Raw genomic sequence first — 69958 nt, 5'->3', positions numbered from 1 at the left:
GGTGCCAAAGCGTGAAAATGGATTTATTCATGAAAATGTTTATATGAAAAATGGTTGGTGTGTAAATCAATTTTCAGGGGCTTACGATGATGAAGAAGCCGCTGCACATGCATATGACTTGGCTGCATTGAAGTACTGGGGACCAGAAACTATCCTTAATTTTCCAGTAATATTATTACGACTCCACTTCTCAATATAATTTCCCCCCCGCTAATTTATTTTTGCCTTTCTTAAGGTTGAAAATTAATCGTGTTACAAAACCTCGTTCGATGTAGTTGTCAACGTACCAAGAAGAACTCACGGAAATGGAGGGCCAGTCGAGGGAAGAATACATTGGGTCGTTGAGAAGGTACATAATTAAGTCGTCTAGTCATATATATATACATATATTAAATTGTGCTGTGTATAATTTCTAGAAAAAAATATATCTATGCGTTACAATTAGCCAATGTCTGCATAACTCGGGTTAAACTAAATTTATGCATTAACACTTCAAATCCATTTCATCAGGAAGAGCAGCGGATTTTCTCGTGGCGTCTCCAAATATAGAGGAGTAGCAAGGTTCGATGCTAAGATATTAATTTATGGGCATCTCTTTCACGTACATATATAAAAAGTTATAAAATTAGTTGATATATATCTAAAAAATGACGATGAATGTAGATCGATCCGAAGATAGATATAATCGAGTACATTGAATAGTTGCATGCAGGTAATGCCCAAATATACGTAGCTCGTAGTCCTACATAAACATATATATATGTATATGTATATCCACTTAGATATATGACAAGGGCACATATATGGATATAGATGTACACTTTAGTTCTTATTAATGTCAATATATATATATATATATATATATATATATAAAAGCATGTAAATTATATGAATATCTCAGTATCTATTCATGCACTTCGTAATAAATTGGTTTGACAAACATATCCCCAACTTCTACTTAAACTACTTGGCTACATTCCAAGTAAAGTACATTAACACACTTTTGGTAAAATTGATGAATGAATCAAATTAATGGATATTTACATACACACATATATATGTATCAATAAAATGAAGGGCCGTAAAAGAAAAAAATCAGCCCTACACTATTAGTGAATTAACTAACTTTTCTCTATGGTTTTATTAATTGTTTTGTACTAAATTAGTTCTCTTTTATGTAATTGCAGACACCATCATAATGGTAGATGGGAAGCCCGAATCGGTCGAGTGTTTGGCAACAAATACCTTTACCTCGGAACCTATGGTAAGCTTTTCTTTACTCGCAATCTTTAGATATATGCATATTTCGTGTTTCACATTTAAAAGAATTGAGTATTTATGCTTTGTGAATACAAAGATGTCGAATTTTCACCTAAATTTCAAAAACTTCGAATTTGATTAGGTACTTCTCTTTTTCTCTGTTTTTCCTTTTCTCTTGTCCAAAGTGCAAAGAATCATCTATATGCATAATGTACACGTTATTATCGCTAAATTAAATAGGAATCCTACGGGAGCAGAACCATCCTTCCTAACCTTTCGCAGGTTTATTGTGAAGAATAACTTCGGACACCGAAAAAGTACACCGAAAAAAAAACAAGAATAACTTTTAGCCTATGAAGTTATGGAAAAAGTCAAAAAGAAATCTTGCCACAGATTCTTTCACCTGCCATGTGGCTAACTTCTAGGTCCCCAAATGTCAAAATGCAACTATATCTCCTCAAATTTTGCTGACAAAAAGGCAAGATCAAAGCCATCACGTAGATAAGACATATACAATTTCTTTAAGTTTAATTTATGAAAAATTACCCGTCATATTTGTTATCAAATTAATTTTATGCCAACGAATTTCATCATAAAAAGTTAATCTGGTAATTTGTAAAAGTTCTTAACGATCTCCATGAAGGATAATACTTAGAGCATCTCCTTAAATTACTCTATTATTTTATGGGCACGCATATAATATTCGGTCGATGATGTATGGGGGGACGGCGAAAAATTTTCAAAGGCAATCAATCAAAGTTAGTTGGGATATAGATCACCCAACCCTCAACTGCTTATTTCTGCTATTCAATTTACTTACATTTCCCGAATAATAATAAATTTTACAAACCCTCCACCGAAATCTGCATGCAAATTGAATTCCCCCAATTTATTGTGTGTCCCGATCTCCAATTGTCAAACCAACCTGACGATATGCGCAACTCATTTTTGCTTTTGCCATTTTTGTTTTTGCCCTCCTCTTTAGAATTTTCTAATTGGGTGTTTTTTTTTGTTTTGTTTTCCCTGCCTATATGTCACTTTCAGCCACCCAAGAAGAAGCAGCCACAGCATATGACATGGCAGCGATTGAGTATCGAGGACTTAACGCCGTTACCAACTTCGACCTCAGCCGTTACATCAAGTGGCTTAGACCTAGCAACCAAAGCATTAACCCCAACTTCTCCCAAGCTAGCCCTAACAGTGAGGCCGGCGCGCTCCCGAACCCCATCCCCGAGCTAGGGTTCAGCCTCTTAACGTCCGCATATCAGCAGAATGGCGAAAACAAGGCTCCTACTTCGCGGCCGGATGGCTCGGCATCGTCGGCCCTGGGGCTTCTGTTGCAGTCCACAAAGTTCAAGGAAATGCTCGAGAGGACTTCCGCTCAGGACTCCCCGTCGACTCCCCCAGAGTCCGACTTGCCGCGCAGAAGCTTCCCTGATGACATTCAGACGTACTTTGACTGCCAGGAGTCCAGTGGCTTCGGCGAGGGCGATGACAGTATCTTCGGCGACTTGAACTCGTTCGCTTCACCTATGTTCAACTGCGAACTAGAGTCATGAGGGCGCATGCATTTCATATCATAGAGGTAGTTAAATTCGATGAAGAAATTACTAAAAGGGTAAGGCTAAACACGAGTCGTTGAGATTCTTTTTAGATGCTTCATTTCTTTCTATATAATCTTGAGAGTCTATAGAAAGAGGAGGGACTAAGTTGTCTTGGATTTCATTTGTTGATTACATGTACATAAAGGGCATTCGTTGTTTCCTCGTATTAATTTCTTTCTTGTAATAAGACGAGCTGGCATGACAACTGTGTCCTCGACAAGACTATTTTCCCAATTTCCAATCATTTATTAATAGATATTTGTCCTTTTTTGAAGGTCTTTCTTCTTGTCCCACTGATAAATAAACAATGAAAATCCAAAAATAATTTATGTTTCATGCATACAGTGCGAGTCGATGAAGCCCAGTGGGCCTACACATAGAGCCTTCTCTAGTCCAAAGTCCCATCAGTTTAGGGACAATTTAGGCCCAGTAGGCTTGGGTATAAAGCCCCTTCAAGGTCCCTTCCCTCCAGTATCCCCCTCTTTTTTCCTTCATGTCAACATGAATGTATTGCCCTTCTGAAATCAAATAATTGAAAAATATGATAATTAAGGAAATAATTTTTGACGTCCTGCTAAGTTGGTTGGTGATCACGTCGATCCTGGGTCCGTCCCTGCCGTAGAGTGCAATGCGTCGTATTAACAACTTAAAATTTAATGGTGAGTCTACCACGGTTAACTGAAAAAATAAACATCGTTGTTTGTGAAAGGAGGAGTGTCATCATCTTATCAAGCTTATAAGGTTTTTTTTTCCTGTTCTTGATTTTCTTGTGGTTCATTGAACTCAGGTGTCCTCGAGAATCAAGTTTGCAGTCCTATGTTAACGTTCCCTCCCAGTAAAATTAATCAGGCTCTCAGAACCGAAATCAACAAAAAATCAAAAGTTGAGATTTGTGATTGATCCTCCTCTCATCAAAATCCAAGGCTATGTTTGATAGCCGGGTTAGGGATTGGGATGGGTAGAGTTAAGATTTTACACCCAATGGATAACTGCATTACATTTGGTAACGAAGTTAAGTTTGATTAAGTTTAATTTAAAGAGATGAAGACAAAAATAGTTGTGAAAAGTATGTGAGAGAATTTGAAGAAGAAAATAAAAAAAGTAATGATTGTGCTGTTAAATTGAGAAAAAAAATATTGAATAGTTAAGAGAATTTAATATTAAAAAATTAATTGTACTAATAGATAAGAAAAAATATAAAGAGAATTTAAAGGAAAAGATATAATAGTAATGTTTGTGTTGTTAAATTAATGAAAAAGTAAAGTTAAGTTAAATTTGATTGTGTGAATAAATATAGTTAAAAGAATACTCCAATATGGTATTGGGGTATTCAAGGTTTGGAATTGGGATATTAGAAGGAAAATGACCGAGGAATCCTCATCATAATTATTTTAAGTACAAATTAAATACTTTTAAATTTCGCAAATAAGAAAATAATTTCATAATTTTTTTAAGAAAGAGGAAAACTGTAACAAAGAGAAGTAGAGGGCGTCGGCCCCCAATTCTGGCGACCACCGCCCTGGTGAGGTGGCAGACGACCACAGAGGTCGCCGGCAACTAAGACCGGCTAGTGGTTGCTGGAATGGGGGGACAACCATGTGGGAACAACCCCCCTTCTCTCTCGTCAAAGAGATAGAGAGAGGAGGCAAAGGGGGACGCCCGCGACCTCGATTGACATGGTGGTGGTCGAAATTGGACCATCCGTGCAATTTGTGTGCTATTAACTAGTCAATCTTGATTTTAGAAATTAATAAATAAATTCATTTATAGTGTATCCGTGCAGTCTTTATTTTAGTAAATGGCTAAGTATATCGAATGGCTTTATCTTGTGTTTTGAGAGGGCCTATATTACTTTTACTTGGGATATCGAACTTCTTTAAATCATACTTTGCAGAATGCAAGTTGTAGCAATGTCATGGGCGCCTTCTTTTTTTTTTTTTCCGTCTATAGAGTGAGGCGTGAGAGAAATTGTTTGTAGCCGGATGACTTTATTTTGCGTTATGATAAGGCCCTATGGTACTTTTGCTTTGGAATTCGAATTTCATTAATCCATGTTTCAATGATTGGTAAAATTCGTGCATTTATTTTGTGAATTCGACCATGTCCGTTTTATTTTCTATGCAATGGATAAAATTACTTTAATTGTGAGGTCGACCTCTTGAAGGAAGGGTAGAGGAACGATTTTGTCCTTTATCATTCATGACAACCATAAATTGAATTTTATTTCAAATAAACACAAAGTGTATAGCAATACTAGTATTTTCTTTTTTGTAATCATAATTAATTTGTGATAAACTTTAATTTAGGTGGCGTGAAGTAGCGAGAAGAGCTGTGACAACGACAGTAGGTATGCGAAGTCTTCGATGATAAATGGAGGTAACGTCACCAGCAATGGCAGAGGTCGACGGAGGCCAAATTTCCAGCACAATCCAAGCTTCTTGCAAGTTCGTTTGGAAGATGAAAAGAAGGAACGGAAGAAGTACATAGAATATGAAAAGATGAATATGTACCATCGGGAACATTGAAGTAATTTTTTAAAAAAATGATGGCAATAATAGAAATTCATACATAAAATAAAGTAAGTGAACTTTCATAAAATAAAGTAAGTGAACGGACAACTTAATCAGGAGTTAAAGGTGCTTGAATGGGCTAATTCTAACGACTAACAATATTAAATCAGGAGCTTGGGGTTTCAAAATCAAATAATGCCAATTCGCTCTTTAGAATTTATATCTTATATATATAAATTTTAATATTTATATGCTATTTTGGAGTTTGAAGACGAGAAGTCTTTCCTTTTCAAATTCTTTTTTCTTATTTCTTGTGCATGAAACAATTCCTTTCTAATAGTTGAAAAAGTCTCTTAACAATGAGTTGAAGGTTTACCAATTGGTAAAATTGTGTTCATCCTAACACTACGTCTTGTTATAATATATAACTAGTCACAGGCCCGCGCTTTGTACGGGCATCCGCGAATTGTATTTTTTAGTTAAGCATTTGTGAATTAAATTTATGAAATTTAATTTACCAAATGTGATAAAATAAACAGTTGAAATGTATTCAAAGATAAGGTAATTGTAAAATACAGAAATTCAGAGATAATTGAAAATTTACATTATTAAAACCCTATATCACCTTGTCTTAAATTAATGAATTTATTATATTTTACACTTAATAATTTCTTTGGCGTTTCATTAAACAACATCGTTAGTAATTCTGATTTGAAGAATATATCTTATTTTACGTTTAATAATTTCTTTGGCCTCGGTAGATTCATGAAACGGAAGCTTCCACCGTTCTGCATATTCTACACAGAATTTAAAAATATGAACTTCGCTGCAGATCATTATGATAGAAGCGACTTCTAATGGCCGTACTATAGAAATCAGATCCGAGAACAATCCTTCTGAAGCAATGGCCATATCTTCATGATTATTTCATACATGTCATCAACGATCAGAGAAGCCTTTAGACCATATCTCTCGTTAAAATGGTTATAGATACCATTGATCCTGCACCGATAATCCAAATAAATAAAAATCAGCTCCTTTATATAAACACGTCACGCGGGAAAGTCTAATTGATAAAAACTTATGTCTCAGAGAATGGCATCTTGGTGTTCTTGTGAAGATTTGAGACAGCAATCCGAGTTGCCAACTGAAAGAGAGGTTAAGTATACACGTCAAAATTAAACCTTGAAACCCCGTTGATCAAAAACCAATTTTAATAACAATGAATTAACCATACAGATAATACGCAGAGCCTCAAATCTATTACCGCTCATCAGCAAAAAAACCTAGACCACAACATAGACCAATTCCTTTTAATGAGCAGAAAAGAAGCATGAATTACACCAATCCCATATAGTTCGAAATTAACAATAAATGACCAATAAACAAACGGTAATTCTGGGTCTGCAGCCTGCAACTTAGGGTAATATCCTCCTTCATGAAACCCACAGAGTAAGATACAGAGATAGCGAGGACTACTCACGTAGGCATAATTGGGGTGGTTGGCAGTCATGAAAGCAGTGGTCCCGGCCGCCCACTCATCAAGCTGAATGGTGGTGACGCTCTTGTACACTCCAGCACACACCTTCTGGGACATCAACACGGGGTCTCATTGCTCGGTCTAGCAATACGGGGGAGAGATGAATAGGGAGGGAACACCAGAGAAAGGAGTGAAGAGGAAGAAGAAAGCAGACACACAGACAGACGTTCTTGCAAAGGCCATCCGTCTTCTTTAGATAACATATTTATTAAATATTTTCTAGCTTTAAATTCAATGGGAAGTTTCCATTGCCGGGGATATGAAGTGTGGATCAATCACGGAGTGAGGAATTGCTCGATAATTCTATGTGGCGAATTCTCATCGAACAAATACTGGCTCCTCATCACATGGCTTGGGAGCTTATTTTAAATACCTATAATAGACTAGTTGATATTCACGTATTACGCAGTAATCTCTTATCAATTTTTATATGACTATACATAGATAATCAACGTATATAAAGGAGCTATGAATGAAAAATTATGATATTTAAAGGAGCTGATTTTTATATAAACACGTCACGTGTTTAGATTGTACCGAGTATATACATATAAACATTACAAATTGTAAATTAGAGTTATGAATGAAAAATTATGATGACAAAGAATAATATAGTCTCATGGAATAATATATATATTAAAACAATAATAATGTAATATATATATATATATATATATCGGTATGTATAAAGAGCGAGAGATGGCATATAGATATATAGGGTTAAGGTGGACTAGAATGATATATCTCTTGCTTATAAGATTTTTTGCACATTAAACATAAAATAATATCACATATCTCAAGAAATTTTTTTCAATTATCGAAAAAACTTTTAATTTTTTAAAAAATTCTTTAAGTATTTATTATTACATACAAGTAATGTGGAGGACTAGAGAAAATGTGTTGAATATGTCACAAATAAAATATAGTAAGAGTGCATTTAACTGGAATTGAAAGGTTAATTAACGGAGAGCTGAAGGCTTACGTAATGACTTACGTGGCGCAACTACATCCCGCTCCTTGGTTTTTATATATTATAATGATTGACCTCACATTCGAGAAAGAGAGGAAATACCAATAACATACAATAAATGGATGAACATATTTATCGAAAGAAATAATAGATGAATGGGCATAACTTAATCCTGATAACAAAATACTATAAATTATATGTAATATATAAAAGCATGCGTAACATGTAAGAATGTACCACTTAAGATGAGCCTTTAATATGATTGAGTGACTTTTCTAATCACTATTAAATGGGAAAACAAATTGTAATGTCGCCTTACTAATGGTAGTTCAAAAGTTCCTTCTTACTGGAAGCTATCCAAAAGTTTTTAACTCACAGAAATAGTGAAGTCACAGAAATACAAAAGCTTCTAACTCAGGAAATTTTAAAGTCACTAATTTATGGGCCGTTTGGATTCAGAGTTAAAATTACTTTGATTTTGATTTTGATTTTGATTGTGGAAAAAGACAAATGAGATGTAGTTATAAATTTGACTTGGGAAACGTGTGTTTTTGTTGTGTAGTGTGTTGAGTTAAAGTTAAAGTTAAAGTTAAAATCAAATTTCGAGAAAACAAACGGGGCTAGGGGATGGGTATCTCTCTATTTCTACGGGATGAGCATTTTTTTTTTCGGTGTACTCTAATATTCGAAAGTTCAATTGACCTCGACTAATTCAGTTTGAATGAGTTTACCTATTAAGGAGTAAAGCTCTCAAATTAAGCAATTTATTCATTCACAATACTTGAATTCAAAATCGAAATAATCGTCGATTCACTTCAATCATCCCATATTAGTTAATGATTATATATATTACTTTCTTAATTTTGGGAATTCTTTCCTTTAGACCACTTGAGTGTTTTGTATGAAAAGGGATGTGGTGACGGATAAATTTCTGAACCGAATTTAATTTGTTAAAGTTAGAATTTGCTTTCCTCATTTTGTTAATGGTAGATTTCTCTTGATTGTACATTACTAAATGCTTTTGTACGAAATAGAATTTGGCGGTGGTTAACTTTGTTGTTGTTATATTATTAAATTTCTATTAAGTGCATGGTAGTTGTAAGACAAAAAAAATGTATTATTATGTAAGTTGATATTGTCGAGATTTACGAATCAGTTAATCACTAAATATTAATAATAACTCAATAAAACAAGTAAAATTACAAATTTTACAGGGTATACTGCACATTAGGCAGAGTAATCGATGAGATGAAATTCGTTTCACACATCAACTATTCACATTATGTTGCATATCAACTACTCGTAATATTGCATATGTCCCGTTTTCAATAGTGATTATCATTTCATTACATTCAACTAATCCAGTTTGCACGTATGCATAGACCTTTCGTCTAGCTTTTGCTAATTGAAAGGGTTTCATTAATTATCTATCACCATTTTAGCACGAGATTTAGGATTTTTTTCGCTCGAAACACACTCTAGACATGTCAAATTTCCGACATAATTAATCCCACAAAAAAAATAAAAGGGTTAATAACAAAAAAAAGTACAAACTTTTCATATTTTAATAATTTTAGTGCGAATTTTTTTTTAATTTAAAAATGCACAAACTTTCGATTTGATAACAATTTTAGTATGACGTCAAATTTTTCGTTATTTTTTTATGGAATCGAGGCCACAAATGAAGCCGACAACTCCAATCGGGGGGAGGGGGACGCCGGCAACCTCAACCGGGGGGTGGTGGCCAAAATCGAGACATAGACTTCTGAAATCGGGAGAACTCTCAAATTGTGAATTTTTCCTATTTCGGGCCATTACTCCCCGATTTGGGTCGCCGGCGCCCTCCATGGCTTTAATTCTGTTCAAATTAATGAAAAATTTGACATGTTGTTAAAATTATTATCAAATTGAAAGTTTATATATTTTTATGTTAAATAAAAAAAATTCGTGTTAGAATTATTAAAATGTGTGTAAGTTTGTTTGATTGGTTGGTTTTTTTTTGGGTCTAACCCGGAATAAAATGAAAACTGGGAGCTAGAAAACGAGTGGTCGTCCCCCGATTGTCTCTTTCCTCCGGACCTCGCATATACCATAGCCGGACGATCCACAACCATGCTTCTCCCACATCCAGCCCGCCTCCGCCATGGCCGCCAAGACCCTCACTTCACTCTCCATTAGCTGCCCTTCTCTCTCTCAACACCTCGCGAGGCCCAACCCGAGTCAGCTCCTGCTGCCTGTTCCCTTCCGTCTCAAGCGCAAGGCGGCTACCGCCGTGACGGCCATGTCATCCACCGCCACCAAGGTTGTCCCCGCTGTCATTGTGGGCGGCGGCCGCGTAGGCAGAGCCCTCCAGGACATGGGAGGCGGCGGCGACGTGCTTGTGAAAAGGGGGGAGCCCGTGCCGGCCGATTTCGAGGGCCCCATCTTGGTCTGCACAAGGAACGATGATCTCGAGGCCGTTCTCGAAGCTACCCCACGAAGCAGATGGAGCGGTACCCTTCTGCTACCTTTTCTGCAGTTGCTTGATGTTTGTTGGTTCGGTGTTCTGTGCTTTGTTGGGGATAATTCGTCCATTGACTGCGAGGATTGAGTAAAGTTTGAATTTTTCTGCTTGAGATGGTCACTTGATGCTTTCTACACAATCGGCTTCTTTTGAGCCGTATCGGGTCATCTGCGGATCAGTTGCTGTATATTGACGATCTAGCAGATTTGGTTTTCTTCCAGAACGGGATGCTGGAGCCGTGGCTCGAGGGTAAAGGCCTCGGCGATGCAGACCAAGTTTTAGCTTACTTTGCTGTGTCAAAGCTCGGGGAGCCACCCGTTGATGGGAAGACGGATACCAACCCGGAAGGACTCACTGCAGCTTATGGGAAATGGGCCTCTGCCGTTGCTGGAAGGTTGCATGCTGGAGGTCTCTCCTGTAAGGTGTGTGGTGTAGATAATTAAGCTATATCTTTCATCCAAATTCCTGAAAATCAACCATTGCAACACGGATTATGCCATGAATTAGGGTAGGTTTTGTTGTTTTGAAGAGAATATTGATTGGAGCAAGCGAAAGATGTCGATAGAAGTTCTCTTTTTATAAGAAATGAGATGCAAAATCGAGGCCTAAGAGCCATAAAATCTATTGGAACATAAGTTATTGAGCTTTGTTTTTCCTTTACCTGCAAGGAACAACTGGTCCAGTTGATCTTACGGTCCGATGGGAAATTTTGTATTTCGTATTGTCTGAGCAGGTTCTTGACAAGGAGGCATTTCAGAAGCAAATGCTGGAGAAGCTTATTTGGATTTCAGCTTTTATGCTTGTCGGAGCGCGCCATCCCGGAGCAACTGTGGGTGCTGTGGAGAAAGAATATCGTTCCGAAGTAAGCCTAGTAATTCTAGTTGAAAGTTCATTAGAAACAACTCATTCAATTTTGTTTATTTTGAGTGCTGTGCGCTTCCGTTGCATACCGAGGCTATTTCTTACATAGGTCTGGTGTGAGTGAACTGAAAGACGCTTGGGAGTATTGGATGGAGGTGGTTTGCGAGTTTTCTCTTAATTTGTGCTTTTGCTTTCAGGTATCGAGCCTTATTGCAGAACTTGCATCTGCAGCTGCCGCAGAGAAGGGCTTAGTGTTCGAAGATGCCATGGAGGACAGGTTATGTGCTTACTCACGAGCTGTAGCTCACTTCCCAACAGCCGTAAAGGAGGTAAGACAGACTCTCTTTGTCTAATGAGCGAGTTCTGTTTTAAATTGGCAATCCTTTTCTGTTCCCCGTTTCACCGAGCATTGGTACTCTCTGTTGCTGACAGTTCAACTGGAGGAACGGATGGTTCTATTCGCTCTCTGAGAAAGCAGTCGCGCAAGGGAAACCTGACCCATGCCCACTCCATACTGCTTGGCTTAGAGAACTGAAAGTTATCTGAGAACTTGCATCTATTAAATGTATTGCTCAATGGATGTATTCGTTGTTACATATAATGGTTTGTTTCCAAAGATCTAGGTTGATTCATTGTGGGCTATCGACTGCAAATCTCACTAAATATAACTGATTCCATGCATTCTCTTGAGGTCATGAAAGAGGAGCAGAAATGCAAGCAGCGACTGCTGATTAGAGAGTGTGAAAAAAAAGTGATTATTCGATCAATCGTAGTACTGTTTCGTAGTTTCCTTTTACAGATCTATATCAGTATTCTATTTGAAATACTGGCTACTAATACAGTCCGATCAGGGGCTTAACTTTGCCATAAGGGGGCATTTGGATCGAGTATTATTAGATTACTGGGAAAATTAGCATTACAGGGAAAGTTGACCTGCTCATTGTTTTTACATGGAATATAGGCCGTAATGTGATAGTCATGCTACTTGGGAAAAGGGAATTTGTTGCAGGACTGGTACAAACGACAATCAACTGTACAATTAGCTGTTTTTTTAACTCTTGCCGTGCCGCTACAATTTACCATCTACTGATAGATATGCACATAGTATGCTGTTTCTTAACTCTTGCAAGTGCTGCGACAAATTATAGTCAATTGTTTCTTAGCTCTTGCACACAAATTACAGTCGATTGCGCCCGGGATCCATTTCGCAATATCAAGAAACTTTTGACAGAGAAGAGACGGCAAAGAAAGAGGATGAGAAAAGAGAGAAGTGGAGAAGGATACACGATTGATGGAGTAGCGGATAAGAACACAAAGAAGATGATGAGAAAGGAGAGAAGTGAAGGACAGACGATTGATGGAGAAGCGGAGAAGAACACAAGACGATGAGAATAAAGAGGTGGATATGGACAGACGACTGATGGAGGAGTGGAGAAGAAGACGACGATGATTGGTGAAGCTACGTCATTGAAATTGTAGCCAAACATATCAATGTTCTTGATAAAGTTTGAAGATCCGGTAATCTTCAAACATTACATAGAACCAAACAGCCCCTAAAATCGGCTTCCTTGGCAGGATTGTGGCTGAAGGTTTTCAGAGAGTGCTTGACAGGTTTCTGTGGTCAAGAAGAAATCAACTCATATAGAGAAGTACACCAAACTGTAAGGATTCCAATTACAGATGTTCCTCACTACGCCCAGCAACTGGCAAAGATCCAATATCAGAGTTTCCAGAAGAAGATGAATTAACATGAGACTCAAAATTAAATTACATTAGCTGGAACTTAGCATTTCTTGAGAATCTATTTCAGCTATTTCTACATATGACCAAATTCCAAATTCTAAGTTGAATGTGGATACAAAAATACTATATTTCAAATCACAAGCCCTTTGAGACCGAGAACTCGCCAAAACCAATAATAGGGAAATATATCCAGCCAATCTTTCACAATCAATATCAAAGAAACTTCAGTTTGCCCTTGGAAACAGAATTCTTGGCCATCTGGAGATGGCATTGTGCTCTTTGGGCGCCCGTTAACCCGGAACATGACCCAGAAGCCCCCAAAGTGATGGCAAAGTAGAGATAAATAGTGCAGAGGAAAGTCAACAGTGCAAGTGCTGTCAAGAGGAACCGATGCCTCTGAATGAGAGTTGACCAGCTGCCCAACTCGTCTCGCTGGAACTGCCTCCTGAATGATGGGGACCTCCTGTGAGGCGAAGATAATACATTGTCAAGAACCATCCCTTACTGGATCAGTCTTCCTCCCCAAACCTTTAAGTTACTATAACCTGTGGAAGTTCAATGTCAGTGGCAGAAGGCTTTAATTTGGTTTGAACTGATGCTGATGAGTACAGATATTCTCAACCAAGAGAAATATTGCAAATGGAAACATCATAGTGTTTCCATGAAAGAAGGCAAAAGGAATGGATGTCTTTCCACCGTGAACGACGCAATTAAATGTACTCTCATGTCTAATAATCATCATAGTGCATGCGTAAAAAATCCATGCAGCGACGGGATGGAACTGAACAGAATGGAACTAGATATTCTCCCCCAAAGGGTAAAAGAAGTTTAAACGATAGGATCACTCTACTGCATATAACAATAGCCTATTTCCATCCGTCTCTCTCCAAGCTCATTTGAGATAAATGTAAATCATAATGGTCTAGAACTAACTAATAATATCACCATTAGCAGGGGAAATATGAAAAATGCATCGTGAAAGAGAAGTGCAGAATTTCTTATTAGAAAGAATGCATTCAGAGCCACACAGTTCATGCTGAGAGATGCCATATATTCCCAGGGCCAGGACCATCCATGCTGATGTGATGGATCCTAAGACACCAAGTCATATATTGGTGATCGTAATTACTGATAGCTTCTCTCAGAATGCAGTGCCTAGAAACAAGTGCAAGAGCGATCTACTTAAGACCAAAGAACAATGGAAGACCCTTAAATATACAAAACACTGGAAAAGAAGGCTGAGTGACTTAGACGTCAAGGAAAGAAGCATGTGTTCCTATTTGTCAAAGGACCCTGCAAACCCAAAGACAGAGTAAGACCAGCCATCAGAACCGGGCAACCCTCTCATTCCCCTCGCCCACCATAAGCTCCGAGGTCCCTCTCAATCTCACATCAAGTCCTTCCTCCCTCCACCTATGATCTATCTCTTGCACAAATGTAATTATGACATGTAATCTTTCAAAGGCCTCAACCTCAAGTACCTTTGGGTTTAGTTCAATAGAAAAGCAATGCTACCCAAAGACCAAAGACGCCCTATGAAGCGCGCTCTTTCATCCTGTTCAAATTGATTAGGTAAAGTGAAAGCAAGAAAAAAACAATCTCCAAGCACATATCAGAAGTGCACAGATCCTAAACAAGACACATTAAAGGCAAAAGTTAATGAAGACTGCCATGTGATTTACATCTGCACAAAACAAAGATCGAGGTCGCACAACCATGTTGTGCCATCTCTGAAAAAGCTTTTCCACTTTGTCAATCATTCGTGCAATGCTAGTGAAAATGTCTTCTTAAATCCAAGTATTCAGCTTCTCATATCAAATTCGCAGGTTCTTCATAGAGGCTAGATCTTTTTGTCTCTGTCACAATCACACCATCAAGAAAACCCAGCTCCAACCACAGCAGAACACTTCACAATCAACAGGATAAACAAAAAATCCACACCCCAAAAGCACATATTTCCCATCCCAATCCCTCAAGAACGCAATCCTAAAACAAACCTACGTTTCTTCTGTCAGATCTGACAACAAAGCTCTCATATTTTCCGAAAAATAGAAACAGGGACAGCAAAACAATAAGGGGAGAGAGACAGGGACAGAGAAAGAGAGAGAGAGAGACTTACGATCGACGTAAAGAGGATCTCCCGAATTGATGGGCACTCTGGTTTCCTCTCTACGAACACGTAAAAGCCCTCTTACCCTTACCTCTACAAGTCTCAATCTCGCTATGGAGACCCTCTTGCTTAGGCGTGGAACCTCTCTCCTCTCCTCCTCCGTATGTCTCGGGAGTGAAAGGGGGGAGAAAGAGAGGTGCCCGATTCAGCAGAGAGGGCCGTCCACGGACTTTGAATCCAAGATTAGTCAAAGGAGAGTGGGGAGATCTCTTCACAGATACAAAGGTCGGAACTTGGTGAGGTTATATTAAATCAAGAAATAAGCCAATAGTGGAATGTCATTAATAGCGCCCAAGGAAATACTAAAACACTGTGGGCGTCCTGTCCTGTTGGATACGGAGTTGCCTTCTGGAGATGTCCAAAGGCTATCCCTAATCAGGGAAGGCATGTCCGCCTGCCCGTGTTTATTGATAATGTTCCTTCCTCGTAGTGGAAGACAGCTCGCCCGTTGTTTTTCCGGCAAAATATGGGCTAATTCTACTTCCCGCCCCTAAGTTTCATGTTTGTCCACTCTGCTCCTCACATTTTACATGTGGTCAATCTGCACCTTAGATTTTTCAAGCCTGATGAAACAATCCACTCGTCATGAGATAAACCATGCGTGTCACCAATTCGGCCCCTTTTCCCTTATAGGTTTCACTTTGCAGCAAATCCAGATGCATGGGAAAGCTTGATGTAACATCGTCATCGATATGCTAGTAGTACACAATGCAAAATTTTTATGATCATGTTGGTTTCAAAATTTTCGTGATCATATTGGTTTCAAAATTTGTGAAAAAGGGAGAAGTAGTCTCAATTAGAAATGCCATTTATGTATTGAGCTCGACAGCAGTATACATGGTTCTCTTTTCATATATTATGAATGATAGAATTTACAAAATTCTACAGAGTTAGACGAGAACTACAGTACGAAATCTAGATTGATGGAGCTAATACTACTCACGTTATATACGGAGAATTCAAAATGAGACGACCTTCCCAATGATTATGAGGTGCTCAGTCCTTGAGTACTATGGATAACTCGGGATTGTATAACTAGAAAACTCTCATCTCTAGTAACGAATAAAGTGATCACTGAAAGTACTAATTTTCAAGATAATTAGAATATTGTGCGTACAAATATTTGCATTGATAGTATCCCCCACTTTCCTATTTATAGACTTTCATGGTCTAATTTCCTCTCTTTTTCAAGCTCCACATGTTCGAGAAGGTCCTAGTTAACATTTGTGATGATCATATACAATGTCGATGAGCAATTCTTGAAATAACCGCTCGGAGATGTGGTTGATAAGTGCTCTAAAATACCTACGTGAAACATGCTTTTAAACTCATAAGCTAAATTGCTTCTGAATGGGTCTCAAACAAGGGCTTGAGTGATAGTTTATGATCAAGCCAATTAGCTCTTTAAAAAGGTACGAGCTTCTTATACTTTCAGTTTAGGCACACTTCATATAGTCCACGCATTCAAACTGACTCAACGGAACGTAAGTGCTACCTATATTATATTTTTAATAATCACTACATACGTACGGCGCATACATATAGAATGAAAAAAGAATTTTGGGAACTAATTTGTACAAACTATATTATTGTCCGACTCTTTTCTTGATAATAATATGAGATATTTGGTGCACACCGAAGCTAAAGTCAGGGTAAATATTGAGTAACCCATGAGAAGTTATCTATTGTAATACCATGTGAAGTCAGCTTTAGGAGGTAGATTATACCAAATGTAGAATTTCCAAGGGATCGATTGATGAATATTTGAGCTCTATGGTGCGAAGTGAATGAAAGGAAAAATTTGTGGCACCAAAAGAAGAGAGAGAGAGAGAGAATAAAAGTTAGCCCGGAGAAAGAGGGAGAGGAAAATCCGGGCCGGGCTAGTGCGATTCCTGTATCATCGGGTCGGTAACCCGGGAAATTCGGATCCAAACCCGAAGACTTTCCTCGCCATGCCCGATCCACCGAGAAGGAGCAGAACAGAACAGAACAGAACATAACAGAAGTGGAGATAAGGTCAAGAATCAAACTCGGCGTCGTCGTCGAAAGTTCGTTCGAGTTCTCTTCCGACTTCCTCCGTTCCTCTCGTAGATTCCCAAAATCAGCCTGGTCGAGCTTCTGATTTTTTCTCCGGCACTTCTTTTTGAAATCCAACCTTTCTTTATCAGCTGATTTCGATCATGAGATTGATGATTTGTTAATCTGACTCTGATTGATCTCGTCGCTCATTTCGTGTTGGATCGGTTCAGTGTGAATCGGAAACTGTTGCTGTCGGATACTTTTGTTCATTCGCTTTTAGCTATTTCCCGTGTGTGATTTCCGAAGTTAGGGCTTTTAGCTACAAGTCCACGCATTCAAACTAACTCAACAGAACGTAAGTGCTACCTATATTATATTTCTAATAATCACTACATACGTATGGCGCATACATATAGAATGAAAAAAGAATTTTGGGAACTAATTTGTACAAACTATATTATTGTCCGACTCTTTTCTTGATAATAATATGAGATATTTGGTGCGCACCGAAGCTAAAGTCAGGGTAAATATTGAGTAACCCATGAGAAGTTATCTATTGTAATACCATGTGAAGCCGGCTTTAGGAGGTAGATTATACCAAATGTAGAATTTCCAAGGGATCGATTGATGAATATTTGAGCTCTATGGTGCGAAGTGAATGAAAGGAAAAATTTGTGGCACCAAAAAAAGAGAGAGAGAGAGAGAGAATAAAAGTTAGCCCGGAGAAAGAGCGAGAGGAAAATCCGGGCCGGGCTAATGCGATTCCCGTATCATCGGGTCGGTAACCCGGGAAATTCGGATCCAAACCCGAAGACTTTCCTCGCCATGCCCGATCCACCGAGAAGGAGCAGAACAGAACAGAACAGAACAGAAGTGGAGATAAGGTCAAGAATCAAACTCGGCGTCGTCGTCGAAAGTTCGTTCGAGTTCTCTTCCGACTTCCTCCGTTCCTCTCGTAGATTCCCGAAATCAGCCTGGTCGAGCTTCTGATTTTCTCTCCGGTACTTCTTCTTGAAATCCAACCTTTCTTTATCAGCTGATTCCGATCATGAGATTGATGATTTGTTAATCCGACTCTGATTGATCTTGTCGCTCAGTTCGTGTTTGATCGGTTCAGTGTGAATCGGAAACTGTTGCTGCCGGATGATTGTTCATTCGCTTTTAGCTATTTCCCGCGTGTGATTTCCGAAGTTAGGGCTTTTAGCTACAAGTCCGGAGCTGTTTGAGCTAGATTAGGTCACGATCACCTCAAGAGTTTCTCAATTGCGTTTGGTTTTTGGAGTTTATGCGCGATCGTACCAAAAGTAGTAATTTTGTTGCCTCTCAATTGGGGTTTTTGATGTTTTGGAAGACCGATAAGGCAATAATGTGAAATCTTGTGGGTTGTTTTGGTTTTAGGTTGAATTTGTTTTTGGGGGAGAAGAAGATGTGGGCGGCTTCTTGCCTCGCGTCATGCTGTGCAGCTTGCGCATGTGATGCTTGCCGTACGGTGGTGTCGGGAATTAGCAGGAGGTCTGCGCGGATTGCTTACTGTGGTCTCTTTGCTCTGTCTCTCATCGTTTCATGGATTCTCCGCGAGGTCGCTGCCCCTCTCATGGAGAAACTTCCTTGTAAGCCTCTCAATATAGCTTCTTGTCGGATCATTTCTCAGTTCAAGTTTATCTATTTTTATGTTGTAAAGGTGTCAAATTTTCTGCTGTAGAGAACAGAAGTTAGTGCTTCTGTTACGGAGCAAGACATGGAATCAAGCTCACATTAGCATTGAGCTTTTGTCGTGTGCTTTTTTGGTTACATTTGAAACTAATTCTATTGGATACTGATGCAGGGATTAACACTTTCAAGAAGGTCCCCAGCAGAGAGTGGTTTGAAACTGATGCTGTGCTGCGAGTTAGCTTGGGGAACTTTCTCTTTTTCTCCATTCTGTCCTTTATGATGGTTGGTGTGAAAACCCAAAAGGATCCTCGTGATAACATTCACCATGGAGGATGGATGATGAAAATTATATGCTGGTGCCTTCTGGTGATTTTCATGTTTTTCCTTCCTAATGAAATCATTAGCTTTTACGGTAAGTTCGTTTTCTCCATTACTCAAGACTTATAATTAGTATAGTACCGTTCATAGTACTATTAATGCTTGTGGTTCTCTTTTTCCTTGAGCTTTGTAGCATGAACTGTAATTCAAACTCATGCACGTACTAAGTGCCTCGATGAGCTGGTAAATTGTCTTTATTACATTAATTTTGGCTGACATCAAGCAGTTTCTGTAGATTAAGAAAACGAGTGGGTAACTGCTGAAGCAATTATAGTTATGCTGATAGATCGCTATTCATCTTGTAGATCAATGAAAGGATATATATAAATTTATCGAGTCTTATCTTACTGTTTGCCCAAGTAGCTAATTTCTTGTGGGTCTGCAGAGTCCATATCAAAGTTTGGCTCAGGATTCTTTCTTCTTATTCAAGTTGTCCTCTTGCTGGATTTTGTCCATGGATGGAATGACAAATGGGTTGGATATGATGAGCAGTTCTGGTTAGTGCTTGTGGTTTTTGTACTCTTTTGTATGATTTTCTTTTTTTCCACCTTATGTTTGAACTTTTACATTATCTTCATTGCTTTGCTTCTTTTTCTCAGTAATTGAACAGATTTTATTTGCATGAACAGGTACATTGCCTTATTTGTGGTTTCACTTGTCTGCTATGTGGCAACTTTTGCCTTCTCTGGACTCCTCTTTCATTTCTTCACACCATCAGGACAAGACTGTGGACTAAATACATTTTTCATCGTCATGACTTTAATTTGTGCCTTTGTTTTTGCTATAGTTGCCTTGCACCCTGCGGTAAGTTTTTTTGAATTTTGTCCTATTATTAACTTATTTTTATTGGTATTCTACCAATAATTATTGCAATTCTAGATAGAAGAACCTGAGGATTGTCTTGAGTTGAGTAAGATTCATCACATGCATGTTATCACTGCACTACTTTTTCATCATCCACATGATACAGTAGTAAGTGGACTAGTTTTAAAAAGCCTGCCAATGTGCCTAGCTGCAGCAGCAGTCATCAGCCTGTGAAACTCCTTTGGTTCCTTAGTTATTTCTAGTCTTGAACTATGACTTCATGGTTATCCCTTGATTCAGATAAATGGAAGCATTCTCCCTGCTTCAGTTATATCGATGTACTGCATGTACCTCTGCTACAGTGGTCTTGCTAGTGAACCAAGGGACTATGAGTGCAATGGACTTCACAAGCACTCTAAAGCTGTTTCCACAAGCACCATGACTCTGGGGCTGCTAACTACTGTTCTTTCAGTGGTCTATTCTGCTGTCAGAGCTGGTTCTTCTACGACTCTGCTTTCCCCACCAAGCTCACCCCGTGCAGGTACTCTAGAATTATTGTCTTTGCAACAATTGAAAAGATAAGAGTAAAGAAAGTCAACTCTGGCGTGTGATGAAATCTTCCGTGCGAAACCCAACATCTCTATTCTACTAAATTGTTTAGTATCTGTGACGGTTCCTAATGGAAGTGCGTTCCTGGTTATCTTCTTGGATATCTCGTTGCTTTGAGCCTATGAACTGAAATGCTTTCTAAGTTTTCAGCTTTTGTCAAGAATATTGGTAGTGAGGGATTCAAGCTTGAAAAGGCTGACCCATTAACATGGACTAGTTCCCCCGTGTTCCCTAACTCTGTGTTTTGCATTCGTGAAGGTGCTGGGAAGCCATTGCTGCCACTGGACAAGGTAGATGAGCATGAAGAGAAGGAAAAATCTAAACCAGTATCGTACTCCTACTCTTTCTTCCACATTATCTTCTCCCTCGCAAGCATGTACTCTGCCATGCTCTTGACTGGGTGGTCAACCTCGGTGGGGGAGAGCGGGAAATTGGTCGATGTGGGCTGGTCTTCTGTGTGGGTTCGCATTGTGACTGGGTGGGCCACCGCGGTTCTCTACATCTGGTCCCTCCTCGCTCCCATCATGTTCCCCGACAGGGAATTCTAAGCCAAACGTAGTTAGTACTTTTAACGATTCCGATGTTTGGGTTGTGTAAGTAAAGAACTCTCCAGTTGTATGGGTATTATCGACTTGACTCGGTGTGAACTAGAGGCTCAAGCCTCACTTATCAGGAATTCACCCTCCCTCTTCTCTGTATAAAAAGGTTGAGGTGTGTGGAAATTGAAGAACCACTTGAATATGCTGGCACGAATTATTTTGTATAATTTCATATCGAATTTAAATTAAGTAGACACGAACCAATAGATGGTAAGAACAAGAGTAACCTAGTAGGGTGATGTACGTGTATAAGGAAGCACTTAGGGGCAATTCGTTCGACAAATTTTAATGATCAAGCTTTAGTATTATAAATTTTCCTTTTCTTCTTGATGAATTTTTTCTTTTTTGATGAATGTATAAACTTTCCTTTTGTTCTTCATCTTCTGTAACTACCAAAGTTTAAATTCGCCAAATTTGACACAATGAATATATGTACAGTACAAGAAACGTTATCTTTTTCACCGAAAAAAAAAAAAAACGTGACCTTTTTCTAGGTACTAGTCATAGGCAACTGAAATTTGACTCGTGTTACGCTGTGAATAGATACAACTGGACATTGATCCGAGTTTTTTTATTTCAATAAATAAATAAAAGAGTATTTTGTTTCTATTTTTCTCTGGTTGATTAGTTTTCTAGCAATATCAATAATAACTAGGGCAAAGTTACCGCGGCAGATTTTCGATCAATAATTATGCGCTCGTAATTTATGCACACTCGATATTACATATAATCTCAACTTATAATAATAGAATTCTAATTATGAACTCTTTATAGTTAATAAAATTTTAGAATTCTTATATGGTATATTGGTACATATACGATGTAGAAGTTAAATATCTCTATATACTTTGTCCAAATTTTATTTTGAATAGTTAGATAGCTATTTATATTTTATTAGGTCATTTTGCTCAACCGGTATTCGTAACCAATAACTCGTGCATTTTACGGGCATAATATATATATAAATTTGACAACAACGTAATAAATAGGGTTAGAAAGGTAAATGTTTAAATAATGTAGGAAAAAGACAGTTTTGGTCCCAATCTTCAGCATTTTTGTTATTTTGGTCCTAAACCATTTTTTTCTATTCTTATCCTCAACCTTTAGCATTTTTGCTGCTTTGGTTCTATAGTTACCTTTTCCTGTCAATTTTGCTGACGATGCAATTAAAAAATAATTTTAAAAAAATTTAAATTTAAATAAAAAATAATGAAAAATTTTAAAGAAATAGAAGAAGAAGAATCGGGAGAGGGGGTGCCACCATCGGTCACCCAACCCCGATGGTGGTCGCTATCGAAGTTGGAACCCCGATGATGCGTCGTCATCAAAGTTGATAGAAAAAGTAACTGTAGAATCAAAGTGGCAAAAATGAGAAAGGTTGAGGATAAGAATAGGGAAAGAAAAAGGTTTAGGACAATGGCAAAAATGCTAAAAGTTAAGGATCAAAACTACCTCTCTCCTAAATTATTAAGCATTTACTTTTCTAATAATATTTAGGGATTTTTACCTCAAATGACTCATGATTTATCCGTTTTATCAAATCTATCATATATTTTTTTTGTCAGATATATCATATGGTTTACTTTTTGCATCAAATCTATCCCGACGTTATCTTTTCCATCAACATCTAATGGCCGTGCTGACGTGGCACGTGGAGGGATAGTGGGCCACACTTGCCACGTGGGCGCCATGTCAGCACAGTCGTTAGATGTCGACGGAAAAGATAATGTCAGGATAGATTCGATACAAAAAGTAAATCACGAGATATATTTGATAAAAAAAAACATATAATAGATTTGACAAAATGGGTAAATCATGAGCCATTTGGGATAAAAACTCATAATATTTATTGTCTTGTTGTCAAGTTTATACTATGCCCGTGCAATGCACATGTTATTGGTTAGAGTGGTTATTTTTATATGGATTTTTAAAAATCTTAAAATCATAATGGAAATGTCCATTGAGTTATTCTTAAGTTGAAACCATTTGCATACAATAAAAACTTAAGGTTAATTGAAAATGAATTATAATACCAAATATAGATGAAGAAAATGCTAATACTTAGAAAATATATTACATTTTCTTAAATATTACATACTAAATTCTTCTTACAAATTCTTACTTTTAATAATTTTTATATAGATTTATCTTTTGCTATTTCAAAAATGTTCAAAATTTAAACATAGTTATAGTGTATTAGTATATCTCTATTGTAGTTACTGATTATGTCGACAATTTTTGTATAAATATGTTATTTTAATAAGTTGTATTTTTCTATATAAATTTTGAGATTACATTTTTGAAATCAAGAATGTGGTTGTATAATGACATTGTTAAGCATTTAAAGATTTATATGCATTTACTAATTTAATCCTAATTGTATATACATTTACCTTCACAACCTTATACTATATATAAAATTATTTTTTTAGCCCTATTTATTATGGGGATATAACTATATATATATATATATATTATAAGCTAGAGATCTAATTAATTTTATAAAGTCGAATATATTAACTTTTGTTCTATAGATATATAAATATACTAAATCTATTTTAATTACATATAAATTACCACTGTATTTATTTATAATATATAAATTTAGATAATTCCTCTGCATTAACTATCTTGTGTTTTTAATATTTTACTATTCCTTACTAGTACCTCAAATGATTTGTTAGATATATGTAATATCAGCAAATTATTATTTCTTATATCCGCTTATTTGTTAGATCTTAAGGACATCTTAATGTTACAAATCAAATCAAGCTATTTAAATTGGCAACAAATTAAAACAAGCTTTTGTTTTGTCAAAGTGGGTTGATTTTAGGTGAGCGGCGCTTGTTATCCTCAGTGAAGTCTTTGTTGTGAGTCTTGATATCGAGTTTTGTCATAATTTTACTTTGGAAAATATATATTCTTTCTAGCAAGTATCTATTATTTACTAATATAAGTAGTTATAGTGTTTCGATACATGATTCGCTTTTAAAATTTTAAATGGCTAATTGATACAAAGAATACTATAGTGTGCAAAGAGATGTTTAACTCAAACTTCAGTTGCCATAATAATTCATTTTTAAAATTTTGAGTGGGCAACTAACGAAAAAAGAAGAAGAAGAAGAAAACTTTAATGGATGAAATAATATTGAACTGAAACTTTAGTTGCGAAGTGTCTTTTTCTCCAATTGGACTGAGTATCATTTATTCAAATTTTTTTTGGTGAAAATCATTTATTCAAATTTTAAGGGAGGTCATTGGCATTTCTCCGATATAATTATTACAGTATGAGTATTTTATCTTAATATATAATTAAGTTGCAAATTTACAATTAATTTATAAATCACTAACAGTATAAGATTATATGTGTAGAATTTTCTAAATAAATGTATGTATGTAAGATGACAATTTAGAAAATATGTTTTAGTAGCGCCTAAAGTTAGATGTTTCTCAATTTTTTTTACGTATGGATCTTGTATATGATTAAACTTGTTTTGTTAAATAATGAGGGGGAAAAAAAGGATTCTTCTTTAGTCAGATCTTCCTTTTAATGTTTACATAATAAAAATAAACGTTTAATTTTTATGCTAGAGTTGTAAAATGTGATTTTCTGTTTTTGTGAATTGTCCTATATCATTACTTTTTCAAACAGATTACTTTAAGCAACTTACCTTTTTCCCAAAAATATGATATTGATTAATAATCATAAATGCGATGTATATGACCATATTTAATATTATCAATTACGTTGTTTTATAAGCCAAAGACCTTGCAAAAATCTTCTTGTCTCTGAGTTAAACAGTTTTTACAAGAGCCGTGCTCAAACTATGCGTGCATTTTGTAATATGATTTAACAAATTAATTATATCTTCAATATATTATGCACTATGGTATTCATAAGTCGAATGGGCTCTAACTAATCTAATTCGAGCTTGATTCGTCCATTGAGAGGTAAAGCTCTCCAATCAAGAATTTTCTTCATTCACAAGACTCAAATCATTATTATTTCCAAAAAAATATTCCAAATATGTTATTTTTGAAAATTGTAATTAGTAAGAGATAATAATGAGAAAATGTCTCGTGCTCATGGAGGAGGGAGATGGAAGAGAAGAAAGTGGGTGAATGGTCAAGAGAAAATAAGAGTAAAATGAATAGTTATTCAAGTAAAATTATAATTATAACATTATTATTAATTTGATGGTTGCTATTAATTCAATTTATTTTACTGAGTATTTTTCTTTCCCTCACTGAGGGCTTTAAGCAAACAAGGTATACACGTATCACCAACTTGCCCTAACTTTCTGTTTCTTCTTTAATGCCTCACTCATATAATCTTATTAATCCAATGGAGCAGATGAAGTTCGATGAGCAATGTCTTCAAACATAGTCGTATGACTTGCAGTAAACGTTTATATGCTTACCTGTACCCGTATATACGATTCTGCAAGAATTTCATGACTATAACAAAAAATTGAATTTGGTATTGGCTATCGACTGCAATGATCGTTATTAGAGAGGATCCACGTGATCACAAAAATACAATTAAATTGTCAGTTTCTGTGCAAACGACGGCTCATTTGATCAAGTTAGATGATCATTAAGCCAGTTATGGGAGAGAACCGTCATCCACTTGTACCTCTACTTGCTCGATTATTTTCATTTTGGTTCTCGCCACATCCTTGAGGGCATAATTGAGAACTTGGAAACAGGTTTGGATCATTTACTTTTGTTAGCAAAAAGGAAATATTGATCTCTATAAGTAGAGATGATGACTTGGATCCCCTCAACAATATTCAAAGAAACATGGGACTTATTTACTTGGATAAAATTTTTCAAAGAAAACAACCTCAACAGTATTCAAACTGTAAAATATACGTTTACTTACCTAAATCAAATAGCACTTTTTAGGGAAAAAAAAGATTTTCTTATTTCTAATAAAATTCAAAACAATTTGGAGAAGTATTTTTAGTAGTTTTTAAATTCTCTTTTCTCTTCAATTAGATTTAATAGGAAAGTTTGCAAATTTTTTTTATCTTTTTAATTATACAAATTATCTTCCCTTTAATTGGAAAATTTACAATTATTATTAGATATATTATTCGCATCTCAAACTCAACGGGAAAATAGCAAGTTTTGAATTTATAAATATGATTTCTCAATTTTCTTAGAGAAATAAATTTAAGAAAAGAAGATAAGCAAAGTGAGAAAAGAAAATTAAAAAGACAAGTAAATAACGAGATTCTCTCAAATCTTGAGGAATCTTTAGTTAGTTTGTTGACCCCTAATTAAGATGTTGACATATAACATTGCAAAAATGACATAAACATGCCTTATTAGAAAATTCCAACAATTTAAAGATGAATAAATTGGAACCGAGTCCTTTCTTCCAAATCAAAAAATGGGAAAATATGGAATTATTGCTTCTAATTATCTCTTTACATTTCGTCTGATTCGCTATAAATTTATCGTGAAAACTGAGCAAAGAATATGATCGAAAATATGATAAAAAGTTGTTTTAGTAGCTAATACGAGAAAATAGAAGATGAGTCGAAAGCAATAGAGAATGCAATAAGATCGAATATCAAAATGACCAAAACACCTCCTCGAGTCGTTAACCTTGCATCACAAGGTGCAAGACGTACGCGATATACGCCGCATAGCCACAACAAAGTGATCGAAGCTCCTCGCAACCCTTCTTTTCATTTCGTCAGTCGGAGGAAATAACTGATATATTTGTTCAATAATTGATATGTTTGTTCAAAGAGAAAAAATATGATACCTCTACACATATTTGTCTTTTTGAAAATTACAAAATAATTTTTCTTCAGTTGGCCGGAATACATATCATGAAGCAAATTATGTAAAATATAAGCAAATCACTTCAGATCAAATGAGACGAAAAAGATCAAATGATTTAATCGATCCATCGTATCGTAGATTATCCGGTCCCTCGATTCCACGATACGCGATGCACGTGAGCGTCACGTGCCGTCCATGCTGAGCACCTGAGCCCTCGCAGAGGAACACACAAAAATCTCCACCCCAAAAATAATAATAATAATAATAATAATAATAATTTTTAAAAATAAAATAAAATTCTGGCAGTAGATAGATACATATATACTGTATATGGATATACCAACAAACCAAGTGGTGGGATTCCTGCATGCAAGCAAACGTCTTCCCCCGCTTTCCCTCCTTCAGCTGCGATCCGATTTCCTCTCTCTCTCTCTCTCTCTCTCTCCCTTCGATCGTTTGCGAAAGATCTCATCCATCTCTCTCTCTCGTCTCTCGTCTGTCTCACGACTCACAAGAAAGTGTCATCGTCCATTAATGTCGCTCTAACCTTTTTCCTCCCTCCACCCCTCAACTTTCCACCTCGCCATCTCAACAACCTTAGCGTCATCTCCTCCTCCATAATCGGATCCCTACCGTGGCTGACGCTGTAATGTCCACCGCTTACGCTTAGCTGCCGCGCGCTCTCCCCAATCCAATCCTATCCCCTCCCGTTCGGTGAGATTCCTGTCCGCGATCCGACCGCAGGATGAAGTCCAAGCACGGCCGCGACGACGCCGACCGGGAAACCGAGAAGCGTAAGTACCCGATCGGCCCCGAGCATTACACTCTCTACGAGGAGGTCGGCCAGGGCGTCAGCGCCTCCGTCCACCGCGCTCTCTGCATCCCCTTCAATGAGGTCGTCGCCATCAAAATCCTCGACTTTGAGCGCGACAACTGCGATCTGGTATTATTCTCCCCTCGGCTCCCGTCAATCGTTCACCTTTTCAGCTCATAAAGTTGATAGAATACTCTGTTTCTTCTTCATTATTATTATTATTATTTTTAATATATATTACAACGATCCCTTCCCCCCCCCCCCCCCCCCCCCCCCCCCCAAAAAAAAAAAAGCGTTGAAACTGAAAATTGAAGCAAAGTTTGAATTTTTACATGCGCTTCTTCGGATATATCCTAATGGGTTGCAGGCGGATGTTCAATGACGATCTGTTGGGTCTCCCACGCGTGTAATTTTATTGTAATCTCCCGTTCTCTCACTCCCTGCGTCCTCGAATGTTGCCTCTGTTTCCGTACACACACACCCACATATGCACATATGTATGTCCATGGAGTTTTTGGTATAATTTCAAATACGCGTGGCTTGGGGTTGGAATAGTATGCTTGTGATGAATAGAAAAGGTCTATGACGTGTGTCACCCACAATCCCAAATCTCCTGAACAGAGCTCTTGTTAAATGCTCTGTCTCCCCATCAACATATCCAAACAATTGGGTTGGGTCAGCTTTACGCAGGACGCACAAGGATTAGCACTCTTATGCTCCTCTTATTCACCATTTCAACTTCAGTAGTTTAAGCAATTTAAATATTGTGTTTTTGCCACAAATATTCGTCGTGAAACATATGATTGTTTTGTTCTCCGCAGAATAGTATATGTCGCGAAGCGCAGACGATGATCTTGGTTGACCACCCTAATGTGCTCAGAGCACACTGCTCATTTGTCAATGACCATAACTTGTGGGTTGTCATGCCTTACATGGCTGGTGGCTCATGTCTTCACATACTGAAGGCTGCATATCCCGATGGTTTTGAGGAGGTTGTTATTGCTACAATCCTAAAGGAAGCGCTCAAGGGTTTGGAGTACCTTCATCACCATGGCCACATCCACCGAGACGTCAAAGTATGTACATGATTTTCTTATGTCATCGTTCTGTGTAAGTGTCAGATAATGCACACTGCACTGCGTGTACATGCAAAACCTTCTGTTTCCTGTATGTCTGGAAACTGGAATATATCTATAATACAGCCCCTATTACTGATCTAGAAAATAGGGAATCAAGTTTACCATAAAAACGATGGAGTTTGGAAGTTTGTTTTTTTAACATGTAGTCCATACTATGGCAAACATGACCTGTAAACATAGAGATGTTTATGATTGAAGATTAAGAATTTTCTTTTACATGCATTTTGCATAATTCAATCTGAAACTTCTATGTGATGACATTGATCGAATGAAACACTGTTACTGACTAGCTGACTGAAGAGCTTAGAAGACATAGTTTCTTGCTAATAAGTAAAATAGAGACTTCAAGGACAAATCATTGGGAATATTGTTTTTTAAACCTCAGTCAAACTAATTTATTGCACTCATGCGTTTCCTACTTTGCCTTTTTTTGTAGGCTGGGAACATACTTATTGATTCCCGTGGAGCAATAAAGCTTGGAGATTTTGGGGTCTCTGCTTGTCTTTTTGATTCTGGTGACAGGCAACGCACAAGGAATACTTTTGTGGGAACACCTTGTTGGTAAGGCATTTGAGGTTACTTGATTTACATGTTACAAAAGCATTAATAGTCTCTTTTGTTTCTAGATCCAAGTCCAAGCTTCTAATTGAAAATTAAAGAATTCTACCCCTGGATACATGGCCATTGACCTGTGGTTTATATATCCATCTCATTATATTTACAATTGGAACTTGCTGTGTCTACATTTTAGGATGGCACCGGAGGTTATGGAGCAATTACATGGCTATGATTTCAAGTTAGCAATTCATTCTTTCCTATAGTTTCTTTTGTAAGCTTCATTACAGTATAGCTTTGTGGAATATTACCTTATCCATTTCTATTCCTAATATTTCACACAGAGCGGATATCTGGTCTTTTGGTATAACTGCACTTGAGCTTGCTCATGGGCATGCTCCATTCTCAAAATATCCTCCTATGAAGGTTAATATACATATTATGCATGTTGTATTTGGCATCTCATTTTACTTGGTGGATTCCCATTCCATACTAAGATGAAGCTATCACTTTAGGTACTTCTCATGACCTTGCAAAGTGCACCCCCTGGCCTTGACTATGAAAGAGACAGGAAGTTTTCAAAGGTTTGCTTCAAGAAAATTGAACTTGGAACTTGAATGTGATAATCGCATGTCTTTTTAGTGGCTATACAGTTTCATACTTTTTTTCATGTCTCTGCAGTCTTTCAAGCAGATGATTGCGAGTTGCTTGGTTAAAGACCAGTCCAAAAGGCCAACTTCAAAGAAACTCTTAAAGCACTCCTTTTTCAGGCAAGCCCGGTCAAGTGATTATATAGCGCGGACACTTTTGGAGGGCCTGCCTGCTCTTGGAGACCGTATCCAGGCATTAAAGGTTCAGTGCGACTTCTTTTGGATCTGAATCCAAAGCTTTTGCAATGCTTGTCTGGTAGGTAAACACTTTCTAATTTAAATTTTCTTAGTTTTACAGAGGAAGGAAGAAGATATGGTTGCACAAAAGAAAATGCCTGATGGGGAGAAGGAGGAGATATCCCAGGTACCATTTCTTCATATTTTATTTGATAGTTCATTTTGTTTTAACCATGCTGAGAAGAAAATTGCTGGTTATACCCACTTCATCACCAATTTAGCTGAGATGCTACACGTATTCCATTTCTATCTTAGGTTTTGTGTGCCTAGAATATTCTTCAAAAGTTACTGATCAATTCAGAAAAGCAGTAGGAGTATATTAAGAATTACTTTGATAGATTTGACATAGTGGGATGAGATTCCACTTCCATAAAAGGTAAATATATTTTAACGATGCTGAAGCAGTTCATACGACAAAAAAGAACTGAACCACCTTAGTTGGTCTTGGATATTTTTTTAACTAGTTAACAATTGGGAGGATTATAATCGCTATTTACTGATTTAATTGTGAACAAGTACCTTTCACTCTGTATGCTGGACATGATCTTGCCTAATTCTAAACTTTCTGTGTCTGCTCTTTCTTTTTTGATAGAATGAATATAAGCGAGGAATTAGTGGTTGGAACTTTAATCTCGATGACATGAAAGCTCAGGCGTCCCTGGTATGTCTATGGCTTGAAATCCTTTATCAGGTGCTACTAAACTTTGCAAAATTTCTGATTCACATGGTTGGGACTTGTCATTGTAACAGATTCAGGACATTGATGAAGCAATGTCTATGTCGGACAGTGTCTATGAAGGAAGCACTAGTTCTTCATCTACAGTTGATGGTCAGGCTAGGATACTCCATCCTCAAATGTCTTGCCTGGGCAATGCAGAATATTATGATACGGTAACTAATAGTCTTTAAATTCATTTTCTGGAGGATTTATTTTCACTTTTCCAGAAAAAAGATTGAAGTGCTTCAGCAGTGCTTATTATCTTCTTCTGCCTAGGAGGACAATGATGGAGTACATAATCAGTCAGCTCCTCTTCCATTAGTTGATCCTACTACAAGTATTATCATGTAGGTTCCTGGATTTTTTACTCTTCTTTGCCCGCTATGCTACTATCCGAACATGCTACTCATTTCCCTTGGAAATAGGCTTGATTTGTTTCGTGTTTTATTATCATCGTGGGTCATTTACATGCTATGGCTGTGGATGACTGTCATTTGAATGTTCAATTTCAATCCCCCTTTTTCCCCCCTAATCCAGGCATCGAGCTGCAAAATCCGAGGATGACTTAAGTGTTGCTAGTTCAAGTCATGAGGTACATGAGGAGCACAACGATAACAAATCAATTGAAAAGCCTGATTCAGACATTAGTGGAAAGGGCTTGGAAGGTATTGCTACCATCTCCAACTCCAACCAGAGAAAAGGAGGTTCTTCCAACGGCATCAATTTAGTGGATTTTCCAAATCGACTTACTAGAGTAGAGAGGTTAGGCAACACCTTAAGTGCTTATCTTTTGCTTGATTAATATTTATCATTATTGATGATAGAAACTTCTTATCTATGTGTGCCTGTTGCTTCACTACATCAGGCTCGCTTACCTGAAATACCATGTACTTTTATCTTCTTTAATTACTACTGGTATCTTTGGTATTTTGTATTTCTTACATCCATATGATGTCTAATGATACTTTTCAGTGGAAAGATGCAAATTCTGCCACATGTTCATTCAAATGGAAATATATCGACAGTTTCTTCGGCAGATGATATAATCTCTGAGCTTCCTGCTAGAGTTGGTAAACCTTCAGGCATGTTTGGCGATTTTCTTTTCTTAATTCTTATTGGTCCTTCTTCATGCTTATGGACTCACCGTCATTCCTGATTTAAGAATATGTGGTGTCTTCTTCTGATTTAGTTTTTGAAATTGTAGCAGCAAACAATGATGACCTTGATGAGAAAGCAAAGGTGCCTGTAGTACAGCAAAGGGGACGTTTTAAAGTCACTTCAGAGAATGTAGACCTAGAAAAGGTCATAATGATTCTCGTCGTGCTTCTCTACTTCATTTGAGAGCATCAATCTAATTCCCGATACTGTCCTTCCAGGTGGTCCCATCTCCCGGACTGCAGAAGAGCCACAGCATGCAGGTTAGTATTTTTGACATAGCACTGAGACCATTCAGAACGACTCTTGCCTTTTTGTTCAGAGAGGAGAAACTATGTCTTTTAAATCTTTTTGTTCGTCCTTGACTCTGCACTGTGGTATGAAAAGATTTTCTCTCTCTTCTACCTAATAGCATTGGAATCACTCATTATGGCATTTATGATGGTGATGTAGGTCATTGCCCAGCACCCCACCATGTCGGCATCTCCTGTGCCATCTCCATCACCATGTGATCCCGTAACTTCAGCCCTTCCTAGTGGCAACTCTCTTCTTTCGACTCTGTATTCGTTTCTGCAGACAAATATTCAGCAAAGAGTATGTATTACGCATATAATCATGCCTTTATTTTGTTTGGTTATCTTGCTTTCAGATTTGTTTGTTGCTCATATCATCCTGAAACAGGAATGCATCTTAACTTTATTGAAGCAAGCAGCTGCTGGCGAGCTCACAGGTAAAAGCAGCTAAGGGTCCCCTTTGATTTTCTTATTAGGAACATTAATCTAGTATTCTTTTAATGGTCATCTTATTTTGCTTCTTCCAGCCCATCGCCCCACTGATGGGGGAGGCATGCAGGCAAACAGTGCTGCCACTGACAAAACATTGGTAAGGACAGGGCTGTTTCACTTTCGTCAAGTGTGAATTTTGTTGATTAGTTTTTGCTTCATTATTTGTTTTCTCCTTAGTGGCATTAAGCATGTAAGGTTATGTGTAGCATAAGTTTGGTGTATCTTAAATGTGCAAGGTTATATTTGTTTTCCTAGACAAAAAACGAATGCTCTATATAGTCCTTTGTGTTTCTCTACAATATATTGCTTTTTCCATCCATTTGTTGGAGATATTGAGGAATAATGCGAACAATTAATAGGTCTTTATAACTGGCTCTGGCCTTATCAATCACCTCTAGATCGTAAATTAAAAATAAATAAATAAATAAATAAGGGGCAGCAGGTGGAATAATAGAGTGACTCTTAAACTAACGAGTCTGATGTTTTATTTCAGCTTGAAGCTGCACATGACAGAGAAAAGGAGTTGCTTCATGAGATAACCGAATTGCAGTGGAGGTAAAATTCTTGACAACTCTTTAAAACAGTTGCAAAGGGAACAAAGAGTTTGTTTTTCTCCCAAGTGTTGGGTAAGCTAAGAGCTAGCTACTTTTGGAATTCTGTAATATCTATTATTATGTGTAGACTCATATGTGCACAAGACGAGCTCAAGAGACTGAAGTCAGAGAATTCTCACCAGGTCTGCTGTTGATCTACTTTCTCCGGTGTATGTAGGTCGTTTTTGTGAACATAATCCTCATGACTCTTAGCTTCAATGATTCCAGAATGACGATAGGATACTTGGGCAAAAGCTTCCCACAAGGGCAAATGGAGATTAAGATGAAAAGCTCAGGAAGCTGTCGAATAAACGCGCGATTGTAAGAATGCTTTATCGTCTTCATTTGTTAACTGTTAGGTTTATGCTACATGTTTAGCCCTTAGTTATAATTGATGTTGATACTGTATTAAGTCTTAGCCAACTCGCTATTCAATAGCTGATATGTGAATGCACTCCAAGCCGTTTGGCTGTAGTAGGACCATATGAACTGAAGTAGTTAATAAATGGAAGACAGACTTGTATTAATGATTGAAATTAACGTACAGATATTCGTTTACTTGGCAAAAAAAGTTACAATTTGCAGAAATTAGTTATCGAACACTTAGACTGGAGGTAACGAATAATTATCTTGACCTGCATGGTCTACTTATGGCATGTTTGGTAGGACCGGATCAATTACGTATGTAATAACTATTACATTGTTTGTTTGCATCCGTAATCGAAGTAGGAGTTACGGATTGGATTTAGAATATGTAATAGATGGTGAATGATCATTTCCTTATCAAATTACTACTTTACTCTTAATCATTCATCAAATTTACAATTTCACCCACCACTCTGCCGTTCTCTGCTGCCGCCCACAGCTCGCCACTGGCCAACTTCCACCTCTGGAGACACAAAGCACCATTTTATGGCCGATCTTGAGCCCATGAAGTCCAATCCGACCTCGATTAGGCTAGATCCTGCCTTGAAGACCTAGATCTAGGCCGAAAATTCTCAGAAACCCACAAGCCTCGTTTGAGCTTCGAGATCGGTCCCTCCCATCACACTTGAGGCTCGCGGACCCAACGGTTGGGATCGTCGTGGTCTCACGAACCCAGCCTTCGAGTCCACCGGCCCCGACTGGTCGAGCTTAGGGCTCAAAGAGAGATAAGCCGTTTCTCTCTCTTCAAGGCCCAGGCTCCCGAGCCTTGGGGTCCGCCAATCGGGGCTCGTGGACCCCAAGGCTGAGTTCGCAAGACCACGGAGACCCTAGCCGTTGCGTCCTCAAGCCCCACGGAGCCACAAGCTCAACGGAGCTGAGCAGTAAAAGACGTTTCATCTTCTTTTTTTTCAAATCAATATATTATTTTTTTGTGTTAAAAAATAAATTTGTATTAAATTTAAATACTATTTATATTTGTTTAATATATATTACTTATATTTATTTAATAAATATTATTTTAATACTTATTGGATAGGGCATTTTGGCCTTTGTAGTTTATATGAGGGTAATATTGTATTTTCATCTAAAGTTCCTTTTATTCATTCCCTCAAACAAAATTTCAAAATTGTGATTCACATTCCTTATTATATCCCAACCAAACAAATAGGTTTATATGTAATCTTTATTCTATTATTTATTCATTCATATTACATATGACATTCCTCACTAATTCCATATTACGTACAACCAAACATGCCGTTATAATTGTTTTGAAAGAGCTGAGAGAGATGTCATGGTAGCTAAATTAGGGCCCAACCTTCAGCAACAAGATGTGCCGAATGGGATTTAGATTCCATTTATGGTTTGTCCTTGAGTCGTAGTCGCTGCTGTTTGGAGTGAGAGTAACTGCCCCGTGGATATATGTGATCTGTTCCTTCATGATTAGTATAGGAGCTGTGGACAACAAACGGACTGTCGAATAAGACTCCTGAAATGTCTTGGGAACGACTGCGGTCGTCTACCACCACCACATGTTCAAAGTCAGTCAGTCATTCTATATTACCTTTTTTTTCCATAACGTTTTAGGTTGTGTTTGGTTTTAGAGTTGAGTTGATTTGAGTTTTGGTTTTAATTGGTTTGTAATGATTGTGTTGTTAAATTATGAGAAAAAGTGTGAAAAAGTAATAAATAGTTGAGAGAAAATAATGATGAAGTAATGATTGTGTTGAATAGTGAAAAAAGTAATAAATAGTTGATAGAATTTAATATTAAAAATTGAATTGAATAGTTAAAAATTTTTGAAAAAAATAAAAAAGTAATAATTGTGTTGTTGAATTGAAGATAATCGGAGTTAAGTTGAATAGAGTTGAAAATTCTTTTGAAACCAAACACACCTTAATATTATTGCGTAGGAGTACACATGAATGCAAATTTTCTTAGTCAGCTGGATTACTTGTTTGACGATGCTATACATTGGTCGGATATCCTTATAAAATAACGGCTGGATATTGCAGTTCATCATGATGCTTACGACAAGGGCCTCGACAAGTTACGATTAAAGAAGCCATATGTTCCGCTATAAATTGATGGTAGCTTTATCTAGTGGAAATATGAACCGCACATTCACGTAGGCTGTGTTTGATAATATCAATTTATTAAAGGTTTAAATTAAATTTCCAGCACTTAGATTTATCTTTGTTTATTTGACACAAAAAATCAACTTAATTAACTTACTAGATTAAGTCATAAAAGCGCTTAATGGTTTCAGTAAATGGAAACCTACTTTTCTTTTTTCTTTTTCTCTTTTTTTTTGCCCTTTTTCCCCCTTCTGATTCTCTCAGCTGAGGGAAGAACTTTTCAAAATTTGCAGCGACGCCCCTGAACTTTTTGTAACTACAGAATGGTCCATTTGGGTCTCACACACAACGAGAGAGTTAATGAGAGAGAGAGAGAGAGAGAGAGAGAGCAGAGGATGGGCTAGCGATGGAAGAGGCGGTGGTGGCACGGATCTCAGTGTTATGGACAGATCTGAATGGAGAGAAGGGCAGATAGCATGAAAGGTTGCAGAGAGAAGGAGAAGGATAAGCTCAGCAGATTGAAAAGGTAAGAGAGAAATAGAGAGATAGATAGAGAGACAATTTTCTGGATTTTCATCGATAAACATAGCATCCTTACATCAGTAGCTTTATAGATATCAGCTGAAGATGCCAATATTCCTTCTGTAACAAACTCTCAACAATTTTGCAATATACCCGTCCTTTTTCTATTTTTTTCTATTCTCAGTTCTTATTACAATTTGGCCCTTTTACTTTTAAACCATGACACTCAGCCACCACTAATCAAGGCGAGGTCGCTGGGTAGCCTAGGAAGTTGCCGACGGTCTCGTCTAGGACGATGTGGTTGGGATCAAAGCCTTCAGCACTCCCGATCTCCCCACTCTCTTGAAATCCGAGCCGTGACCGTCCCTTATGTTTCCGATGGTGTAACTTCCCTTCTTTATTTTCAATTCTTTTTTAAAATTCTCAGAAAACGTTATAGTAATATAGTGTGGGAATGCTGAGTCAAAATTTTTAAAATTTAAAAATGAAGGGCTATCATGTAAATATAAGATCCCAAGAACTTCCAATTTTTAGTATTTGCTCCACCAAACAATTTTTATATTAAGCACTTTAAAATTTCACCACTTAAATTAAGTGCCGAAATTTTAAATTCAAAAAAGCACAACGGTACTCAAGTTTCATTATTTTTTTTTGGGTTAAACCAAAGATTTCATTCCACTTAATCAACCAAAATCATTTCAAACGTAAACAAGTAGTTTAGGAGACTTGCTCAAATTTCGACTATAAGTAACGAGACCTGAAATTCCCACACCTTCCAAATGTTCTATATCCAAGCTGTATTAATTATGTCAGTGATATCTTTTAAAATTTTCAATATCTGGTTAATATCGTCTTGGTAATTTGAGATTTATGTTATTCCTAATTTGTTGTTTCATCGAGCCTATAAATAGGCAGATATCCTATGTATTCTCTTGAGACAATTAAACTAATAAATTGCTCCCGTGGTTTTGGCCTATAGCCGCCACATATTCTCAATCTCTTTAACTCCTCTTCTTCTCTTTTTCATTTTCGAAAATCAGACTTCTTGATGATGAGATGACGAAGACGATAATAACGGACTATTGAAGCCAGAAAGGCTCATGTCAATCTCTTCCGACCTCTGAAGCCAAAATGTTCAAGCCGTTTCATTAGACCTCTGAAGGCTAGACGCCTCAAGTCGACGGTTATTTTTCAACCTCTGAAGCCGAATTGCTCAAGTTGATTTCTTGATGACTATTGGGCAAAGCACCACAGTCAATCAATAGTTGTGATCTGCTGGGGCAAAGAGCCCCTATCGTCGCTAAACACATCTTTACTTGCAAGACAAGCATTTTGCTATGTTGCATGCTCATCTTGAGGTGGAGTGTGAGAGATATTAATTTGATACTTTAGAATTTAGAATATTTGAATAAGGTTCCATGATATCAATTAGATTAGGGATATCTTTCAAGTTTTTCAATATATGGTTGATATCGTCTTGGTATTTTGAGGTTTATGTTATTCCTCATTTGTTACTTCATCGAGCCTATAAATAGGCGGATATTCTACGTATTGTCTTGAGCCAGTTAATCGCTCCCTAGTTTTGACCTATAGCCGCCACGTATTCTCGATCTCTATTTAACACCTCTTATTCTCTTTTTAATTTTCTTGATGACATTCATTTTCAGCATGAAGCGAAGAATTCCATCGCAATCAATATCAATAGATTTTCCCAGCTCCTTATTTCTCTTCTTCAATTATTATGTCCACGGGTCTTTATATTTCTTTCCATACCATTTGTAAAAAGGGAAGAGTCATTTCGTCACTTTCACTTGCTTAAAATATCCATAACGCATATTATTCAATTAATCATTAATAATAACCATTAAAATAAAATTAAAAATTAAAAATTGTAAAATAACTACCATAGTCCCTATTTTTTCTCCTTTAGTCTTCCGTACTTTTTCATGCCCAATCTGTCATTTCTTCTCCTTTAGTTTTCGATGGCGGCAATGCAACGGATATGACGATATACGCTTCTCTCAATGGTATGGAAATACTCCTCTCCACGCCCATCCCATCCAGTCTCTCCCTCCCCTCGGTGGCCGCCTCTCGTCTTCGACAACTCCTCCCCACGCATCTATGGAATCCTCGCCCACCACGATTATGACCGCGATTTCAGTCAGGTCCCCTATGCCTGTCGCTGGTCTGTACCGATCAAAAAGCTTGAATCCTTTTGATTTGACGGTTGGTCTGATTATATTGATTTTCGCTAGTTTGAACCGATCTAGGAGTCCTTGATGTTTTGTTTATGGTTCTTTGATTTGACAATCTATTTGATTGGTTTAACTGTCGCTGGTTTGAACCGATTTAGGAATCCTTGCTGCTTTGATTTGATTGTCTAGGGATTAGGCTGCTCATTGTGATCTGTGATGGGTTCATGCACCGAGTACCACTTCAAGACCCCTCGTACTTCTGCTTCTCTATTTCACATAGTAATAGGATTGCCTCTGGCTCCGCTTCCCAGTATTGATTGGGTCCATATAGAATTTAGATGTAAGAGGTTGGAAACAGATATACAACAACTAAAAAGATTTCTGTAACTGTATTTGTGTCATCACATTGTATTTTTCCTTTGCAACAACCCCAACATATCTGCTATATTTTTCTATCATTGTAATCTTCTCTTGAATATTTTATCTTGTAGTTGTTTTTGTCATCAATGGATATTCATTGATTTGTTAAGCCAAAAAAAAAAGCACCTATATTTTAAATTTCATTTCCATTTGTTGAACACCACAAAATAGCAACACAATGCATGCAGTACACGCGGCTACCCTCGAGTAGTAATTTAAGAAGGAAAAAATAATATATTTATTTAGATTGATTCAAGTACTTCGATGTCTATATCCCTTAAAGTTTTATATTCAAGTCTTGTGAATAAAAAAAAATTCATGATTAGGAAAATTAATCCCTTAATAGGTCGACCTGCCTCGGATTTGGATAAGTTGGAGTCCCTTGTGCTTCCTTGTATCAGTTATGCGAATAAAAACTGCCCGATTCCTTCCTCAATCTTCAAAGAAGACTGACTCCTCCTAATAAAATATAATTTTGGTTATGCAATTCGGCCCTACACGAAGCCCAGCCCATGTGGTGGGCCACCCCAATGGGCCGGTGAGCTCAAAATCCATCGAGGCTCCAATGAGGGGGCAAAAGGGTAAAATCGGTGAGAATGCGGAATAGTTCGGGCGGAAAAATAGGGGGAAAATTGCAGGGAGGCCGAGAGAGAGAGAGGGAGGGAGGATAAATCTACAGGACGAAACGCCACCTGAAGCTCAAAGAAACTGAGAATCTCCTCAAATATTCATTCACTCATCACTTTCTTCTCTCTCTCTCTCTCTCTCCCTCTCTCTCTCCTCTCCCGTCTACATCTGCACAAATCCACTCGATCCCCACACAGATTCCAGCTTCCGAACGAGAGAATTGGTAACCGACATGGCCATGCCGCCGGAGAGGAGGGTGGAGGTGAAGCACGTCGAGCTCTGCAAGGGCGTTAACGGCCTCGACAAGGTCGTCCTGCGGGAGGTCCGTGGTTGCTCCGCCGAGGTAACCTCCTCAATTCACAATCTCTGATCCTTTGCTCTTCAATGTCCTCGTGACTGATTGTTTTTCATTTTGCACCGCCACCGGCGAACGTTTTGAGTCATTTCTTTTCCTTGAATTGTGCCAGTCCTCGGCTAGGTTTAGATGCGCTAGTTTTTGAAGTGTTTGATCGTGTCGCTCGAGTGAGGCGTTGATTGAATCGGTTGAGGCCAGCGGTGGATTCGCAATTCCGTAAATGATCGGTTTAGGCTGTTGATTCAGCCGATTTACGCATCCGTTTTGCATTTTATACCGTTCTCCGTGTAGATACTACAGTTCTGCGTGCATGATCTTGATTTGTTCGTTGAATTTCATCACCATTTGTCATTATATTGGATGGAAGTTTTTAGGAGATTTATTCATTTCGTAGCTTTGGTGCATGTTTAATTTGGATTCTATCTGATTCTTCTTTGAATAGGTGTACCTGTATGGGGGTCAAGTAACTTCTTGGAAGAATGAACATGGAGAAGAATTGCTTTTCGTCAGCAGCAAGGTGCTATACTTCCTTACAATCTTTCCGTTTTCTTCTTAGGGTACATGTCTTAGTATGTCTGCGTGCTCGGCTGTCCAAATAGCTCTTATGTTATATTATACCTTATACGGAATTATGAAAGCTGTTCTAGAAAATAATCTTCTAAGGCTAACTACATGTTCTTTGGACCAGTCTAATTTCAAGCCGCCGAAACCAATTCGTGGAGGCATTCCTATCTGTTTTCCTCAAGTATGTATCTTCCATCTCCGAGGTACTCAGTTATCTTAACAGTACTTTGGACATCTTCTAAGAGATGATCTTAAATATGCAGTTTTCAAATCTTGGTCCTCTTGAACAACATGGATTTGTGAGGAACAGGTTTTGGAGCATTGATCACGATCCTCCGCCTTTTGCCACAAGTACCTCCAATAAGGCCTTTGTTGATTTGATTTTGAAGCACTCTGAAGAAGATTTCAAAATCTGGCCCCACAGGTGCTTGGTGGCTGCTGATTGAATGTGATTTGAACTAGTTACATGCACGATATTGATACTGTCCTTGGTTTGGCTGAATTGAACTTTTAAGCGGTCATTGGTTGACTAAGAGCGAAAATCTCTTTAATTCATTGTAGATATGAGTTCCGCTTGAGGATTACGCTGGGACCTGGGGGAGATTTGATGTTGACATCACGGATTCGTAATATGAATACTGATGGAAAGCCATTTTCATTCACATTTGCCTACCATACCTATTTTGCTGTTACTGACATCAGGTCTGTTGATCCTGAATTATGCAGTGCCGTTGAAAATTCTTTGTTATAAAAAGATGCTAAATATTTTCTAGCTCATGTATTATCTGTATGCCCACGTAAATAGACCTTTGAGAAAACTGATAGGTATTGGCGTGATGCCTTCCTGTAATAAAGAAGGTTCTTTTGGAATAGATGGCAAAGAAAAATTAATCTACATTAATTTATTTAGTGCGACAAGATTCTGTTTTATCATTATAAAACTCGATATCACATTTAATGTTTCCTGAGCATTGCAATTAATTAAAGATGTCTGCAGGGAATTATGCTAGTTTTTAGCCTGTATTTAAACATGTTACGTTGCTTTTCTATAGTGAAGTGCGGGTTGAAGGACTGGAGACTCTGGACTATCTGGATAACCTAAAGAACAGGGAGAGATTCACTGAGCAAGGAGATGCCATAACATTTGAATCAGAAGTATTCCTTTCATTAGCTATTTTCTCATTCTAATGATCTCGGTGTCCATTATTCATATCCCCGTTAACTTTATAAACCATCTGCTCCTGTAGGTGGACAGGATATATCTCAGTACACCTACAAAGATTGCTATTTTGGACCATGAAAGGAAGAGAACTTTTGTGTTGCGAAAGGATGGGCTACCAGATGCTGGTAAGATGGGCATATCATTATGAGGCAGACTTAGTTCCGAGTTAATTCAATCCCAAAAATTTAGTAAACCACTGGAATGAAAGTGGAAGGAGAATGGGGAGCAACTCAAACTTCTCTTCTTTGTCTCATAAATGCAATCAATACTTATCGACGTAACTTTGCTTTGCAGTGGTGTGGAATCCTTGGGATAAGAAAGCGAAGGCAATGCCTGATTTTGGTGATGAAGAGTACAAGCATATGCTGTGCGTGGAGGCCGCTTGTGTTGAGAAGCCCATTACTCTGAAACCTGGTGAAGAGTGGAGAGGCAGACAGGAGATTTCTGCTGTTCCTTCCAGTTACTGCAGCGGACAACTCGACCCACGAAGAGCTCTTCAATGTGGTTAGAAAGGGCTGTCATCTCCATCCACTGCTCTTGTACAGGTACACTTCAGCAAAAGGTGCACTGAAATCAGTTGCTGTTCAAGTCGCAAGATAATTTGTTCAAAGGTTTAGACCACAAAATTTGTTAAAGAGACCATTATGAAGTCAAGATTTATTCTCATTCGCAGGCGTTTCTGCATTCTTATCTGGAGCTCTTGGTGATTCCATCATGGCTGGTCTTACTTTCAAAGGCAAATGATCATCTTTCGGAAGTGTTAATATACAATTCTCAGTAGAAGCACTACTCAGTGTTACGTCTGGTAAAGAGTGATAGAAGTCAGTAAGTGAACAGTTCTTTTTATGTTTCTGTATATTTCTATGGATTCTGCCTGAGGAGAAAGATGAAGAAAAGTGCAGGCTGCTGCTACTTTCTGCTTTGAAGGAGATCTTTTAATGTTTCTATTCAAGAGTTACCACCTCTTGTTTACGAATGGATTGTCATTTCTTTCTTTTAACATTTTGCAATCCCCTGGCAAGAGGCAGGAAGCTATTCTTTTTTCCTTGCCCTGTTGTTACTGATGATAAGCCTTTGCTGTGATTCGTGATCCAAAGAATCTTCATCACATGCTATATTTTCTCTCTTCTGGTTGGTTGTATTATACTGTTAGCTCGAGTCCCTACTCTTGACTTGTGAGCAAAGATAAAGGAGCTTCAACTTTGGCAGCACCCTTTTTGGAGTTCCTTGTACATTAAGCAAGCTTCCCGTTTGATCAGATACTTGATACTTCTTGATCTAAAATGAACAGTTTGTGCGTCTTTGCAGTTCAATAATTTCCGCAACACCTTTAGCGGGATTTTTTAAAGAACTCGCGGAAATGTCGGTGTTGCTGGCTGGCCCTTTATTATTACGATAAGGAGTGGCTTATATTAGGTAGCAAGCATTTTCCTAAAGACATTCTTTAGTGATCCTATCATAATATTAATATATATACTTATTAAGCAATCGAGTATTTGTTATAATTGAGCAATTTTTTTTTTGGCCAAATCATTATGAATTAGGGCTGTTTAAATTTTAAACATATTTTTGTATTCTTCGTATATCCCCCTTTTCATTGCGCCCTTCCACCTTCCTTAAATGTATAATTAGCACTAGAGTAACTAGGAAATAGAATTACAGGGATCAGAGGTGGCGTAACTACGAAGTTACACATCAAAAAGACAACTGAAAAAGGAATCATGAAAAAGAATGCAACTATTCTAAAAAAGAGAAGAATGGAAACAGAAAAACAATTGATTTCTTTTCACTGCTCATTTCTATTGTCGCGTTTTCTCCCAAGTTTACTTTTATAGGCAGAACAAGTTTTTCTATTATTTTATTTTTTTTGCTTTATCTATATTCTAGAGCGCGTGGAATTAGTGTATTTATGTTACATGCACGAAAATTTTCAATTGTGATTATAATTTTTTTTGGGTAAAATACATTATCCCATGAAGCTTTGCCTATGATAGTCGACCCCATACTTGACCAAAATAGACACTCCTTCCCATTCTTAATAGAAAAAGTGATAATTCATCCCGTGGATCATTTTGAACTCACAAGAAAAAATTCTTTTGGTCCTTTTTCAATTTCGTCCTAATTAATCTTTTTGTTCAATATCGACATCAAAAATAAAGAATAATAATTTTTTGGTCAAGAATGATTGGAAATAAAAAAAAAATTTAAAAGAATCTCGTAGCTACTATATATGTTTGAGATGGTCAATGACCATTAAGGTTTAGGTTATCTACGGTGGAGGTATTTGCAGTAGACGAGGCCCCGCCCTTAACATCTTGTAACTACTATATGTGTTCGAGATGGTCAATAACCTCTAAATTCTCTTTATGGGGGATGGAGACTTTGTTGGTAATCACCTACCATCCAAGCTTATAAATCGTGAAAATAGTTATCTATAATTTCATTGGAGTGGTACCACGTAACACGATTTTCATATAAAAATTTGCTATCATGCAAATTTTCATGAATAATAATAATTTTTAAAATTTAATAAATAAGAAAAAAGAAACGTCAACAAGAAGTAAGAACGTGATGGTACTGTCACCACCTCGATGCCTCATGGGGCTACTAGTTAACAATGATCTATAGGGGGCGCGAGTCTAGAGGGATGGGGACTTAGGGTAGAGTAGAGGAACAGTCACACCCATCCCCTAAAACCAAGGACTTCAACTGATAGTTGTAGTCGTCAATATTAGGCAAGCTCCCTACGATGTTGGCCCATTTTATAAATTTATTTTAAAATCTATTTTCACAAAAATATTGTTAGATCGTAGACATGATCTCTTTGTGTCAAATGTAACAGTTTTGAATATCGATCTTGGGAGTGGAGTCTCGCCAACAGACACTCTCACTCTAAATCGTTGAGAGCCTCAATGGTTGTTGACAAATTGTTCTCTTTCCTTTTCTATTTTCCAAAATTTTATTATTCTAAAAAATATTGCACATTAATAGGTTTTATTGAAATTTAGATAGTAAGATCAAAGTTGATAAACTGTGCAACATTGAAAATGAAAATAATTTAAAAGAAAAAAAGAATTAGGATAAAAGTGAAAAGTAAATAAATGTTGAGGACCAAAAGAAATTTATCTTATTAAGTCAATAAAGTCAATGGAATATAGTGTCTATTTTGCTTAAGATTGGGGTAGAGTGTCATTAAATAAAACCTCATGGGAGGAGAATGCATTTTACCCTAATTTTTTTTTACTGTTTATGAATTAAAGTCCAGCTATTTGAATCAAAATATGTCTACATAAGTTGAATTATGTAAGTTGTTATTCACATGTATATATTCAATGTATTCATAATAAAAATTTCAAAAAATTTCGAATTTTTTCGATTAAAATAATGAGTAGCAAGTAACTGGAAAGGAAAATTTATTAAATGTATGTTTATGTGTATTAAATGTATATATTTATGTGCTATTACTCTATGCCAATTTACAATAATACTCCAAATCTAATTATCATAATTAAAGAAAGTTACTTATTATGGACAAAAATGGAAAGTAAAGTGAGACGAAAACTCTTTTCGAATTTTGCAATGGTAGAGAAGAGAAAAAATAATAATGTCAAAAGAAAAAGGGGTATATATGGGTAATTTCTCTTCAAGAAAGTGGATAGAGTTTTTTTAAATTTTTTAAAGTCTGTTCACCTTTGGAAAAATCTTGAGTAAAATGAATTGCCTAAGGTTTGGGGAAATAACACTCAACCCCATTTGTTGATAAAATATGCACTTAGCTCCTCTCTTTTTTTTTGACAACGATAAGTTTATTTTTCTCGGATCCATGAACACCCCACAAATCCATAGATCTAGGTAAGTCCAGCACATGTGTGGGTGACCTCACCAACGGCTACGCGCGCAAGAGAGGATTCGAACTTACGACATTGTGGACTACTTACAAAGCGTACGAAAGTCCTAACCACTCGTGCTAACCCTTGGGGGTTTAACTCCATTTGTTTTATTTAACCAAATCATTATTTTTGGAAAAGAAAATGCTAAATGAGGTCATAATTTTTGGGTTTACTTTTTTTTAAGGCTATACATTTTTTTTATTGAATAATGCTCACATTATATAAAATTCTTATTTTTGAAATATTTTCTTTATTTTGAAAAATCAAAAATTGAAAATACAAATAAAATTTAAAAACTACGAATAGAGAGAAGAGAAGAAAGGGTGGTTAACGTTTTGTTTGGTTTGTTAGTGTGATTTTAAAATAACACTTTAATTTAATTCTACCCACAATAAAACAAAATAACCCATACAAAGTCAAATGGTGGATCCCATTTATACCACTTTTTTTTTTCCACAACAAAACAAAATAACTTATACAAAGTCAAAGGTGGGCCCCATACATAACCATTTATACAACTCTTTTTTAAAATCAAAATTTGATTTTTAAATGTTTCTTACAAACCAAATCAAATATAAAGCATCATCGGATACCATTGTCCAAGGTGATGTCAATGTAGGATGCTAGAGGCATCATCTTGCACAGTGATGGTTGAAGGCGAGCCATCAATGATGGAATCGGTACAATAAAAAGAATCATATCCACAAATAAGTGCATCGGTTTTTGAACTGTGTAATCACATAAAATGGCTGTTGGATGGTGACCGCCTACGACGATCACCTAAAGCAACGTTGCCGGAGGCCTCTCTCTCTCTCTCTCTCTCTCTTTAATCCCCTTCTTTTTTTTCACTTTTGTTATTTCTAAAATTACATAAAATATTTTAAAAGTAAGAAAGAATTTACAAGAACTTTTTGCATGAACTTTTTGCATGAACTTTTTAAAAGTAAATGCATCGTCTTAACAAAAAGATTCAAAATTTATGGCCCAAATTTGTATTTTCTTAAAAAAATCGATGGTTAGTCAAAGAAATCAAAAAAAGGTTAAGTGCATATTTTTTTAAATAAATGGGGTTATGTGCTATTTCTTCAAATCTCAAGGGAGAGTGCATTTTATCCAAAAATCTTTTTTATTTTTCATTTCACTTCTCTTCTCATTTTCTAAATTTATTTTTCTAAAGAAAAATAAGAGATTATGTTTACTCAACGAAAATTGAGAGAAACTTTCAAATCAAAGAAATGAGAATTGATATAACTAAACAAAGAAAAAATAAATGATAAAAAAAACCTTATAATTAAAGAGAAGAAAATTGAAAAACTATTAAACGTACTTCTCTGAATTGTTTTGAATTTAGGGAATTAAAAATATTTTTTCTTAAAAACACTATTCTTCATTTTGGTTGAATATACACATGTTCTACAATTTTACATTTCTTCTGAAAAATTTTCAAAAAAATTGGAAATTTTTTTCCAAATAAACCGGGCCTTAGTTTCTTCTTTTTCTTTTTTTATAATTTAAACTTTGGTAATTCCTTTTCTTGAAATTTTTTAAGGCCATTCTTGTAAATTTACTTTGACATGATGTTTTCTCTTTATTATAATTATAATATAATAATAGTAATATATAGTAATTACTATATCTATAATATAATATAGACAGCATTTCATAATTTTTAGTAGTTCATTTTGCATGACACATACATTGTTTTATTTAAATTTTTAGAGCTATGAAATCCCGTGCATAGCGCGGATACTCTAGTAAATATAAAGGGGAAAACCACGGCTGAAAAACAATGTACTATTTTGGGCCGGACCTGACATGAGCCAATGTTGATCCAATCCAACTGAGGTCGGCCCGTGATCAAGTCCAACAACGAAACTCTCTTCACGAATAATTTGCCGTCTTTCCTTCCTGCTGAGGGAGATGGAGAATCTCAGTAAATTTCCGTCCAACTGCTACCTCCGTCCAGATTTCGGTCCTGGCAACTGCGCATCTCCTGTCTTTCCAGCTTTTAAGACGCAGGTAGAAATCCTCATTTCTGAATCCCTGGTATTTCGGTGTGTTTGTCGAAATCTTAGTCTTGAGCTTGACGCACGTTGATGTGTTCCAAATTTTTGTTGGTTGTATATGCATCGCTCATTTCTCTTTTATTTTATTTTTTTAGAGGTTAATCGGTGGCTAGAATCATATTATTCGGAAGTAAATTAGAGTGCCGAATCTTCGGTATTTGTAGATGACATGAGGAGTGTAACTGTGTAGGAGAGTGTATGAGTAATAGAAGATGATATGCGATCATAGATTTCTATTTGTAATTATTGTATTCTAGGCATGTATTGATATACATTTATATACTTTCCTTTAACAATCATGTACAGTGTCTATATAATAGACTATACTCACCTCACCTAAACTGCGAGGATTTAGCCATTCTTTCTCTATTTTTTATGGTATCAGAGCTCTAGCAGGGTAACACCCACTTGGTTCGACTCCTTGCTTCTGCTTATTCTTCTTACTCACCTATTCCTCATTTGTTTTCTCTTTGACATCAATGGCTGACAGTTCTTCCACCTTAACTCTCATGACTCTTCCTCCTTAACTCTCATGACTCTTCCCTCTTCTTCTTCAAACTCCACTACTCTTCCTTCATCCTCTCCAACCATACATGTCAAGCTAAATGGCAGGAATTATCCATATTGGAAAGGAGAAATGACTCCTCTGCTTACGACATATGGGCTGCTCGATTATGTTGAGGGAAGAATCACAATACCGAGCAAAACCACAACTGGAGTAGATGGTACAGTCATGCAAAATTCTGATTATCTCAATTGGCAGTCAAGGGATAATTTTGCTCTTACCTGAATAATGTTGGCAGTCACTGAAGAAATCGGTGTAACCATTCTCTCTGCTAGAACGTCCTCTAAAGCCTGGACGTCGCTTGTTGCTGCCTTCCTCACCCAAACTGCTGCACAAGAAGACCTCCTTGATCAACAATGGCGTGACCTAAAAAAAGGAGACCAATCGATGGCAAAATTCATTAACTTGGTAAAGGAGCATGCCCTACGATATGCACATATTGGAAAGCCAAAGACTTTTGCAGAAATCAACAAGCGCGTCTACACAGGACTTGGTCCCGATTGGGAACCGATCGTCCTTGCCCAGTCGGAGAGAATGCTCCCTATGACCACGGAAGAACTTCAGTCTCTTCTGGTCGGCCATGAGGAGCGTCGTCTCTATATAGCAGTTCAAAACATGACGTCATCAACTGCGCCATCTCCCGCACCTTTCTCAAGTCTTCTGGGTCCCCGGCTGAGATTAACTATGCGAATAGCTGTGGCAACTAAGGGAATCATGGCAATTGGAATGGGAAAGGAAAATGATGGAAGGGGAAAGGCAAGGGCGGCTTTGGGAGGAATTCGTTCGGAGATGGGGCGAGCAGAGACACGGGAGGAGCTAAGTTGGGTAGAGGAGGAGAAGCTCTCGGGTTAGACATGCAATTTAATTCGATTTTCAGGTCGGGTCGATATGTGGGCTAAATTTGCGATCCGCGTACTGGGCTGGCTGAGCCTTTCCAACACCAGCCCACCTCGCTTGCTTATTCAGCTCGCAGCCCAGCTCCATTCAGCAACCATGCTCTTGGGCCGGCTCAGTACATTGGGCCCAGATCCCCAGTCCTTTATCAGCTGTGTAATCGTGCGGGCCACACCGCACCTTTTTGTCAATTCAGTTCTATTTCTGAGGCACAAGCTCATATAACCCACGGTTCCTCTCCAGGACTCCATGACCTCGACTGGTATATGGACTCAGGTGCTACATATCATGTGACGTCCGACTTATCCAATCTTAATCTCCGTGATGACATTCCGACTTCAGATAATGTCTTCGTAGGTGATGGTAAAGCACTCTCGATTCTAGCCTCCAGTTCCTCTACTATTAAAATTTTTCAACGCCCTTTACACTTAAATCATATTCTATATGCATCACATATTTCCAAAAATCTTATCTCTATATATAAATTTGCCAAGGATAATAGATGTTTCTTTGAGCTTCACCTGGACTGTTTTCTTGTGAAGGATCTTCATACCCGCCAGGAGCTTATGCGTGGTCCAGTTAAGGACGGGCTCTATTGCTTTCACCAGAGAGACATGCACACTGATAGTCCACAAGCTCATATGTTCACATCTAGTTCTAGTATCCTATGGCATCAGCGTCTTGGTCACTCATCCTTTCCCATTATTCGTCGTACTTTGAATCATTCTTGTTCTCTCAATAACGACCATGTTGACTATGTTTGTTCTGCTTGTCAACAAGGGAAAATAATAAATAACTCATTTCCTTTGACTCATCATAAGAGCACTTCCTTATTTGAGCTTATTCATACTGATATTTGAGGACCTGCACCAGTTACCTCACATACTGGTCATCATTACTATATTCATTTTCTTGATGATTATAGTAAGTTCTCTTGGTTCTATGTCTTAAAATCTTGACATGATGTGCTTCGTGTTTTCTGTGCATTTCGTCTTCAAATTGAGAATATTTATGGACATCGAATCAAATATTTTCAGTTTGATGGTGCTAAGGAATTTTTATTTGTAGATTTCCAGTCTGAATTATAGAGTCATGTCATCTTTCACCGAATCTCCTGTCCTCATGTCCCTCAACAAAATGGGTCTGCTGAACGCAAGCATTGTCATATTGTTGACATGGGTCTTTCATTACTCTTTCATTCTTCGCTTCCAACACAATTCTGGGACTATGCTTTTGAAACCGCCATATATATTATCAATTGACTACCTACCAAGTCTCTTGGTTTCAAATTACTGTATGAAGTCCTCAATGGTCATGCTCTTGATTACTCCAATTCACGGGTATTTGGATGTCTTTGTTATCCATATCTTCGTTCCTACACTCGTCATAAGTTAGAATCACGGTCTCAGCCTTGTATCTTTCTAGGGTATCCCTATCACTATCAAAGATATAGGTGTCTCAATCTCGTCACAGGTCGAATTTTCCTGTCAACTAAGGTAGTCTTTGATGAGCATTCTTTTCCTTATAGGACAGCGTTGCCTATCTCAGAGAGAGCTATAGGGTCCTCCTATAGGCCCGTATGTGTTGTTGGTACGTCTATTCCCTCTTCTTCTAGTACCACCATCACTCATATTCATGTTTCCTCATATGTTTCACTACCACTTCACAACTCTCATAACTTTACCACCTCTCCCACTGATCCACTAGTGTCTACTCTTGAGAATCCTGACTAGTCTGCAAGTTCTACAGTACCGGCTGAGGATATTGTGGGTTCTAAAGATGTACCTATTCCTCATAATACACACAGGATGACCACGCGATCCAAGGATAGAACTCTTCCTCCTCCGCGTTTTATGATATCTTGTCATCCTTCTGCTTTCATTGTCTCTGCAGAATTATAGGAGCCTCAATCGTTTGCTCAAGCACGTAAACATTTGGCTTGGCAAGCAGCAATGCAAGAGGAGTATACAACACTACTTCATAATAATACGTGGGATCTTGTTCTAAAGATGTACCTATTCCTCATAATACACACAGGATGACCACGCGATCCAAGGATAGAACTCTTCCTCCTCCGCGTTTTATGATATCTTGTCATCCTTCTGCTTTCATTGTCTTTGCAGAATTATAGGAGCCTCAATCGTTTGCTCAAGCACGTAAACATTTGGCTTGGCAAGCAGCAATGCAAGAGGAGTATACAACACTACTTCATAATAATACGTGGGATCTTGTTCCACCATCTCCTGCTCATAATATCGTTGGCTTTAAATGGGTCTATCGTATCAAACAGAAGGCTGATGGCACCATTGATCGCTACAAGGCTTGACTGGTGGCAAAAGGGTTTAATCAGAGGGAAGTGGTCGATTATTCAGAAACGTTCAGTCCAATTATCAAGCCGGTCACCATTCGGACAGTCCTTTCCATTGTTGTTTCTTCTTAGTGGCCTATTCGATAGCTGGATGTCAAGAATGCGTTTCTCCATGGCTATCTCACTGAAGAAGTCTATATGGCCCAATCTCCTGGTTTTGTTGATCCCTTCCGTCCTGATCATGTATGCAGACTCCGTCGCTCTCTGTATGGGCTTAAGCAAGCTCCTAGGGCTTGGTTTCAACAACTCAACACCTATCTTCAGCGTCTTGGCTTCTCAGATTCCAAGGCCGATTCCTCTCTTTTCACGCTCCGGGGACCACAATACATTGTTTATCTCCTAGTCTACATTGATGACATCACTCTGACTGGGACTCCAAGAGCACCTTGTCAGTCGATAATCACTACCCTACAGAAGGAGTTTGCTATGAAGGATCTTGGCTCGCTTCATTTCTTTCTTGGCATGGAGGCTCGCAGGGGTTCCACTGGACTCTATCTCACTTAGTTCAAATATATTCATGACATCCTTGTTCGCACCTCTATGCGAGATTGCAAGCCTATCAGCTCCCCTATTACTACAGGATCTCAGCTCTCTCTTCATGATGGAAGTTCTTTTGAGGATCCCTTACTCTACATAAGTGTAGTGGGCAGCTTGCAGTATCTTTCTCTGACTAGACCTGACATTGCCTATGCAGTTAATCAAGTCTGTCAGTTCATGCACTGTACTACCACTACTCACTGGCAAGTCGTGAAAAAAATCTTGCAGTATCTAAAGGGAACCATCAGTCATGGACTTCATCTTCATCCCAGTTCTACATCGTCCATTCATGGTTTTTCTAACGCTGATTGGGCAGGAAATCCTGATGATCGTCGCTCAGTCAGTGGGTTTGTAATTTTTCTTGGGAACAATCTAGTCTCTTGGAGCTCCAAGAAACAGCGGACTGTAGCTTGGTCTAGTACTAAGTCAGAGTATAAAAGTCTCGCAAATGCCACTGTGGAGATCTTATGGCTACAGTCCCTTCTTAAAGAACTGGGAATATCGCAACATCATCCTCCCACTCTCTAGTGTGACAATATTTCTGCGATTTACCTTACGGTGAATCCTATCTTTCATGCCAGAACTAAGCACATTGAGATTGATTATCACTTTGTGCGAGAGAGATTCATGGGTAAGCAACTTTTTATTCGTTTTATCAACTCCAGTGATCAGCTAGCTAATGGACTCACAAAAGGTTTATCGTCATCCCGCTTTGCTGATATTCGATCCAAGCTTTACGTGGAGACTTCCCCGTTCGGCTTGCCAGGGAGTAATAGAGGATGATATGCGATCGTAGATTTCCATTTATAATTGCTATATTCTAGGCATGTATCGATATACATTTATGTACTTTCCTTTAACAATCATGTACAGTGTCTATATAATAGAATATACTCTCCTCACCTAAACCGTGAGGATTCAACCATTCTTTCTCTATTCTTTAATGAGTAAAATGAGTGTCTTTTTGCGGACAGTTTCAATTGCTAGTCTGGTTGGACTCGTGATAAACTTACCTTCGAGTCAAGTGCAGCACGTGAATCTATCTGTCTGACGGAATAAGCCCAATGTTGAAACGTAATTTGCAATTATGATACAATTACTTTATAGTAAAGAAAGCATAATTTAGAAGTCTTGCAACCTCCATTGAAGAAGAGATGTTCAAATTGAACTCTACGTGCAAGTTGTCATCCAATGAATTGAAGAGAAATTCCCAAATTCCCAAATTCCCTAGGAGTTCTTTCTATGGGGCGACGACTACAAACATTAAGATGTAAGTGCTCACATGTTGGTGCTCAGAAAAATCGAGATCGAGAGATCAGAATAGCTGTCGAGTTTTTGTGCTGCAATCGGATTCTGCTTTTCGTGCTTCAATTGGCTGTATAGATCGATGAGCAACCGATTCATTCTAAAATGAAGCCAATAATGTCTCATCAGTTCATTACGAGCAATCGGCTCTTCAATCGGGAGGAAATATCACGATTCTTTCAAATGTCATTCTAGAACGAACAACGATTTTTTTTTGTTTAGTTTATTTAAACAGATGTAATTGTAGAAATAAGTGAGAGTTCCCCAAATGTTTTAATATCATAACGCCTTACCTTTCCTTTCACTTCCTCTTTCAGCTTTTTATGTGAATCCGCATTGTGGGCATGGAGCAATGTGCAAGAAGAACCTTATGGTGAAAGTTACATCAGCATTGAATTGGTGGTGGGTCCACAACCATACAAGATGACATATATTTACACGTGATCTGTCCTCTGATGGAACCCCCTTTACTTAGCAGTAGCGATGGACTGACCATATATATCATATCTAGCTTGATATCGACACGATTCAAAATAGTTGTGTACAATGTAAATGCCATGGCTTTGCTTTATGATAATGTAAGCTCGCCATGTTAAGGTTGCAGGACACTAACAACTCATTATTATTGCAGTAAGTAGGTGGGGGTTCGAGGCCTTCAGGCACGATGCCCAGGTAGGGATGATGCTGCATTGTGGTTGGACCAGACGAATACCCTCCAGAAAGGCCGCTGCTTGCGCTTCCCGTGGTTAGGGGCCATGGTCTCTGTCTCCGATCTTCGCAGCATTTCCCACATCACCTGTACGTCCTCATATCCACAGGTTTGTACATCGTCGTGCAGCTTCAGAAGCCCAGCACCTGAAAGCAGAGGACGAAGCTTTGGTTCAGTAGCATGCGAAAGCTTAACCTGATGGAGCAACACATAAGGTAAATATTGCTGACCATTTAATCATAAATACTTGGGACTTCAATACTGGTTCAAGATACCAAGTGATGGTCCCCGGTTCAAAGGCGGCCTGAGATCTAGGTATCTAGAATGTCCAGATTTAAATCTTAAACGGGCATATTTAAGACGTAAAACCTGCTTATTGAGGCTCTGTAGGAGATCTGGCAAGGCCGGTTTGTATATGCAATAGAAATAGAGACCTCGTTCTGTTTATTCTTGTTTGCACACATACCGGATACTTTTGGTGCTGTTGCCATCATTTAGACCATATCTAAGCGATAAGGATATAAACCTGTCCCAAAGCGATGCTGGTCCTGTCTTCAGAAACAGACTGCTCTCTCGGCCAAAGGGGGCTGGTCACAACATAGCTGACAGTGTTACATTGCAGTGGAGGGGTAGGAGTTTCCTTAAGGCTTTCTCCGATGGGGGTGTCTCTCCTTGTCTCTGATCTGGGCCCACACTACCACATAGGCACCATGTCAGACAGAGATAGATTCTAAAGAAAAGGAGAGACACATACTCCATCCGTATCTCTAATTTTAGTGCTTCTGATCCGGGCTCACATTAAATGCTTATAACTACTATTATATATGATTAATATATATTCTTAATAGTTTTAATTAATTAAATTAATTAAAATTTACAAAAAAATACAAAATAAATAAATTAAATTAGTACAAAAATAAATTCGATTTCTCCGGTGTCCGTTGACTGCAACCGCCACAAATCTGGCTGTTGCATCCAATTAAGAAAAAAAAAATTAAAAGTGAGGGCAGGGGCTGCCGCGTGAGGCCCTGGGGGGCCGCCACGCAGCAGTCTCGTATTGGCTGCCCAGTGCCTCTGCCCATAGACGCACTGCTGGTCAGAGACGCGCGCGCCTCCTCCGGGCGCCAGGGCAGGCAGCCAGTGGAGGCAGCCTACCGGTGCTTACTGGAACCATTATGGCAGAGGCTTTCCGTACGATTGATAGAAACCGATGAAGGCCCACTTTGCAAGGAATCTTTTGAACTTGTGACCCAGAATTTTCATTTCCATAGGAGAGTTGAAGAAGTGTACTAAAGGAGTCCCACCGAAAGGGACTCCACCACGGGCCATTTTTTTTTTTTTTAAGGTCATGAGGAGGCCCCCCATTTATTTGAAATTTGTAGTCTAAATACAATGCAGCTGTTCGGCTAAGTAAGATTTTTTTTTAAGTGCTTAAATAGTTATCTTCTTGTTAGGTGGCGACTTGCGAGCATGGGAAATAGTTGTCCAAAAATCAACAGTGACCCATCGAGGAGTCGGTGATCATCTACACAGCGGCCATTATTAGAGGTTGATGTTACTAAGCTTTGCATGATCTATGGCACAAGTACAATCATTGTGGTCTAAAATTAAGGGTATCGCGACACGAAGTGTCGTGTCGGAGGTAGATGGAGACCTTATCTGCAGCTAGTCGCGTCAATATTCCTGTTCGTTTTTATCCTGTTCTTGGAAATATGGAGAGCAATCTTGGAGTATAGCTTTTGATTTTATTTGACAAGATGATTAGAAGTTTTAACTCAAGTCTATCAATTTGGATAATTCAGAGACTGGTAAATGCAGGGAGTTTCATTTTGCCCTGAGGACTGTTACCATATTTGATGGTAATGGCAGTTCGGTAACATCTGTACTTTTTTTGCACAGGGAGGAAAGCGGAAACAACCACTGGATCCTGCTTCTTTCGAACGCAAGAATTTCATCCTCCCTCCGATAAATCGGGAATCTAAACAGAGTTTCATTCTAATCTCATTCCCGGTCGTTCGACTTATTATTCGACTTTCCCCACTTGCTTATATTTTTGTGCTGCATAGAATTTGCCACTTCAGGCAAAGATACCGAATATATTATTAATGCCTGAATGTTGCACTTCCAGAGCAGCTATGAGTCATATATTCCTTTGATCTTTGGAATGAACAAAACAAACAAATAAATAAAACAAATGATGCCGTGTCGCGCCGCGCGACACGAACACAGGATATAGAGCTTATTAGGATACTGATTACTGACCTTTCTCGCGGGACTTGACCCGGGTTGAGACCGCGAACCAGAGCCTCCGGACGGGGAAGACCATCTTGTGCCACCAGTCCATGAGCTTGTCCTTCACTTTGACGGGCCTCTTCCTGCTCTTCTTCCTCCTGCTCCCGCCCCCTGCGAGTCTCACCGCTATCGTCCTTAACCCGGCCAGTCCTGTTCCCCGTCTTTCACCTTCCTCTGTGTCTGTCCCCTCTCCCGCTTCCACCTTCCCCAGCAGTCTCCAACCTGCAGGTACGTCCCTCTTTGAGTTTTTGTTTCCACAGAAGCAGAGCACTTTTCTTCTTCTGTTATAGTGGGCAGAAGAAAGGCAGCTGGGACAATCACAGCAATCCCATGATCCTGTGGTTGGACAGAGAGAGAGGGGTGGAGGGGTTGTTGGTTGGGCACTTAGAGATCCATTAACAGAGACGCAGAGGGTGTAAGGAGGAGAGGAAGAGGGGAGGAGGAGACAGTGCTTCTCCACCGGCTGCTGTGTTATAACGCATTTATCTTCCCACCGACACGTGACGGTATCCCTCCACAGCGGACCATAAAATATGATGCTTTTGTTCGGTCTTTTTAATAAGACGGCTCATGATCTCCTTCATTTGCATACGTACAAATACAGTTGCAACTGTATTACGGTCTCCCCTCCCCCCCATAATAACTCTCCTTCAATATTTAGGGCCAAGGTAGTCCTCTCAATTTAGAGTAAATCAATCGAATGCGAGTATCCTCATCCTATTAGTCGTGACTAATCCCGTTTGGAGTTCAATTCTAATTACGAAGTGCTTGGCAAATTGACATTTTTCTTTTATCTAGGATGATTTTTTTTCTCCGTGTGTTTGAAACGGTTCCATAACGTCGGATTCGAAGGTCGAGCTTGTTCAAATTAATTATGAGCTCAATGTTAGCTTGCTTGCTAGGTGAGCTAAGTTTCCGAGCGAATTCATTGAAGTGAGTAGTTGTAATGTTTAAATTTTAGTTAGTAGCAATATTATTATATGTACTAATGAAGACAAACCGTGGCTTATATTGTGTCACACAGCATCCTCCCAAATCCAGCTAACTTAATGGAAGAGTCGTGGCACCTTCGATCCTGACAGATTGTTACTAATTGAAAATTAGCTTTTACTTTTCCGATCAATGAGATTTTTTGATGATCCTATTTTATTAGGTATCATGAGCAAGTACACAAATCAGATTATTACAGATAAAATATAAACGTTTGTCACTCGAATACATATCAAAATTATTATTTTTTATTTTAGAAATTTAATTGATTTTTTCTGGTTATGTCAGAACTATTTAACATTTTTTTTCAACCAAGACAAAGCACTTATACTGCTATTTTATCAAAACTTACAATATATTGCTAATTCTTTTTTAAAAAAGAGTACAGATTAAAATTTGTAACGAGTTATCTAAACTTCAATTAAGTACTACTGCTGCTACCTCCCCGATCAATTCTAACCCGTCTATCACACTGGCCACTCAACTAGTTGAAATTATAAAGGATATAATATTTAGATGCATCGAAGCAATCGATGCGGAGGAAGTAAGGGATAAATTTAAATTCGGAGGGTTCGAGCTTAATTTGGAATGTTATCTTATGGTGTGTGGTGAGCATACGAAAGCAAGAGGAATTTGAATTAAACAACTTTATTTACTTTTGATATGCTTTGACATTTACTTTTTTTTCATTTGTGAACATTTATATCCATAAGTTCAATTGGATTCCGATTAATTCAGTCAAACCGAATCAGTTCACTAAGAGGTAAAACTCTCCAAACATGAATATTTTACATTCATAAGGACTCGAATTCGAGATTTGCTTAAGCGAAACAAACATCGAACCGTTCGAATCAACTAAAGTTGGTATGAACATTTGCTTTTTGATATGCTCGAATCCTCTCAGAGCTGACTTCTCTTTATCTATTATTAGTAATTAATATTAATTATTATAAATCGGGGCGGAAGCGGGGGAATGAGGATTGACGGTGAAAAGCAATTTAGAACGGAATCAATTTCGAAATCAAGATGGCGAACGTTAATCTGTCCCCTTCCCGAAAGTCCTTTTTCAATTATTATTAATAATCATATATATATATATATATATTTATTTAAAGTATGGTGTAGTAGACGCCATAGAAAAGCAGAATAAATATATAAAAGCATAAAACACGTGGGCCAATCCGAACGGACTTTTTTAAAAAAAAATTGAGTGGTGGGGGCTCTGTCATTTTGTATATCTTTATTTATCTTAAATATGTGTCGGGCATTAATTAAGTAAAATTTGAAACGTGTCTGCCGGTTACATGCCCTTACATCAGTTGTTAATTCCATCTTTTAAATACTTTTCTTTTTTTTGAAATTTCTTTTATTAAACATTCGAGAATGAAAAAAGAGAGTATAGCTCTATGACGTACGCTCTCGCATGTTGATTTAGAGATCGCAGATTTGATATCTAGTGAGACTACTCGTGCTGTTTTATTAATTATTGAGAATTTCTCTTTCATTGTATTAAGTATTGAATTTTCTTTATAATAGGAAAAATAAAAGATATTAGAGGGAAAAAGAAAAAGAGAGGAATTTCGTAAGTGTCGGCAAGGTACCGCAGTCCCACGTGGTTAATCACACAACGGCTACGTGTGGTGTGGAAATTGAAAGGGATTGGGTGATGAAGCTCCCCCTCTCAACTCTCACTCCAGTTTTTCCCCCATACATATATCATATGTGCGTGTCTATATATATATATATATATCGAAATGAGGGGTGTTTCGAGCAAAGGACACTTTTGTCTCTTCGTTTGACCTTTCCTCCCTCTCTTGATATTTGGTAATGCGTCACCTGTTACTGTTACTACCACTCGTGGTTGTTGATAGTGTATTATCAATTACGTGCTGCGGTTGTTGCTACATTACATGTCGATTTAACTCTGTTCGAAAATGATGCACTATTTATTGTCTTAGGAGTTTCCTTCATCCATGTTACTTTAATTTGATTCTGAAGAAGGGTATGCTAGAAAAACGACGTTAAAAAGTTTTTCTTTTTTATATATAATTTAAGACACAATGTTTCTTTTCTTTTTGGTAATTTGCACTGGATGGAGGTTAATGGTCATTATCTTTTCAAGAACAAAATTAAAGATGATTTGATAAAATTCACGCGCACTTCTTTAAAATTTTAAAACGATACTCACCTCCTTCTCTTAAAATATGACATTTACTATTTTTTTCTCTTAAAATAATTATTTTTTATTTCAAAACTACGAGGAAATTGCAGCTTCGAGAAGATGGGAGTTGCCGGTTAGGAGAATTTGTGCACAATGTGAGAATCACGATTTCAGTAAAGAATTTGGGTCGGAATCCACTTCCTACCACGAAGAATCTTCGAGTTCGAGTCTCCTTTCAAATCCGACCGCCTTTCCATGACTCGTAAGGAGGGTTCTCGGGTTGGTGCCTAAAAGTCCCATCCGACGTTCAAGTTAAGATAGTGTTTTTAGAGACTAGTAAAGATTATTTGTCCTTGGTTACCTTAAGAATTTCCTTGTATATACGTGCCCATAGGGATGATTATGTAGACGGTAGGAAAATTAATTGGGCCTTGGTGGTGAACCTGAAGGCCTTCATGGGTCATTATCAACCAATTTGAGGCTTCCGCAGTATTAAATGTCATTATACGGGCGAAATTTAACTAGATATCGCCGTAATAGAATTACGGACAATGAAGCGTAGTCTAGAACTAGTGTGGAACTTGGATTTATAGCAGTTATTCCTCGAGGTAAATTTCGAGGTAGTTGTTCGCTTTTTTATGATGGTTAGGCTGAGGTGGACTCGAATGAAGCTCTTCTTCGAGATATTTGAAATCATCTTTAGTCAAGACTGGGGCATTCTTCCCATGCGTTTTTTGGTGAGAGAGGGGGGTGAATTCATGTGGTATCTCGGGGGCCCTGGCCTCGGCACTTGCCCTCGCTGCAGAGGGCACCCGCCTCAAGCACTATGCATCTGTGCAAGCATTCGTTAGGGACAATGCCCAGCCATTAGCGGTTGGCCGGGTGGGCTCGAAGAGCGCCACGCGACCAATTGCTTTTGACTTTTTTTTTGGTGGGTGGGGGGGGGGGGGGGGGGGGGGGGGGGGAGGGGGAGTGTGAGACCCGTTGCTCGCCACAAATTCACTTCTTTTTTTCTTTTTTAATGAAAAGGGTGGGCCTTCAAAGGGTGCCCATCATTTAAGCGATGAGTGCCTCTTTAGGTGTGGGTGCGGGTGCCTCTTTGGGTGATGTGAAACCTACGCGGAGTTGTGTGAGCTTCAAATGACACCCAAATGTTAGCTAATCTTTCAATCTACTTATAAAAATCACTTATAGAGTACACAATAAAATTTGATTTACCTGTGAATGATCATATAAACCTATCGGAGTCCCACGAGCAGGTGACAGGTGCTTCGGTGATTGATTGTAGGACATAGGGGATGGTTGGTTTGATGATTGAATGTAGGTCCTCAAGAACGAATGGCTCCAACTATCATGGTTCTATAATTCAGTATCCCTACGGTTGATGCTTTTCTTCTTGCTCTGTTTGTCACTCATCTGCATTAGTAGAACATTAAAATTATTTGATTAGTGCATAATATAGTGAAGAACAATCATATTTATCAGTCTTATGAATTGAACGATTGTATTCAAAAATTACCTAATGTACAAAACATCAAGTTGGAAATAATATTAAAAAAATCAAGTTTTCTCATGAATCATTCATTCCAAATCCTAATGCCGAAGCTCATTAAGTTCATCTTTATCATCGTTTGAATCCACATAATCATCCTCATTCTCTTGAACTTCATTGCGGCAATCTTCTATCATATCTTTTTGTCGAACATAATCCATTAGGTTATTAGCATCAACTAAGGGGTAAATATGGTCATTGTCGGTTATTGATCCAACATGCAACGACTCTTTATTTTGATAAGCAAGTTCCAATGACTCGTGAACTTCTACATTCCCCCATGGCTTTGTTTTTATAACAACTCGCTGTTGAGATCTACTTCTCTCTTGGCTTGAGTATGACACATAATAGACATGTATTGCATGCGTGTAATAACGAAACGGTTGTAATCCTGAATCCTGCGCCTCTGCTTAACCTCAATAATCTCCGTTTGAGGATACATTCTCGTCCCCGTCTCAGGAGTATGGTAGAACCATTCACAAAAGAATAGGACCACCGTCCTCACAAGTAATCCAGGATATTCCAACTGTATCACCTCTTCCGATATGCCATAATAAGAATGTCCTCCATCCCTCTTCATCGATACTCCAGAATTCATGGTCGTCCTATGTTGGCCGAATTGAGCAGTTTGGAACTTGTAAACATTGACGAAATACATCTAGTGTGTCTTCACACGTATGCTTGGATCTCATGCAAGAGTGCGTAATGTTTCATCGCTAACTTCATTAGTCAAATTAAGTGTATATAAAATGATAACATTCCAATTCTTAGGTTTACATAGGCTTGGAAATATACATCAATCCGATTCGAGTTTGATGTAATGGCCATCTAACCACTTGCTTGAACCACTTGAAGAAATCATCTTTAGTCTTCTGCCATACTTGATGTTAAAGAACATCAAACTTACAACATTATCAAACTGGGTTGAATTGGTTAGATTAAACCCATACATCATAAGGTTCTATCCTTAAATATATATATATATATATATTTGTTTAAGTGGTCCTTACTCAAGGTATGGCTTAACCTCAAAGCAATTGAATAACACCGTCAAACATGGAGTTGAAACTCCGCATATATAGTTCCCGGAAGCTATACTTGAATGCTTTATTCAAGTATCTCTTATCAATAGTTTCCGGATGACGTTCCAGTTGATTAAAAACCCCATACATTTGAGGTGAAGTATTGGATGCCCCACTATCATCATTACAAGGGCTCGGGTCCTTAGAGTACGAACATCAGCTGGGAAATAATATGAGCAGAAATTAATTGTCTCCATGCTCAAATATGCCGCGCATGTTGACCTTTCAACATGGCCTTTCTGCTTAATGGTCTGTTCAATTTGCCAAAATACCTATCGAATGGATACATCCACCTAAATTGAAGAAGCTCTCAGTTCCGTGTATCATCTACCAAATTTACTGGTAAATGCTCCATACAATTGAAAAACGCAAGAGAAAAGATTCTCTCCAACTTGCATAATATTATGGGAATGTTTCGCTCCATCACGTCCAAGTCTTCATGCCTTCACAAATCTTTGAAAAACTTGCTGAGCTCTATTGGGGGTTCTATGTGTGATCAGGCAGGTCCTTGAATGCGATATGCAATAACTGTTCCATGAAGAGGTGACAATCATGACTCTTCCACCCTTGGTAATTACATTGATCAACATCAACATGTCATACTATATCGGACGAATATCCATCCAGCGTCTCGAGCTTGCTCACCCATTCACCAATCTTGTGTTTCTGATCATATGACAACATACATTGGGCCTTGGGCATTTGAAAAACTCCACCTCTTCCTTCAACCAAATGTATTTCGAGACAGTTACATGTGATCTGCAAGTCAATTCAGACATTGACGGTGTCTTTCTTCTTACCCTTGATGTCAATGACAGTATTAAAAATGTTGTCAGAGACGTTCTTCTTAATATGCATGACGTTTAAGTTATACCGAATGAGGTGATCTTTCTAGTATGGCAACTCCTAAACAATGCTATGTTTAATGAAATTATGATTCTTTCCATAACCATCCTCCTTGACATACATTCCTTTTTCCGCTACTTTATTCACATTAACCTAGTCCAATATTGGTTGACCATCTACAATAAGTGGTGGGTCTTCTCGCTCAATTCTCCATGCCTTGGAGTTCCTTATATCCTTATTGTATTAATGGTCTTGTGGCAAGAATATTCTATGGCAATCAAACCAACTATTCTTGTGGCCATATATAAGTGTGAATGCTTTGTTATAACTCATACACAATGATCTAACCCGACAACATACTATAACCAGGGAAATCATTTATAGTTCACATCAGAGCAGCCCTCATGTTGAAGTTCTGCTTCATCGAAGCATCATAAGTGTAACCCAATATGCCACATCCCCTTCAGCTCATCAATAGGTGGCTAAAAGTACACATCTATCATTGTCTTTTGATTTTTTAGCCTGAGTATGATATATGTCAGAAACATATATTTCGATGTCACGCACAATTCCGGAGGCAAGTTGTAAGGAACAATAACAACATGCCAGCACGAGTAAGCCTTCTTCCCTCTTTTGAAAGGTGCGAACCCTTCTGAACATAATTGAACCCGAACATTATGAGGGTCAGATTTGAAATCTGAGTGCACCTCATCAAAGTGCTTCGTAGATCTCCCATCGGATGGGTGAGACTTTACATTTTCAAGTTGTCCGTTCTTGTAGTGTCATCTCATATTGTTTGCTGAGGTCGAACAAGTACAAAGTCTTTTCAATCTCAGGATTAGAGAAAAGTAGTGAAATTTCTTCATCGCCATAACCTTTATTTTGCCTTTAGCATCATAACATTCTTTCTACCTTTCATCACCACAGAATTTGCATCTAATAGAAGCAGCATTGTCTTTATAGTACAACGTACAACCTTTTAGATAGCAATAAAAAATTACAGTGCTCAATCCGAGACTTGATACTAACTTGTTCGCCTCGTAAAAGTTCTTAGGAATGTCATCTTTCATAAAAAAAAAAAAACTGTGTAACATGGCTAGAAGCTCATTTATCGCACCTTAGGCGACATTATAATCACTTTTAACGCTCAGTAATCTAGTGGCAAAATTCAATGCGGACTTATGTTCCTCCAGATTTGGCCCCTCATCAACAATATACATCAAAGATCCTAAATGCTTTTCATGCCCATAATTCATGTCTCCGTACCTATCGAACGGGTTCTCGTCAATCCCAATTGCATTTGAATCCTCTACTACTCTAGTAGAACTAGAAGCCACATAAGGATCGACTTCTCCTTGATTAGTCCAATACTAATAGTTATGCTTGAAACGGTATCGATACAAATGTTCTTAAACTTTAACAAGTGGTAAATAACACCCTTTCTTCCAGCACTTTGAGCATGAACTTTGAATTTTCCCGCTTGCGCAGTTCGGTAAAATAGAAGCATGCTCCAAGAATGTCTTCACCCCCATCAATAAACTCTTGCCTAATTCCTTCACCATTCAGATTGTTCCTATTGTACATCCATTCCCAATGTGGAGGGATATTCATCTAAATGCATTGATTACAAAATACAAACAGTCGGCAACACATCAATTAATCAATCAATCGCATAAGCATAAATGATAACTAATATTCATAGCTCATTATTACGTCGTAGAAAACAATACAAACATAACCAAATCTATAATGGAAAGGCTCAACCACTTCCCCAAATCTCGTCCTCATAATCCACAACTCTAAAATGGCGACTAACCTAGGGTCATATACAATCAATCTAAACATTAAAGTTTTAACTAAATATTAACATTAATTATATATATAAATGTAATTATTCGACTATACTTTCAATGCGGCCTAGCAACAAGTGTAAGGGGTCGGACTCCTTTAGACAATCCACGAACCTATACAACAAACAAAATTGTAATTAGGTAATTTAACATGTATATATATATATACATGTTAATTAGATTCTAATTTTCATCAAATAAACTTATAATTTTTCTTCAAATTAAATAGATTCACAATTAAATTAATTATTTTTAATTTTCATCATATATTATAATTATATTTTTTGTGAAATTAATTCATCATCAAATCTTTAATTGCCTATACTAATTTAAAAATATAATTAAAAACTCCATTATTTTCATTAAATAATTTATAATTACATTTGTTATGTATGAATTTAATTTTAATCAAATAATATTATATTAATTGAAATGTCATTTTCATCAAATAAACTGTAATTACATTCCAATTTCTAAACTCATTGTACACTTTCTAATTTACTAAAATAATTGTTATATGTAATTAATTGAAGAATTATTTTTTATAAAATTATAAATTCAGAAAAATATTTTTTTAAAATTGAAATTAACTATTATAAATTAAAAAACTGATATGTAATTTCAAAATAATTACAGATTCGAGGCGGCCGACTCAATGTTGAGTAGAAAAGGGGCAGATCTTGGCGTGGTGTGCGTGGCGAAGGTGGAGCTGGGTGCACCTTCGGGCATTGCTCAGACATGGTGGCTGACTGTTGGATATCCCTTCAATTTGGAGAAAGTTGGACTCAAATCGTATTGAAATTTTATCGGACTTTAATAGGCTCAAGGACTCACTTTTGTTAGGATTAATTTCAGCTCAAACAGAGGCTAAAAATAGAGGTTGAGAGGCAGAGCAGATCAGCACAGAAAGCAGCAGCAAAGTACAGAGAGCAGCAGTGCAAAATTTTAGTTCGACCAGCTGGATATCAAACCTCGATTAGAACGTCAAACGAACTCCGATCGAGATGAAATTTTGGCAACAGCTTCATGACATGTGGGGCTAAGTTCTGAACGGTCATAATTCGTATTCGAGCTCTCTATGTACTGTTGTGGCCGGTTTTGTAAACCACCCTTGTGGATGACAAATTTTGGGTTTGAGTGATCTAAGAGAGTGTGTCTCTTGAGTTTGGTTATCTAAGGGTTTACCCTAGATGAAAAACATTATGTAATCTTCATTGATAGTGAATCATTGATTCGGAGTTGATCCTGTAGTTTTTCCCCACATCGGGATTTTCCATGTAAAAATTCTAGGTGTCTTTTTCTTTACTATTTGTTGGTTGATTTGATTGGTTCCTATCTCGATTACACTAGTAGGGGAGGAAGGCTAATCGCTGCGTTGTTGTTTAGCCGAGCACACCCTTCCCAACACTGACTTAGGAGCTAGAGCTGGAACTAGGTGGCGTCATATATAGAGCTGGAGCTGGAGCTGGGTGCATGGTGGTTGGAGCTGGACGGCGGGATCGCTGGAGCTGCTGTGGGAGCTAGCATTTGTCGACTGAGCAAGGCTCGGGGACTGTAGGGCTAGATTGAGCTGGACAGGGAGTATGAGCTAGCTGGAGCTCTTGGCATGAGTTGGAGGCTTGGGGGCGTTGTGCATGGCCTACACTTCGTTGGGCTAGGCAGAGAGAGCTGGAGATGACCGGATCGGAGGTTTGCGGTGATCTACCGCAGTTAGCTTTTTAGAGAGACAGAGTACAATTCTAGTCGGGACGGAGGTGCTGCCGCTAGCTAGACATCGATCTCGAACGAGGAGATGCGAGAGAGTGCAGAGAGAGGGAGGGAGCTGCAGAGAGAGAGAGAGAGAGAGAGGAAGAAGAAGAAGAAAATTAAATGGAAAAAAAAAGGTAGCTGTCGATCAACTGGTCATACTTTTTTTTTCCTCCGATGACTTTCCGACGGCCGACGGATTTTCAATGTCATAATTCCGATGGCTTTCCGACAGGACTAATCCGTCCAAATTCCGCCGGAAAAGCCAACATTTCTCGCAGTGCAAGGAGCAAATGTCGGCTTACTTCCCATATCCTCTTCCGCTAATAAAGAAGCGCCGAAATCGGGGACCCAGAAAAAAGAGGAGTAAGGAACATGTACCTTTTTTCGGTAGACGAAGATGTACCGTTTAGTTCAAGACTCATATAAGAAATTGCGTATAGAAGAGCTTCCGCCAACAAAATGTATGGTCCGAGAAAATAAAATAAGGGAATGGTCGTTATTAATCAATTATAACAAAGAACTTTCTATAGTGTGTTTTGTCAACTTCAACTTTGGAGGGATGCTAATGGATTAATTCGTGGACACTTGATCCCCACAAATTTAATGCCTTTTATGGTGCCCTAAACATATCGTGTCCCATACTTAGCAACTATTAGAATCGATTGACTCCGGAAAAGAAGGAAGTGAGAAAAAAATAAACAAAAATAAATCTGACATTTAGGTATGCGAAGTCCGTTGGGCATCGTAGAAGTTTCCGTGCATGCAAATCTCCTCTTAACTATTATTAACAAATCAAGAGATGCGTTGTAATTAGCAAAACACAGTTTAATAGGCGAATTTCATTTACAAATGGTAGTGGTCTGAAATTAATTAAAAGCATGACAACCAAATGAGAATTATTCTCCCCGTTTGGCTGAAACTTACCTTGTTTTCATGAAAAGGAAAAAAAAAATAAAGACTAACATCAATATCAATATCCCCAATGGATTCAGTGGACACTACCTTAACGTCAGCCCACAGTATAATTATAATCCCTCAAGAATCATATCAACATATCCCATCATTTGTACATAATAGTCATTATCATTCCATGCATATGATCTCAACATGTCGTATTCTCAGTAGATACCGTTTTTGTAATCCTAAGGTAATACCACCACGACCCTACAATTCTAACTCAGCGTGGCCGGCACGAATTAACGTTTCACACATCAGTTAGAGTGCCAAAATGTTACTGTCACCTTCATGAAAGTCGAGTCCCAGCTAACAGCTTCCTCGGCGTCTCTGCAACTTGCAATGCGATGCGCTAAGTGTATTATTATAACGCCATGCTTATATATAAAGTGGCCTCAATTTCTATCTATTTTTCATTCTATCATGTTTTCATTTCCCTAAAAAACGAGTACCAGCAGAACGAAAGAGGATCTGGAGTATTTCCAAATATATAGTCAGTATATTCACGTTTTATGCTTGTCATAAGTTAACTATACACGATCTTCGTCAAAATAGGATGTAGTGTAGCGGCGTACGCCCTAGCTTGACAATCAAGAGAACTACAGATTCGATATTTAGTGGGACTAACCGTTCCTCTTTATTAACTATTAGTATTTTTCTTTCATTGAATCGACTCATGAGCCTCGAACAAAATAATCAATTTTGCACTCTTTCATATGGTCAGTATATTTCACGTTTTATGGTTAAAAAATACAGATTTTTCTCTTTGAATTTAATCTTTTTTTTTTGGTCAAATGGACATGAGACAAAATCACGTTAATTTGGGAGTCCTTGTACCACTTAGATGTTGTTAGTGCATAATAAGACAAAAATATGTTTAATTCGGAAGTCTTGTACAAGCAATTAGATGTTGTTAGTGCATAATAAGACAAAAACATGTTAATTCAGTTAGTTTTTTCTTGCGTATGCATGCATTCTGCTTTCAGCATAATTGCGGTTTTGTTCCATGGTCTTCTTTTTCTTGGTTGCAATAATTATTATATTGGTAGTTATTTTATTGCAAATTTCATTCGTGAGATCATTGTGGCAATTATCCCTTACAAAGATTTTCGTGCAAGGAGCCATATTTCTATAATTAACCACAAATACGCATTAATATACATATATAGAAGGTTGCTTTCATGTTTAAATTACGATTTCAACACACACTATGGCAGAGACGGATCCAACATTTGAATTTAGAGATAACGAGATCTTTGAGAGGGCGAACAGTAAGGTAGTTTTTTCGTGTTAGAGGGAGCGAATCAAAATTGGAAAAAATGTATGTGAATTTATTAAAAGCGAGAAAATTCTAGGGGCAACTGTCACCCCTATCAAGAATTATGGCCTCTTTTTGAAAAGTTATAAGGGTGTCAATATTCAGCAAAAAATTTTCCTTAGTATCGTAGCACGTAATTAGAAATTTAGAACATCTGCCAATTCATGGGTATCGGGTTTTACATAGACTACGGCTAGAATGGACGTGTCACGGGGTAATTTATGACTTATGCTTGGTATTTTTTTTATAAAAAAAAAAAATCAGCTGTCAACTTATGTACTCATCCGATGGGTACTTCTTTTGGGTCAAACTCTTTGTTTCGTAACCTAAAGGAACCGAAAACAAAATCAAAATCGAGAATCAGATAGTACATTTATTAGAATCCTGAAGATCCAACTCGAGAATGCTTTGGTAGTTACTGTCACAGTGTAATTATCTCGGGGATGGTACTGTTGATCCTATTTGGACATGGGCCACTGTTCGCACCGGCCCATATTCTAGCCACAAAATGGGCCACACGGGCCCAATCCTGACGGGCTTCTCAGGCCCGCATCCAATATATTATATATCATTCTATATATACATATATATATATATATATATTATTTTTCCACATTTTATGATTCTTTAAATATTATAATTTTTCTTCAGCAAAATAGATGTAATATTTGTCATTGTCAGGAACAATGTTTCGGCATCCCATTGCCGACATTCCTCTCGACGTTGCACGGTCAGGAAAGTGCTGCTGCAAAT

General features: G+C 37.8%; 7 protein-coding genes across 14 annotated transcripts in view; 5 read left to right on the top strand and 2 right to left on the bottom strand.

Annotated features, from left to right (window-relative positions):
* The window catches only part of LOC116198733 (AP2-like ethylene-responsive transcription factor At1g16060), a 4260-nt gene extending 1117 nt beyond the window's left edge, over positions 1 to 3143 (top strand). Inside the window, exons 4-8 of the mRNA XM_031528954.1 lie at positions 78 to 166; positions 276 to 349; positions 511 to 561; positions 1188 to 1264; positions 2305 to 3143. Of these exons, the coding sequence (XP_031384814.1) occupies positions 78 to 166; positions 276 to 349; positions 511 to 561; positions 1188 to 1264; positions 2305 to 2819 (806 nt within the window). The 3' untranslated portion in view covers positions 2820 to 3143. The remainder of the gene's footprint in view (positions 1 to 77; positions 167 to 275; positions 350 to 510; positions 562 to 1187; positions 1265 to 2304) is intronic.
* A 6779-nt stretch (positions 3144 to 9922) lies between these two features.
* On the top strand, positions 9923 to 12052 carry LOC116200267. 2 transcript variants are annotated; one of them, XM_031531098.1, is made up of 5 exons: positions 9923 to 10376; positions 10592 to 10809; positions 11121 to 11249; positions 11446 to 11577; positions 11681 to 12052. In XM_031531098.1, exons 1-5 carry the CDS (start codon positions 10028 to 10030, stop codon positions 11792 to 11794), a joined length of 942 nt encoding a protein of 313 aa, XP_031386958.1. In that variant the 5' UTR covers positions 9923 to 10027; the 3' UTR covers positions 11795 to 12052. The 2 variants fall into 2 exon arrangements, with proteins under 2 accessions (XP_031386958.1, XP_031386960.1); XM_031531100.1 differs by having other exon boundaries at positions 9967 to 10376; positions 10609 to 10809.
* Positions 12053 to 12896: 844 nt separating this feature from the next.
* LOC116200268 lies at positions 12897 to 15523 on the bottom strand. 2 transcript variants are annotated; one of them, XM_031531101.1, is made up of 3 exons: positions 15111 to 15518; positions 14473 to 14546; positions 12897 to 13536 (listed from the first exon to the last, which is right to left on the bottom strand). In XM_031531101.1, exon 3 carries the CDS (start codon positions 13487 to 13489, stop codon positions 13205 to 13207), a length of 285 nt encoding a protein of 94 aa, XP_031386961.1. In that variant the 5' UTR covers positions 13490 to 13536; positions 14473 to 14546; positions 15111 to 15518; the 3' UTR covers positions 12897 to 13204. The 2 variants fall into 2 exon arrangements, 1 of the variants encoding a protein (XP_031386961.1); XR_004155702.1 differs by lacking the exon at positions 14473 to 14546 and having other exon boundaries at positions 15111 to 15523.
* A 2501-nt stretch (positions 15524 to 18024) lies between these two features.
* On the top strand, positions 18025 to 21390 carry LOC116200266 (probable serine incorporator). Its single transcript, XM_031531097.1, has 7 exons — positions 18025 to 18181; positions 18579 to 18790; positions 19006 to 19245; positions 19597 to 19708; positions 19841 to 20015; positions 20316 to 20556; positions 20883 to 21390. The coding sequence occupies exons 2-7, from the start codon at positions 18607 to 18609 to the stop codon at positions 21170 to 21172; spliced, it is 1242 nt and encodes a 413-aa protein (XP_031386957.1). The 5' UTR covers positions 18025 to 18181; positions 18579 to 18606; the 3' UTR covers positions 21173 to 21390.
* A 5984-nt stretch (positions 21391 to 27374) lies between these two features.
* LOC116200265 (serine/threonine-protein kinase fray2) lies at positions 27375 to 34214 on the top strand. Of its 6 annotated transcripts, none has more exons than XM_031531094.1 (21): positions 27376 to 27965; positions 28658 to 28912; positions 29412 to 29536; positions 29727 to 29771; positions 29875 to 29956; positions 30046 to 30114; positions 30212 to 30382; positions 30479 to 30544; positions 31010 to 31078; positions 31168 to 31308; positions 31412 to 31482; positions 31673 to 31897; positions 32108 to 32205; positions 32343 to 32437; positions 32512 to 32553; positions 32744 to 32884; positions 32972 to 33020; positions 33111 to 33172; positions 33569 to 33630; positions 33757 to 33811; positions 33897 to 34214. In XM_031531094.1, exons 1-21 carry the CDS (start codon positions 27768 to 27770, stop codon positions 33948 to 33950), a joined length of 2175 nt encoding a protein of 724 aa, XP_031386954.1. In that variant the 5' UTR covers positions 27376 to 27767; the 3' UTR covers positions 33951 to 34214. The 6 variants fall into 6 exon arrangements, with proteins under 6 accessions (XP_031386955.1, XP_031386954.1, XP_031386953.1 ...); XM_031531093.1 differs by having other exon boundaries at positions 32340 to 32437; XM_031531091.1 differs by having other exon boundaries at positions 32108 to 32217; positions 32340 to 32437.
* Positions 34215 to 39956: 5742 nt separating this feature from the next.
* Positions 39957 to 43192, top strand: LOC116200264 (putative glucose-6-phosphate 1-epimerase). The gene is made up of 9 exons (XM_031531089.1): positions 39957 to 40279; positions 40734 to 40808; positions 40980 to 41036; positions 41119 to 41279; positions 41417 to 41557; positions 41908 to 42010; positions 42103 to 42202; positions 42372 to 42622; positions 42751 to 43192. The coding sequence occupies exons 1-8, from the start codon at positions 40169 to 40171 to the stop codon at positions 42584 to 42586; spliced, it is 963 nt and encodes a 320-aa protein (XP_031386949.1). The 5' UTR covers positions 39957 to 40168; the 3' UTR covers positions 42587 to 42622; positions 42751 to 43192.
* Positions 43193 to 54057: 10865 nt separating this feature from the next.
* On the bottom strand, positions 54058 to 62004 carry LOC116200399. Its single transcript, XM_031531245.1, has 3 exons — positions 61788 to 62004; positions 56674 to 57270; positions 54058 to 54557 (listed from the first exon to the last, which is right to left on the bottom strand). Exons 1-3 carry the CDS (start codon positions 62002 to 62004, stop codon positions 54358 to 54360), a joined length of 1014 nt encoding a protein of 337 aa, XP_031387105.1. The 3' UTR covers positions 54058 to 54357.
* Positions 62005 to 69958: the final 7954 nt, after the last annotated feature.

This window comes from Punica granatum, chromosome 3 (assembly GCF_007655135.1).
Source record: "Punica granatum isolate Tunisia-2019 chromosome 3, ASM765513v2, whole genome shotgun sequence".
Taxonomy (NCBI): domain Eukaryota; kingdom Viridiplantae; phylum Streptophyta; class Magnoliopsida; order Myrtales; family Lythraceae; genus Punica; species Punica granatum.
The sequence above is the reverse complement of the archived record's forward strand: the minus strand, read 5'-3'. Positions and strand labels throughout refer to the sequence as shown.

Excerpts from the sequence above, each read along its gene's own strand:
- LOC116200268 (XM_031531101.1), bottom strand. The coding sequence starts at position 13,489 with ATGGTTCTTGACAATGTATTATCTTCGCCTCACAGGAGGTCCCCATCA.
- LOC116200264 (XM_031531089.1), top strand. The coding sequence starts at position 40,169 with ATGGCCATGCCGCCGGAGAGGAGGGTGGAGGTGAAGCACGTCGAGCTC. Across the intron at positions 40,809-40,979 it reads TGCTTTTCGTCAGCAGCAAG|TCTAATTTCAAGCCGCCGAA; the intron begins GTGCTATACTTC and ends TCTTTGGACCAG. Across the intron at positions 41,558-41,907 it reads TTTGCTGTTACTGACATCAG|TGAAGTGCGGGTTGAAGGAC; the intron begins GTCTGTTGATCC and ends GCTTTTCTATAG.
- LOC116200399 (XM_031531245.1), bottom strand. The coding sequence starts at position 62,004 with ATGAATTCTGGAGTATCGATGAAGAGGGATGGAGGACATTCTTATTAT. Across the intron at positions 57,271-61,787 it reads CAGGATTCAGGATTACAACC|CCGTCTTATTAAAAAGACCG; the intron begins GTTTCGTTATTA and ends GGAGATCATGAG. Across the intron at positions 54,558-56,673 it reads GGTCAAGTCCCGCGAGAAAG|GTGCTGGGCTTCTGAAGCTG; the intron begins GTCAGTAATCAG and ends CTCTGCTTTCAG.
- LOC116200265 (XM_031531091.1), top strand. The coding sequence starts at position 27,768 with ATGAAGTCCAAGCACGGCCGCGACGACGCCGACCGGGAAACCGAGAAG. Across the intron at positions 29,772-29,874 it reads TTACATGGCTATGATTTCAA|AGCGGATATCTGGTCTTTTG; the intron begins GTTAGCAATTCA and ends TATTTCACACAG. Across the intron at positions 33,173-33,568 it reads CTGCCACTGACAAAACATTG|CTTGAAGCTGCACATGACAG; the intron begins GTAAGGACAGGG and ends GTTTTATTTCAG.
- LOC116200267 (XM_031531098.1), top strand. The coding sequence starts at position 10,028 with ATGGCCGCCAAGACCCTCACTTCACTCTCCATTAGCTGCCCTTCTCTC. Across the intron at positions 10,377-10,591 it reads CCCACGAAGCAGATGGAGCG|ATTTGGTTTTCTTCCAGAAC; the intron begins GTACCCTTCTGC and ends ACGATCTAGCAG. Across the intron at positions 11,578-11,680 it reads TCCCAACAGCCGTAAAGGAG|TTCAACTGGAGGAACGGATG; the intron begins GTAAGACAGACT and ends TGTTGCTGACAG.
- LOC116200266 (XM_031531097.1), top strand. The coding sequence starts at position 18,607 with ATGTGGGCGGCTTCTTGCCTCGCGTCATGCTGTGCAGCTTGCGCATGT. Across the intron at positions 19,246-19,596 it reads TGAAATCATTAGCTTTTACG|AGTCCATATCAAAGTTTGGC; the intron begins GTAAGTTCGTTT and ends GTGGGTCTGCAG. Across the intron at positions 20,016-20,315 it reads TAGTTGCCTTGCACCCTGCG|ATAAATGGAAGCATTCTCCC; the intron begins GTAAGTTTTTTT and ends CCCTTGATTCAG.